At 33.6% G+C, this 72,089-nt stretch overlaps 1 protein-coding gene across 5 annotated transcripts; it reads left to right on the forward strand.

Moving 5' to 3' along the window:
• The first annotated feature begins 4,119 nt into the window (after positions 1 to 4,119).
• LOC138333494 (insulin gene enhancer protein isl-1-like) lies at positions 4,120 to 30,843 on the forward strand. 5 transcript variants are annotated; one of them, XM_069281914.1, is made up of 6 exons: positions 4,120 to 4,275; positions 9,091 to 9,280; positions 10,968 to 11,293; positions 17,839 to 18,146; positions 25,466 to 25,755; positions 29,373 to 29,511. In XM_069281914.1, the coding sequence occupies exons 1-5, from the start codon at positions 4,209 to 4,211 to the stop codon at positions 25,718 to 25,720; spliced, it is 1,146 nt and encodes a 381-aa protein (XP_069138015.1). In that variant the 5' UTR covers positions 4,120 to 4,208; the 3' UTR covers positions 25,721 to 25,755; positions 29,373 to 29,511. The 5 variants fall into 5 exon arrangements, with proteins under 5 accessions (XP_069138015.1, XP_069138011.1, XP_069138012.1 ...); XM_069281910.1 differs by having other exon boundaries at positions 4,125 to 4,275; positions 25,466 to 25,645; positions 29,373 to 30,843; XM_069281911.1 differs by having other exon boundaries at positions 4,126 to 4,275; positions 17,839 to 18,131; positions 25,466 to 25,645; positions 29,373 to 30,843.
• Positions 30,844 to 72,089: the final 41,246 nt, after the last annotated feature.

A 72,089-nucleotide genomic window follows, 5' to 3' on the forward strand; every position in this document is an offset into this window, starting at 1 on the left:
GAAATCTCTAAATAAAAATCGAACTGAATCAGAAATTACGACCTTATATCTTTATATTAAATAAACGTTTATTTAAGTTAAATTTCATGACAAGTGTAATTAAGTTCCTCTTGACTGATCACATGACTTTCACTATCCCAAGTCAAGAATACGTTTGAATTAAATATGCATACGTGTTTAATTTAGTGTGCATAGATCTCTATCGTTTAGGGTCTTGTAACTTCAAAGATGCAAGATACTAAAATTGTACTGTATACAGTGCAAACAATTTATCTATTTCTGCAAAGGAAATTTTATGTGAAAGAAATTCGGCATTTTTTTTTTTTTTTTTATGGATATGAAAACTTGTGAAGATATATGTCAGTTTATAGAGTCAATGAATACAATAATAGATGTCAGTCCTTTGGAGTAAATTAGATTCTTGTACACACACGCACACACACACATAGATATACTTATTCTCAGTTTATAAAACGTATTCTTTATGATAAATAATTAACAATTGTAATAACAGGGGGTAACAAAAGTAGGTTACATAAAAAAATAATAAATATATGTTTTATTATTTCCTTAAAATACATGATAGGATTAAAATAATCCGAACAAAAATGTATGACTTCAGTACAAGTCGTACAGACAAATGACACCAGAGTTAACGATTCAAGCGTAACATATATTTGCATCACAATACTGGAGCATAAAAATCGTCTAACTTTGCAGTTCATTAGAGACTGTAACTTGATTTACACTGGTATATTTTTTTCATATTTGCATTTATTGTTGATCTGCAGATAGTTTCCCTAAATTACACCTCTAATGACGATGTTTTTTATTCGTGAGAGTCACACTGGAATAAAGATGCAAATGATCTCTGTTTTCAACTCTGAAAAAATATAATATAAGCCAACTGCTGTTATTCACATCGTTGCACATATGTAAAATGTAAGTTCGACTCTTAGATCATGTTCAAAAGTACAAAATTGCGCAGTAGTGTTTCTATCTTTGGAATTAATCATTTTCTAGAATTGTCCTGAAGTGATCAGGAACCTTCATCACTTTAAGTAAACAAGCATTCCATAATTTACTAAAGTTGCCTTGAAGTTAAGATAAAGTTTCGCTGTTGGTTCTTCGATTCGAAAATATCTTGATCGTTTTTTTGTTGTTTTTTTTGTTTTTTTGTTTTTTTTCCCTAAACTATTGTCCTCTCGCTTAGGACACTGTATTTCGTTTTGTATTTCACTACATTTTCGCCCCAAAGCATTTCGATCAGCCATGCGAAAAGGTGATGTTTTGCGAAGCGAACAGGCAATAAATAGCGGAACGACATTCTGGATGCATTACGAAGTAGCGAAAGGACACATACAAATGTGGATGACCACGACAGTTACATTAAAGACTACACTGTGTATTTCAATGGATATGAGTTCTTTATAATTGGTGTCGGCCTTCATCGATATGGTATATATTATTGTGTCGGTAAACAACTACAATGAGTCAATGAGTTTAGACTTATCGTAGGATGTTATGCATCGTATGCTTACGGCGTTCATTCCTATCTTCATATCATATTGTTTGTGATTATCCTTCTTGTGAATAAAAAGGCTGCAAAAAAAAAAGTTGGTCTTTGGTACCTTTGACTCTCCAAAGTACCCATTTCTAAACAAAACAGTGGAATGTTGTCTGGTCATGGAATAAATATCTCAGATAACCATTCAAAATGATCACTCTTATAGACAAATATGTAACATCATTTGACTGAAATATTTTTTATTTCAAAACTCAAAATAAAACTTTTTGTAGAGAGTACTGACCGGTCAAGGTTAATAATCGAAAGTAAGCTGTAAACTTAAAAGGTCACGTGTGCCATGCCCCCTGGTGGCAGTTATCGATGATCATCTCCCTTTATATCAATAAACTGGTTCGTGTCAGTCCCTTTAATACAAATAAGCAGCTTGTTACGGAATTTCGGTCCGAGACCGTATCTAAACATACAACACCCTAGGGGGGATATATGTACTATATGAGGTACGAATACACTGCAACACCTGAATCGTGAATTTTCGCAGGAATCAAACAATATCGTAAAGTCACGTTTGCATCTTATTATTTTCATGTGTTTTGAATTTTTTTTACATGATAACAAAATAATTTGCATACTGCATTTGGCAGTTCGTTGTCTGAATAAGATAATAAATCCGTTTTCTCATTAATTTACATTTTCAAGACCTTAAGTTGAATTTGCATTCATTTGTTTTATATTCTATGAATTTAGAATATTCTTTGACGTGTTTAAATCATTGCCATTCCAGCTATTGTTTTTATTGAAATATGAACCACAGAAAATTCAAAAACTTCTTTCTGTTTAATCGACAACTAATTCACGAATTCAAATCCGTGCTCAGTTTGTAAAATTAGGGGAAACGATTTACCAAATAACTGATAATATAAACGGTATGTTCTCAGGGAGAGTGTTAGGTAAGTTGTCAATCGAGCACCCCCTTGATCTGAGCCAAGTGCGCCCTAACAGTATACGTGTGCTCTGATAGAGGGTAGATGGGGCCCTTTATCGGGATGATATCTCGTAAATTCGTCATTTCAGTTATCATAATTTGCTTTTAATAGGCAGGGCACTGTTTAGAGGTTATAGTCGACATAGCTAAGTCCGAAATGGTCGCGGGGGACACAGATATTCCGGGGTCTGGGCCCCAGTAGGTCGAGAGGACAGGGGAAAGTTTGCGCAGTGGATGGTCGTCTGACTGTCTCCTAAGTCGTGTTATCAGCAGCACGAGGCAATAGCTTACCACATAGAAACCAGCTCACATCCCCGCCATCTCGCCAGCCCTACCTCGGTGTCAAGGCGTGTTCGTACTTTCATTTTTCATTTTGAATTGTTTATTTAGTCAGCGATATTAATCCAACGAAACAGATTATCTTTGTAAAGTCGTTTTGAATACCTTATTCAAAATAACTTTTGACTTTAAACTTTACCTCGGTACTACTAAATGTTATCTGCTATACTATAAGCAACTTCTGGTTAATATTTTGTTTTCTTTTTTTCTTGAACATTTTGTATTTACCCCAAAATCTTACCTCTTGGATGGTCATTTCCATTCTACAAACCCATTCTGACCTAGTGCATTTATAGAGTGCATATTCTGACTTCCAAATGGTTGTTTCAATGCTTCAAATGTATCCAATGTGAGTAGTCCCTCAACGGGTTTACAAGAGTTCTATATGGAGAGCAACATGTCAACAACAGCTACTGCAGCATTCTCACTTTATTATATATCACTTTTCAGTGATTAAAGAAACGAAAATACATGTAACCATCGAATTCAGAACTCTAAATAGACTTTAATGTACGCCAATACCTCAAAACAACAAAGAAGATATTCATAAATGTTAGAGAAGACAATTTCAATAATATTTTCAGCTGTTATTGAATTTTGAAAAATAAATTTTGAAAAATGCTGACATGGAATCATTTCACTTTTCGCAAAAGCTAAATTGTTGTCTGGAAATATAAATGCTCAAGCCATTCTGTCTGTTTTTATCAAGATGTGTATTGAGTAATTATCGCCTCCAATCTTGTGTAATCGGATAGATCGTGTATCTCCAAATTGATATCGGTGTAACGGTAGATAAATTATTTTATCTGTAAGAGCTGGTTAAAGTTAACCATGGCCTGGACACAACAAGTTCATAACGTTGTCATGTTCACCGATGTCGCTTATATCATCCCTAAATTGACACTTGCCAATTTGCCGTTGGTGTAAGCAACCTCGTGTATATAGTTATCGACGAAATGTCAATTACCACGGTCAATGCTATCTATGGTGAATTCAATTATTCAATTTTAAATTCATAAAACTTGCCGACTACATGTATCCGTTTGAGAAAACTTGTCAGAATGGCCGGAGGGTTTACCACGTCAACGTTTCGGAGAGACATACACCACATTTTAAACAGATCTGAATATGTATAAATGTAGTTGTATGGGCTTATCTGATGGAAGCAAGAGTTCCATTTAAAGGCCGAAGAAACTTATCAAGTTTTGAGATCTAACGTCTCATTCTAAAACTACCAGTTACACATTGTACCATCTTAAAGTCAATGTTCCCATCGTGGTGGCTAAATCACACTGGATCTATCAGGAACTCTCTAGAATAGAGTTGTCCGAGTGGAAAACTAAATAGTAGTAATTCACCATGGATGGGTTAGAAGCAGAAACACCAGAGGTTCCTACATTTACAACTCTCGTGGATTGTGAAACTGGTGAGACCAATTTCTACAAGCATTAATCAAGCATTAGTACGTTATTCACAAAAATCATAAATTATCATCATTTTTAATTACCATAATATTTCATATTTCCTCCACAACAAATGTATGACTAGTTATATCATTTCTTATAATTATTAATGATAAAATGATAAGATATTTTGATAATTTTAAAAGCATAAGTTCCAATATCTACGTTTTATAGGTTACATTCTCTGTCGGATATTTCAAACATGCACTCAATACGGAATTTCAGAAGAAAAAAAAATATGATGATATGCTTATCAATCATATATTATGTAGAGCAATGCAATTACCAAAAATGATAAAAGAAAACATCACTTGGTTTAAAATATACCTTTATAGTTGACAAGTCTGTAACGTCATATACTTGTCAGCAATACACTCGGCATATTTCTGAATTCCCTGCTCAGCTTACACAAGTTCATATTGTCATTTTTGGAATAAATGTGTATTCAGTCGAGGGGTTTTCCAGGTGTGTGAAAACGAAGAAAATTGTGAAACTACATTATCTTTGAAAAAAAACTGACTCGATGGGGAGTTCCTTAAGTCTTTGATATCGGTGAGAAAACATTATGAATTTATTCGCAGGTTGGTACGAAAATACCAGTTCATATTCATGGTGCATAGTTTATACTTACTTTACCAGACCAATTAGCTATCCGTTATTAATTATTTAACTTTTCTTTAAAAATTTTACATGAAACCCAAATCACACAATACATAAAATGCAATACTGGTTAGCGTAGCTGCAGACTTATACGTACATTGTTATAGAGATATGTTTAGTTCCCTCCAACATTACGATTTTCTGGTCGGAGTAATTTCCCATGGGAAATCATCACATTTTCAAATCAAATATATCTAATATGTTAATATACGGCAAAACGTGTTGTGTTTCGGTGACGCAACATATCTGGTATTCTTTTATATTGTTTTTGCGTCAATGAAATCCCGCACTTTGTCGATTTAATAAATGTGAAACATACAGGGAAATATGGTAACAAGCACATGTATCTTAAGAAACTAAAATAGAAAATGTTGCTGATGTTATTTTCTTATTCCAACGTCTTCAATTTACCCGCGTTAATCAGTGATAAAAACATCAAAAATAAATTTAGATATTAGTTTTAATTTAACAAGTTGTATATGATGAGTTATTAAAAAAATTCTCTTGAGTTTCTAAGTTAGCATAGATGTTTCTCATTTTAATTAATCGTTGAATTAATTATCAAATTTTATATCTGTTGTATAACTCGTATCATTAGATTATACGTATGTATTGTAGGTAGGCGCGCACAATAAGTTCGGTTATTCTAAAACAAGTTATTTGAAAAAAAGTAAAACAATACGCTTTTAGAGGGGCATTTGAAAGCCCTCGGGATTCACTCAATCATTAGGTACGTGTGTTATAGCGGTCACGTGACATATTCTGGTGCTGCAGCAGCACAATCAGGCGGAGACTAAAAATCGATTCGGATACGGTGAGAGATAAAACCGGAGATAATGTCACGGCTGAACCATCTGACACTACGCGTTGACACCACGCAGATCGAAGCTATCGCAGGAAAATCGTAAAATCGGCTGTAGTTATCACGTAAATATTGTTGTCACAGGTACAAACACTCGGATTGTCAATCCAGTGCTCGCCTCCATTCTCTCACAATACTGTGTCAATGTTGACGTTCCGGTGTTGACTATGTTGTACCTGTGACATCGCTAGACACCTTCACTGTTATTTTTGGTGTTGATTTTTAATCGATCACTCCGATAAGACTACACCAATATAGAGTTGTCACCACATATGTTCTATGTTTTGTCTTTTTCATATACTGTCACTTTCGGGTATGTCAGAATAATCACTCTCTGTTTTATCAAGATAAGAAGGAGCTATTGTTACGGCACCCAATTGCAAAATAATCTGAAATTGATAGCCATATACTATCTAGATATGGATTGTCATAACGGAAACATGTGATGACAAAGAAAGTTATACTAGTTTTTGACAAATATATACAAACAAGTGAAAATTATATTAAAACAGTAGATATAGATATAGTATATATATATACATTATTTATTTTTATTTATTTCGTTTTGTTTGTTTAACCTTCACTTTATTGAACGAATCATGCAATAAATCAATCAATCAATCAATGCTTCAGTAGCACAACTGTGCGTGTTGCAATTTTATTTATTGATTATTGGTTTATTCAATAAACATACGGAACAATTGATGATCATAACATTTTCATAATATCAGTTGTGTAACTTTATCAAGTATTTCGAGGGACACTGACGACCGAAGTTCGATTCCATAGTCGAGTGTGAAATGTTAATGGTGTTAGAGGCTTTACCACAGCCTCTAACACCATTAACATTTCACAAAATGTGTGTATGCACTCTATTTGTGACAAAAATACCGTTTTAATCAGTTTGTTTGATATTCAGGTTAATATCTTAAATATGCACTATTTGAACTTATTCGGTGATTCGCCGAACCTGATTTCTAGGCAAACGACATATATAGTTATTAAAGGAAATTATGATTTTTAGTAATCGTAAAATCCATTAACTTATATTTCTATTCTGTAAAGTTTGTAATCTACATATCTTTGATTACTCCAGAGCTGTGCCCCCACATGACGATATATTTACATATGACTAGATTTTTGTGTGTGTACCGTTTATGTTTGTAAACATATGACATGTCAATAAGATGTATCATTACAAAGTTTGAATTGCGGATCCTTACAGTCACTTGATATTTACCTCCCTCGTTCCAAAAGACATATATACACACTAATTAAATCCGCCTCTCCAAATACGAGTGAATGTCAACAAACAAAAAATAAATTTGTATAATAAATGTGTAAACTTTGCTAGATTGAATAATTATTTAATCTATACGAGCCGTTTACTAATTAGGTATAGTTACTGTCGGGAGTCGGCATCGAGACGGGGGAGGGACGACGGCCGGGGAGGGGTATTGTTTTCAACGGAAGTTATATTTACTTGGTAAAGCTGCGATTTAACCGACAAATAAACAAGATTAATCTCCTTGAGCTAAACAAAAGTGTTTCTACAAAGGAAGAGTGTTAAGGTCCAAAGTTTATTTTGTTATATCAACAATATACGTCAAAGGAAACACCGGCGTGGACCATAGGACCTATACCTACATGTAGGTAAAAAGGATAAAACCGGTATCATATTTAGTGTAAAGATGTTACTCAAAAAAGAGGGATATCATTTTATATCAATAGATTTGCAGTTTACTATCTGAATGATCATGCTTGTTCACGGCCCATTATAGGAAACAAAGGAATCTGAATACTAATCACGGATAACCTCACAATGAAAGGTGACCCCATTGTTTATTTATATACAGTCATCATGGTTTCGCTAGGGTAAACATTCACATAAGCACTATTAATATATCTAGGACTTCGTATATATAGTCAGAACAGCTCTATAGGAATGAGCAAAATTATTCACCCTGCGCTATGTCTTGGATGAATTTGAAGGCGTCTTATTCCGTAAGATTTAGTTTAATTTGTATAAAATACACCGAAAAGAAATATTATTATCATACTATGCTATTTAAATCACGCGACAGCTCACATGAGCTTTATTAAGGAAAGTGACATTTTTGTTTATTTAATTTCTTTCGAATTATTTGTGTTCTTGTTATTGACTTAAAATCATTTTAGTTTCTTATTCGTTCACTCTGTATTTCCAGCGCGCCGCTCAACTCTAATTTATCTAAACTATTTTTCTCGTTACTCGGAAAATAATATGAATATTTGAAATTTGATCAGAACATTATATATTATTAATGAATGCCATTGACCTAAAGAGATCATAATATTATAAGCCAAATATAGAATTGCGAAATATGCTAATTATGTTTATTAATAAGAGCATCATTAATGTTTACCCGTAATTTATTAAGGTGTAACAGGTATTAATGATATCAATGTTCATATTCCGATCAAAAAATGACAACTGAGACTTACTGGGACAGGTGAGAGATAATAAAATCATCTGATCAGGTATACGTACACTATAAAAACAATCGGCCCGATGGCAATGAACACTCAGGTAAAACAGAGCATTGTCGTGCTTTAAGTATCAGAGAGTTCATTCTGTCAGCCTGTGACGGTTAGGGCTCTGTACATGTTTTAGCCCCTGTTTTCTCTATTCGTCCTACTCTTTACTACACACCACACGGATCCATTGAAATATCAATATTTTAGACTCCCGGCTCACCAGATGGTGTACGCCCATTCGAGGATGAATAGAAGGCCGTCACGTGTGGCTCGACTAATTGAAGGGCTTAGCCAATCAGAGCGCGGCTTACTCGAGTAGGAATGTATAGGGGAGTATGAGATCGGGACTATACACACATGAGTGTGAGGAGCTTACTATCACCAAGCATTGCTATATTAGCATAGCCTTTAAATAATATCGTGTGTTTAGTGTGTTTAATAACATTTTGTCAAAATTCCACCTTCAAAAGCGGACGATATGACGGCTGACACCCAGCCACCTCCGCAACCAAAAAGTAAGTAATTATAAAACTAACCAGAAATATTGCTGAGACTTTCGTTATTGACAGAGAGAGTAAGTGGATGTTTCAGCCGGTGTTGTTATTATTGATGTTGTTTACAGACTGTTAAAACAAAATATAGGCACTGACATTCTACACTCATTTTGTAATTACGTTTAATATAATGCATTTTAAATAGACTGATCAAAATTTTTGAAAATTGATTATTTATTTTTCAGAAAAACGGCGCATTTCCGTTTGTGTTGGATGCGGATCTCAAATTCACGATCAATTTATATTAAAAGTGGCCCCGGACTTGGAATGGCATGCTTCATGTTTGAAATGTGCAGAGTGTAATCAATTTCTGGACGAGAGTCATACCTGTTTCGTTCGGGATGGAAAAACTTACTGCAGACGGGACTATGTCAGGTAAAAGATCCTTAATCATGTAGGTCGGACCTCTAAGCCGGCAACCCTCATCAAATAGTTTAAAAAGGGACATTTATTGTATTTATATCAATGTGATTAATCCATTTGGTGTATCATTCTATTTTTTTCATGATTCGGTTGACAATTTTTGTCGGTAGAATTAAATGTATGTGGTTTTCATTGCGATGTAATCGACATTTTCATAGTTATAAATGTTTGGGTAAAACCAGTTGATTGATTAATCAGGCTGTGACGGCCAAGTAAGAGAGTCCACTCGTTATTGTATTTTGTGTTTAAGATGATAACTGACGTAATTGTTGTCATTGCATCGTAATCCACGTAGTTCACCTGCATATTGATCCTTTACGGCGATGACTATCACCGAAGTTATTATCATAGAATCAGGACACTTATTGAATAAACTATAGCTGGTATTTTTATATATCGTAATGAATATGTCAATAGTCAAAATATCATAATAAATGTCATTATCAATTTAATTTGTTACACGAGCGCGTATGAAAAATGCATACTCCGAGCAACAGTGACGGATCTTGCGGGTTTCGTGGGAGGAGGTGGCCGAGGAGGGGGATACTATCTTTACCCCTTACTGCTTATAATTTAGAATTACGCCAGGGGACCTTAAATCCTATCGGGAATAATCTTTATTCGGCTTCTGTTTAGTTTTTAAAGGAGGTCAGAGACAAAATAAATGTAAAAACGTGGAATTATCAACACATAATAGATTCAGCATTCCTAACACATGTTGTTTAACGTTGTATATTTGTTTAAATAGAGTATAAAGTATGTTTAATGACATCAGCAATGTAGCGTTTGTGTTAGATATGCATTTATGTATATTTTTTTTAGATTTAAAAACTATGACAACTCTTGTAATATCATTTGAATTCTCATTTAATAATTCACTCGTTGTTAGTACACGAAGGCAAACATAATGCTTTACCAAACTTGATTCAAAGCTTTGAGAAATTATAGGAACATTTAGGTCTTTCCCCAAAACATCACATTTATAATATGAAGGCATTTCCAATAACATGTACCGTATATGTTTCCTGCATTAGAATAGAAACATGTAAAGTCCGATTTTCATTCAGGTTTCTTTTCAAGATCCAGCTTTGGCTGACGACGTGAAAACCCTTATATATATTGATTTCTAGATGTCTAATTATACAAAGCTTGTTGAATAAATGCATGCTATTATTTGCTGTGTAGAATTTATTTACACTTGTAATTATTTATACAGTTCGGGAATATTGTAAACAAATCATTACTACTTTATCTGGGACAGCATTCGCATAAAAATGACTTCTAAAACCGACTACTTTGAATGATGTAATTAATGTGCGAATTTTTAATTTCAAAAACATGATACAACAACATAAACAACAGAGAAAAAAATAGATATTTCTCTCTCTACAAAAATATTAATCACAAGTCTACTTTTTATGTTATTTAATTACTTTTATAAATAACAACACCTACGTTACAATAGAATCTGGATTTGGACATAAAACATTAATAATGTGTAATATCCTATTTATTACAAATTCATTTAAGACAATAGACTCAAATGATGTTTTGAATTGTAGATTAAGAATTAAATTTATAATGAAAAAGATTACCATTATCTTTGTGAATTATAATGTCGATTTGTTTATTTTTTCAGAATATTCGGGGCGAAGTGTAACAAATGCAATCAAACATTTGGAAAAAGTGATTTTGTTATGAGAGCCAAGAACAATGTATATCATATAGACTGTTTCCGTTGTGTGGCGTGCAGCCGCCAGCTGATCCCGGGGGACGAGTTCGCCCTCAGGGATGACGGACTATTTTGTAAGGCGGACCACGAGGTCGTGGAACGAGCGTCTTCAAAGGAAAACGGAAGTGAGGACGGAAGTCCCCGGATTAACAACAACAATAACATTGTGACGAAACGTGCAAATAAAAATAACGATGACAATAACAACAATGAAAAAGGACTCTCGCTCGTCGGTAGGTATCTCCTCTGCTATTGTTAGTCGTTATTCGTAGCATTTTAGTGTCTTTTGGCAGATTTTTAATTTTATGTTTTAGGGGGTTTCATTTACTTTGAGAATATTTCCCGTTTTTAGTGTGACCCCCAAGGACGCAAATTTCCGTTTTTAGTTTGACCCCAAGGATGTAAATTCCCGTTTTTAGTTTGACCCCCAAGGACGTAAATTCCCGTTTTTACCTAATTCCCATTAAAACTACATCACCGTTTTCGCTCTTTTTTACATACTATTTCCCTGGAAACATTACACAATTAATTATTTTTGTATTACTTCTTACTTAAACACAAATACAATTTCCATTGACGGCGAGTATATATAATAACGACTATATTTTAGTAGCCTGTACTAGTAGGACCTGTCTGGTGGTCAAGTGACCATAAAAGCTGTCAATGGCTGACGGAATAATACGACATCAATCTAACCAAATGATTTCTACACATTTCAGTTGTATTAGCATAAGGCTGAGATTTTCACGCTAATTTTGTTATAAACACAACTTTCCCATCCCTCATGCAGTCTGATGTCTGTATTAATTCAGCCGGCGTTAGCTTCTCACTGGTGAATATATCTCGGTTTTTAGACCACCTACATTTATACGTGTATATCTGTTTGTGGTCGCTGAAATGACAGTATCATTAGGTATCGGTATTAATGACAAAAACGATTACATGTGCTATCAATCACCCCAAACAAATCTCATTTCATATCTCCTATCCCATTCATATATTCTAATAATATAACCTTATAACGTGTCCGCTCAAATACTCCCCGCTCGTACGCGCACACGAACGTGCGTTTAGTAATACCAGAAGCCGTGTCGAGACGAGGGAACGTTCGGTCGGGAGGGTCCCGCCGTTCTCCCTATAGGGGGGACTATTAAATACGTGTCAGGGTCAACTCCTGGGATCCCAAGCTACTGAGCGATTGGTCTTATCACACGTGTTAATTTTGATTATAATTCACTTATCAGTAGATATCGCTGTTTGTACGTTGTGGGCTGGAGTATTTATGATAGAAGATTAGAGTCCTACACTCTCGCCGATGTCCCAATAATGTCACTGTTAGTCCAAAGATTTAGACAATTTTTCCCAGACAACCTGACCCCGTACCGTACTCATACGGACCGAGAAATCTTCTCGAGTTTTACTCTTCCCCGCACGAATGTCAACAAACCACTGTCCTGAAATTAACACTATGAATATGTATTTTCTCTGTCGACCTGTATTGACGATTCTATATATACACATACATAATCGATTGGACGAAAAAAGATAAATCTTTTATCAAGTTTGAAATAGGCATATATTGAAATACAAAATATAATAAAACTGACGTTCTCACAAATGCTATAACACATTTATTTCATTGCGTTATGATTATATGTGCGTGATGACCTAGATTTGATGAAATATTTTTTTCTGCTAGTCTTCATCGTGTCATAAACGACATCAAGGTTTTGTTTTAATATCTTACTGTCTCCTTCCGGTATGATAATATATATTGACATCATTGTCAAATTTTGGATAGGATTTATAATGTAAAAGAAGATTTATAATGTCAATATTGGTGGGGTTTTTTCACATGGAACATTAAAATCTCTTACAAATCACGGTTCTTTAATTCTTAACGTTACATGTACAAAATATAAATGCAAAAAAGTTATAGAAGAAATATACCTTACGATAATGATTCTTTGAATTTTATCAAAATATGTGTTATGTTAGTTGTACAGCTGAAGAAAAAAAAGACCTCATAATATGTAATCGAATAAAATTTAATATTTTGTGAAATTCCATTCCATGACAACAGGTAAACAAATCTAATTCAAGCGTAAATAATTGCGCGAAGATGAAAGAAACACACAAAAATAATTTCGAGATATCAACAATATACACCAGGTGACATTTTCATCAGCAGGTCTCGGGTAGCTAACGATACTTAAACAAACAGGAAATAATCTTCCCTCTACTTTACGGTTCAGGCGTTGTTCAATAAAGCGACAAGAATGGTGGTTGAGTTGCGAGTAGTGAATAAAAAGTGAATTTCTTTATAAACTCGCACTTCAAACAACACTAACTGAACTTAAATAGGCGTATAAAATCCACATAACTGCTTGACGCTGTCGAAATTGGAAGTCAAATATAAATAAACGTAGTTTATTGCCATGTAGGTGAAAAACCCACAATATCGTGCCCGGAGAAAATTAACTGAACACAAAACATTATATTACAACCGACTCTGTTACTCATGGAAAATGTCGTCGAGTATTCGGCGGTGCCCTTTGACCCCGAAATGAACACGGAAGAAACTGACAACTGCATGGGAAATGACAACAATTATGATCTTGATATACATCTTCCAAGTCTCGTCTAGGACGGGATGTAATCAGTGTCTCGCGCTTAGACGAGATATTTTATTTATTGGTCATCTTATGATTGTCGACGATATTATGGAGTTTATTACTGAGAGTGTCGTCTCGATGATCGTGTATCGGTGTAAATATGAAATATGAACCAGAGCAAATGTCAACGTAACCTTTGCTTTCTCTTGAAGAAGCCGCGTTATGTTTCGTTAGGAGACATCCGACTACGATTGTCTAGTTAATGCGAACCAGTATGTAATATGTAACTAACATAGGAAATATAAGTATAAATACCTTTATTAAACCTTATGTCAAAGTTACACAAAGTAGATGTGTTCGTTGTTTTATATTGAGGATGTATTACAACTTTGTTGTTGCCAACAAATATACTATATTTAGACGTCATATCCCACTACTACTGAGTAAATAATGTCATATTAAAATTAGGCTAAATATCCCTTTTCCTTTATAGAAAATATAATACAAAAAGAAATTTATCCTTATATAAGATTTTCTATATACATATAAATCAACCATGTTGAATACAGGTATAACTACAGGAGATCTATTTTAAGACCCAGAAATAACAGTTTCAGATTTGGTTAGCTTGAACAGTTGTAAGGGAAGGACACCCGCGGGTAATGACATTTTTACTTTGTCGTTTGGAAAAGAACATGTCAGTTTTCTCACAATCAGGAACACATCCCGTGCCCTTTACAAGGTTAGGAGTAGACCCTAGTGCCTTTAGGGTTCTTGAGTAACATTTAAACACAGACGAAGGGTTGAACAGATCAGCTGCTTTAAAACGCCCCCTAATATTAACGGTGGACGAAATTGATTTATTTGGGAATTAACTGAATTGAGTCCTAAATATCTACCTTAGACTATCCGCTGACAGATTTACCGCCCTCATTGCAGTATAATTGATACCAGTTGTCAACATGAAGGCTTTTTGTCAAAGACTTGCTCGCACAATGTTTTCTACGAGAGTAATGTTATTGTAGAAGTCCTTGTGCTTGGCTGTAATGAGAGGGCGTCAGGGCGATTGTACCGAAATCTCTAACGATCCCCGTATATTGTGTGTCTATTAATAGTGTTTTAATTTGAAAATTGTGCATGAATCAAACGTAAAAATAATAATTGTCTTGTAGAGAATACTGTAGAGAATAACCGAAATGGTTATCAATAAGACCCCACAGGGCGATTAAAAACGTCTTGTTTGGTGAAGTTTCTGTTCCTGTCATTATAACATACAGGTAAAATTATATCTATTTTGAACCTTAACAATATTTCTGTACTCTTAATATGATAAACAGCTAAATAACATAGGTGGTTTTCCAAGTAAAATTACAAAACATTTCATTTCACATGATGAAAGTGTCCGTGACAATTTTTGTTTGATGCTTATTTGTCTTTTTCAAACGAGCCTAGATATACATGGTATAAAGGTTACAATGAATTCTTCATTGAGTTTGTAGACATAAACATTTTTATTGGTAATTATTCAAATAATAAAATTATTTATGTGACTTCATAATGTAAATGTAATTCTTTAGAAATCCTCAAGTATTCCTTATTAATAAAGAATTTTCACCTTTCCATTTTGAGTTGGAATTTCTGCATTCCATTTCTATTATTCTCGATGTTACAAGCAGTAGCATGACAACGGTTGATATGGTTCCTCACTACCCGTGACAAGTTTGATACTAATTACATGATAAGTACATTCAGGTAGCTTGCCGACTTTGTACCTCATCTGATAAGCCTTGTCAAAAGTAGGAAAATAATAGCTATAATTCTTTCTAATCAGTGTATTCAAAACACCGAATTTCACCGTTCATTACAGCTAGATTAGATACAAAGGCGTGTTATCTGTCAAACGAGCTAAATATTGTATCAGAAACTCATTGCGGAATAATTCATCTAAATATGGCCGAATCAATTATCAATTATTTATTCATATCCTTCAAACCAAACGATAGATCGCCAAGGCGAATGATCCCTACAATATGTACGGTTTAGCCTCAGGAAGTAAACGGTACGTTCATTCTACTCCGATAAGACACAAGTACTGTTATAGCTCCAGGTAACAGTAGATAAAGTCATCTTTGCGCCTGACAAACGCCGAGAATTACCATTGTTTTGCAGCTTAGAGGGAAATTGTTCACTTTCAAACGCCTCCCTTGCGGTTCTTTTTCAAATATATGTTATCGCCGAAATCGACATATGTAAACAAATCACCTACAGATTATGTATACCATTTCACTTTGAGCTATATCTTACTTATCAAACATACTGCGCTATTTTTGATGTTCCGGTATTTTTATTTGTTTCGGGTTTATCACTTTTAATTCTTTGTTGAATAGGACTTTTTCACATTTATTGCATAATTATATTTATCTAAATAAATATTGATTTAGTTTTTCATGCTCATGGACAATTTTGTGATTAATTGCCATTTTATCGATATACGGTATATTTGTTTGGATCCGTTAAAGACACCATTTTAAGATTGATCCCTATGTTATGTGTATATTTAAAAAGATAACATTATGTGCATTCTTAATACTTTTCTAGATAATAATATTGTTTCTATTTTTACTCGTCCCATTTTCATCGATCTATTGTTTATCAGAAGCGTTAAAATATGTTACCGTCATAACAATTTTGTTCATAATTATCAAAATAGTTATTGATTTTTGTTCTTCATCCTCCTGTGTAATCGATGCAATAGATAGGTGTAGTATTACGTCACTGTTTACTTAGTAACTCAATACACTTGAGTGATGCAGTGTACACGGACTTATTCAAGGACGCTTGTACAACCGTGATATTAAATGCTCAATGATGTGTGTGTGTGTTATTGTAATTTTAGATAAAAATATGAGGGTTTTTTTTTGTTCTCAAATAAATAAAATTGAAGACGAGTATATACTTGAACATATCACGAACAAACTGTAAGAGATATTTTCTTTTACAATTATTGTTAGAGAAAATTGCAGAGAATTATGGCTTTTTTAGCGCAAGCTTTCACAACTTATCAATGTTCTCAACACAACATACTAAATAGATATATTTTTACATTTTGAAATATATTACAATATTTTCGATGAATTCAACATGTTATTACTAATTTACGAGTGAAGTATTTATTTTCGATCAACAATTAATGAATTATTTCATTGACATATCCCACTTATATAGATCCTTAAAACAAAGCGTTGAGAAGTTCATATAAGTAAATCCTTTCTCTTTTTCTGATGTTTGTCTCCTTGAATAACAAATTTCCATTCACTGTTGTAAAAATAAATTATTTTTGACAAATCTAAAATATTCTACACTTATAAATAGGCTGTAAATATTTTTTCTCTGTCGGTAACAGTTGTAATTGGAAATGATTACACGTGGTATAGAACAAGTTGGTCCATAATAAAGGGGTTATTAGAGTGCCGATAATTCCACTATACCTGTCGCCCGCTAAACGTGCACTATAAAATATTTACCTGTGTGTTGACTGGAAAGTCGAGCGGTAGTCATGATCAGGGGACTGATGCGGGCCCATCACACATTTCCTTCCTTCCCTTGTAATAAATAATAAAGCAGCTGGTTTGTCTTCGTGATGTGTATCTTCAAGGAATGCCGGGCCAAATTGATATCTACAACGTACAAACAAGTTATTTACAATTTTATAAAATGTATACCTGCACTGATCCGATGATGATAATGTATGTATCGATGGAATGCTATCCAAATTGATCCAACATTGTGATTGTGTGTGATTTTCATTCGTGATAATTTACTGTGTGTCAATTTCTTTGAGTAATGTTAAATCATGCAGTCAAGTAACCATATTTTGCATTTTGTTTTATTTCGCCTATTCAAGTTTTCAGACACAATTCAATACTTTGTGAAAAATAAAATGCTCTTCAATTTATAGACTACAAATGTAAGATATTTTGTGAAACAAATTTGCATAGTTCTATTGATTTTGTTGTCAATTATTATCTATAAATGCCAATTTCGTTTTAAAAGTTAGGAACTTATTAAAATCTTGTTTTCATTTAACCATTGCATTACGCATGAAGTAATGTCCGACATAGACTAACACTATTCATTAAAGTATATTTTGAATTTCGTTTCAGCGGGTCGAGCGGAACAAGTGTCAAATACTAAGGCAAATGGTACAAGATCGCATGTCCACAAATCTGAACAAAAGCCTACTCGTGTTAGAACAGTGCTCAACGAAAAACAATTACATACATTGAGAACATGTTATAATGCCAATCCGAGGCCGGATGCTTTAATGAAAGAACAACTTACCGAAATGACAAACCTGAGCCCACGTGTGATCCGGGTGTGGTTTCAAAACAAACGCTGTAAGGATAAGAAGAGGAGTATTCTAATGAAACAATTACAGCATCAACAGCAAGAAAAAGTGAGTAAATTCATAGTAAGTGGATCTTTTCTTACATCTTTTTCTTAATCTTAGTCTTTAATCCATGGTCAATAGTGATCAATCTACATTAACATCCATATTCGAGTAGCTATAAAATTTTGCACGGGTCCATACCATTTTTCTGGAAATAGGTCAGTTTAACACTCTGATACAAAAAAATGTGCCCATTGTTTTGGCAATATACTAGTATATGAAAAGGTCCCATGAAAAGTAGATCGATCACTAGGTCAGTGAATATTGTTTACATCTTTTAATTCTAGATACATTCCGGAAGATAAGTGAATATTATCTTCAGACATAAAATCTTTTAGTTCAAGCGCTTTACTGTCAACCTGTCAACAGGAGGAGGTTAAACATTAGTTCACTGGTCAGTAAAATAAAGATATTTGTTTTTGTTTCACTAAACAATAAAAGACATAAGAAATAATCAAAATAGAAGTGATGATTTTGATAAACATTATAGTATGGTAGTACCATTCAAATTAACAAAATTCAATTTCGATATTTTTTGTTTTATTTTGTTTTGCTATCGTAAAGGATTAATATTTGTTATCTATGAACAGCGGTAAATTATTTATTAATTTTATGATTGGTGCAAATCAATTCACAAGAGAAGGCATATAATTTTAGGTTATCGAAATTCATATATCAGAATAATTTACATATATCCTTTTATCGGTACGGTTATATAAATAATTTTGGTCCAGATAGTGATAGAGTCAGTGGATCCTGCTCATGATTGTTGTATTTTGATAAGGTTCATTTTCATTATGCTTTAATACAATTTTATCTGCTGTGGTATCAGTCTACCTTGTTAACCATATATTTTCTTTAAGATTTCGTTTGGGGATAAATAAAACATTTTATGCTTGAGACATTTTTCGTTGGGATAATATATATACAACGCTTAAAATCAACACAGCAGCTTATTTTGGGGGTATTTTTGTATGTATCCACCTTCGAATATTTTATAAACCAAAACATTAAAATTCATTTTTGAAAATTCTTGGATTCCATTCATAAAACTCCGACCTAATTCTCGTAGTGCTCTCTAGTAAGGACACATCTCTTGAAGAAAGCGATTTGAACTTGACAAACATAGGCATATTCCATGGATCGACCCAACCCATCGAGTTCACATGTGTGTTTATATAAAGGATTCTAATATTTGCAGTTCTCTTTACAACATGGGCAGAAAGGCTTAGCTACCACTGTCAAGACATACAGAAACCGTCTAGCCAAATCTGCCTGTTTAGGACGACACTAGTATAGATAAAAACCCAGAGTCCGTAAACTTCATGTTAAAGTGTTCTGGGCACAGAAAAAGTAATGTTATGGTTCAAGCGATCGAAAAGTATTTCAAAATCGGGTCGGGAATTGTTGGACGAAAGAAATGTTTTACTGACAGCGATAGGTAGCCTTTAGCATATCTTGATTAGAAATTGATGTACAGGTACTTTCTGCAGTTTGATATTAGAATATTTTTGTTTGTAATTTAAAACAAAAACAAAAATATATAATAAAGTTTTGCATAAATTTAATAAAGCATATTATATAAAAGTATTTTGAAGTTTTATAACAAAACAAAACAATAATGGTGTTTACGATGTAGACAACCAATTGTAACTGTGTAATAACAAAATATCTCATTCGCGTGTTATTGCAGAAATATTCTATTTTTCCTATTTCCGCCAGAAACAAATGTGACATTATTTTTTTTAAGTACACACATGTCGCAATCATAAAAACATAGAAAGACCAGTATTTGTACAACAGCCTGAGCACACGTAGATATATACGGGCGCACATACGGTACATTATAAACATTCTTCAAAATAAATTAAAGACACAATGTTTATACCAAAACAACAAACATCCGCTGTTTTTCCTTTAATTTTAAGCACACAGAAAATTGACAATGAGAAATAGTAATTTCAATATTAAATAATCGATATAATTAATATCAAATGCCAAAAAAATGTATAATTGTACTTATGATACAAATTATATTTCTATTCAGTCTCATTCGAGGAAACTTTCATTTTCGTCCGAAACGTCAGAAAGCAAATTATTTGGCAGTTCCATATCCTGCCCTGGATCCCGTATTAAAGGGATGTAGTTGTAATTGCCCCTCCACACAAGACGGAGACAAACGCCTTGTCTCCTATAGTCTAGCCCTCCCCTGCTAGGGACCTTGCATGACTAGAAATTATCTTTTAATTCTCCTTAATTACCAACAATTATATTATTTTATGGTCTCAGCATCTATAACACACAAGCAGACAAGAACATGATTTCCCTACTAAGCGCTCCGTTTGGGAGCCAAAATATTAACACGAAACCAAAATCCTAAAAATTATTAAAATGAGGGCTGATGATTATTTTGTAGTCCTGCCCGACTATTGCTTAGCACATTTCATTTTGTAGTGTTTCTGCATCAATGTGTATTTGAGAGAACCAAAGAGGCAGTCGCGTGCAGAAATAAATTTCTCAGTACCTAATTGCGACTTCATTGAATCAAGTCCCTTATTGAGTCCCACGCTCTATTTACACTCGAATGTGGCAGTTGATAACCATAAACAACACATTTTCTGTGGATAATTCAAGAGCATTATTTGTAAACCAAAGAAAATTTACTTTGCTGTGGTTTTAATTCCCGTATGGGCGATGCTTCAGTCTGTGTCACGATAGGCAGCCAATAATTGAGAGAACCGGAGATGTCCTGGACATAGTCAGCCATTTCACTGTTACATTCAGCCCTAGGTCCTCTCCAGCAGGGGAATAATTTAATTTGTAAAATCATAGGACAAAAGGAGGAAATTTCGAGGACGTTTGTTTGACTATGATTATACTGACAAGGTTCCTGCGGCAGGGAAAATCGTGTGGAAAGCTCAACAGAATTACCCTCAATAAAGCTTACTTGGGCTAGAACCCGAATAATTTATTTTTTCCGAGGCAGGCTCGGACATTGACTTGATGGACAAATGAACACCAGGCTGTCGACCTGTAGGTTTTGTTTCAATTATTTTAATACAATATGAACAACAAAGGCTATTTAATATACTACTGTACATTTTGTAATATATGTCATTTTTCACAATACTGGCTTGTATTGAATTTTCCGAAAGCCCATTGATATACTCGAAATCAATTATGCTGATTCTGTAAAACAAAGCAATACACACATGAAATCTGAATAGGAAAAAATTGTTACAAATTTTCATAACATACACATATATAACTGAATTCCATCAACTCGTGTGCGGTACAAAATTGTATTATAACTTTATCAAAAAGTATACCTTATATATATCTTGCTTAAAAGATGAGTAGGTACATGTAAATACAAAGGAACATTTCTAATCCTGTCATCACGGTTCAGGTAAATTTGGTACTAAATATCCTACACTTCACAAAGTCCGAAATAGCCTTTAGTTTCGTTGCTGAGTGTTTACGCCCGTTGTGTGCTTCATTTTGATCTCATAAAACAATGTGGTGTCTTTCTTCTTTTATCCGTTTTGTTTAGAGATAACTCGGTGGTGTCGTCGTTTACATATCGGGTTTAGAATCCATAATTGATTGCGGTTTTCCACAAACACAACAAACAAAGGCAGTGCAATTACAAAGAAAAGTCCTCGATAGATACACAACAGGAATGCCGTAATGATCACGCTGATAACGCCACTAACAACAGTCACAAAGCTGATGAATACTTTATTAACCTACCAATGACAAAATATTAACGATTTGACATAAGTCAGTATACTCATTCATTGATTTGGTATATCATAGTGTGTGCCTTTTGTTAAATGGAGACTTAAAACCTCATCCCGACTGGTCTGCGACAGTCAGCTTCTCTTCGATACCTCGCGAAGTATTCGGTTTCTACATTACGAGAGACAGCGACGATGGACTACAGATAACAATTGATGATAGCTTTCCAAGGTCCTTCAGTACTGGTTTAGTTAGGTAGGCAAGTTGAACGTGCCCATTTGTATTGGCCAGAGTGTGAAACGTGAATTCTCGTTTATATGAAATAAAGGACTACTTGTCGATTTATTTTGTTAAATATCCAATATAAATTTTTATTTGATAATTAATATTAATGAACTTTCAAGTTATAGTTAAAACCGTATACTTAATGTGGATACCACAATTCAAGGAAGTTCACAACTACGTCAAACATTATAATTGTCACTTTCGCACATAAACATCAATATTTTTTTTCAGTATTAAGTGCTTCAAATTAAATATATCCTTTTCGAAATTATTTCAGTATTATATTTCCTTGTTTTTTTTAATTGGAAGCCTTCGGGATGTATACACAAAAGAAAATATTGAAGCTACAGTTCCCTTCCTGGCAGTGAACGTGATTTAGTAATGGTTATACAACGATGAAGGAGAGAGGCAATTTTGTCTCTAACCACTGTCTATTTATTTGTAACCTCTGGTTGGTCATTGCTAGGTTATTGGATGTTCGGTGTAAGCCGTATGCACCGGCATACACGAGTGTTATTAGAACTTAATAATAGCCTCTTGGCTGTTCTCCGTCGGGTCGCGCTTTCACACTGAGCTAATTTCGTGTAAATTTCTCTGATGATTAGCGCATGCAGTCATTTAATTTCCTCCAATTCAAACAGCTTTTTATAATATAAATTTCTACTTATTCCGGTCCCTCCGGAAATTAAGAAATTCCGCAATTAGATTACACCTATTCCACAGAGTGATTACCAAATCGCATTGTTTGTACCCCCTAGCCAGGTTAGGCCGCTACCGTGGTACAATTAGGCCACATATTCCTCCCTGGCTTTAGTGACCTGTCCATGGCAGCTCCTACCAACCAAATGTGTGCGATGTTTTCCCTGAAAAATAGAAATAGAATAGTAATATAAAGACCATTAAGTCTAACTACTGAATGTACCAACCTGAATCTTGTCTGGTTTTATGTTACTTCCTTATATATGTTCCAAAATTATATTCATTGAATTTCCGTATTTGATAACACTTATACAAACATTTTGAAGCAGGATGCAGGATGATTTTCAACCAATTTAACATTTTTGATCGTGAATAAGTGAGATATTAAGTATTGCTGTTTCAACTATAGAACGATATGCAGTAGTACATGTATATAAATACAGAAAAACAATCGTCTTTCACATTAAGTGTTTGATAACATCACCATAGTTCTACTGTTGAGAGCAAGGCAGACAAATACTACTAAATAAGATCAGTAATGAAATGTTTGATATATGTTTAATACGATAAATTCTGAACCTTTCACACTAAAAGCGTGAACCATCATTCGTGATTTAAATCCGGACACTAGAGGCTGAGTGAGAAGATTTTCTCTCCGACACCCACTCCCCAACACCATCTCTGTAATGTAGTAGGCTTACAAGAAGTAAACTCTCTAGAACTCCTCCACGGAGCCAGGACTTGGGGGTTTGCGTGCTATAGGATTACATTATATTGTGCAAACATAGCGCTTAGCAGAAGGTCTGGTGATTGTTAGGCTAATTAAAGGCATGCTCATGTTGATAATCATACGACATCTGTTTCGGCCCGCGTACAGAATCCCTCCAAACTCCACACATCGAGCCACAGGCATAGCATAAACAGAATTTACATCTCCGCAAAATGAATATTTTATGAACTTTTAATACTTCCGTTGGTTTACGTGCAATAAACAATGATTTGCAGGATTAATATTATTCTATGAAATATAGTTTAGTAATTAATTGGGAAAGTTTCTGTCCAGAAATAGTGATTTAGAGTTTCTGACATACGATATTTCGTCTCTTCACTATGAATTTTTATCCGGTTGGTTTACCCTGTTGTAATGAACGTGCCACACATTGTAAGCGTTCAATTGTTATCGTCTAGAATTTCTGGTCTCCTTCATTCCCAGTAGAACAATAATAATAATTTCATTATCCATTTTACCGACACAAACAATTCATCCTAACCATAGAAAAACGATAGGGACATTTCATTAAATATCATATTTAATGCTAATCAACACGCGCCAACTAATGAAGCGAGAAGTTTGGTTACATAATTATATAGCAATATAAATGCATTGTATTACTAAAATATTGATAGCGGTTTCATATTAGCTGAAATCTTTATATAAATAGTAAATGGTAATAAAATTATATTAATAGTTGTAATTACGATTTTTGTTTCTAATCTTAGTATCACTGTAAAGAGGAGGAGTATATTGACCTTGTTGTCCATAGTCCCATGTTAAAATGTATTGCATTGTTTTTTATTAATTATAATAACTTCAATTGTTGTATAGTACTTACAATGCTTACAACTCCCATAAAATGACAGAAAAGAATCAGATTTGATGTATGATCTAACCGCGTACGTCTGAACCTGTCAGTGATCAAACTGATTCGATTGAAATTCTAACCCGCTAAACACCCAATACCACCCGTTGGATAAAGACAACGTTTTCCAATATGCTACCGGTACTTTACTTTGTGTTCGATCAACTGTTTACCCATTCGGAAATTTACGTTGTCAATTTCTAATATGAAATTAGGTGAAGGAAGATAGAATTATATTATTTAAATAATGCTATCATTCTGGAGCCTGTATCTAACGGTTTCTGGTTGTCAATGCATCCAGTAGATTTTTGTATTATGGATGGGAAGTTTCAAACAGGCTAGTTTAGAATGAAAGAGAAAAAGGGATTTTCCTCATTATGATATTGATTTCGGGTAAACCGCTGTCATTTTTTCTGTCGGCACCATACTAGACAGCTAGCAGCCAAGTCAACTGAACGTAATTTATGTACGCTCTAATGTATCTGTATGAAAAAGACTCAAAATGTCGTTATCACCTGATCGAAGTCCGCCAACGATCTACCGTATATAGCGGTGCTTTGACGCTCTCTTCCGTTACAGCAACATTCTTTGTTACGTGAATTGAAAGAAAACAACACAGATTTACTTTGCTAGATCTCTCTTTTATAAATATCAAATTGTTTGATAAAATGCAATTAGGTTTTGCGATGAAATTGAAATGCACTGAATACGTTGGTATGATTTAGACGTTTACATAAGATAATTAACCAAGAATTACATAGCTTTCATTATTTAATCTTGTGATAAGATTTACATATACATGTATAACTTGGTAACTTAATTATATAATAAACCTAAAACAAACGCACGATTAGTTATCTAAGCATGTTGAAAGAACATATACTTATTTCTATGGGATTTTTTGAAGACTGGTCTCATGGAAAATATTACTCACAATACAAAACTAATCATGTAAAAATGTTTTGTAATTTGCAGAATGGCGGACGATTGCACGGTCCACTCCAAGGAGTTCCGATGGTCGCTTCAAGTCCCGTACGACACGAAAGTCCCATGCAAGCTAATGCAGTCGAAGTACAAAGTTACCAACCACCGTGGAAGGCTCTTAGTGATTTTGCCATGCAAAGTGAACTTGAACACCCGCCATTCCAACAACTGGTGAGCACGTTTGTTTGTGACGTCACGCACGACGACGATGACGATGATCATGTCGTGTGCTATGATCAGTGCTGACCGGAAATTACGTCACTCTCGGCAGAATACTTACGGTAAACGCTATTTAATTTTACTCCTGCCCTCATGCTATGCAGTTTCTGTTACCGTTGTTAGAGCAGTGGAAAGTACGCATGTTCACAAGCAAATATATAATACATATAAATGAACCAAAAGGCCCATATCCAATTTTCATAATATTATCTCAATATAATATCCATTTATCAAACTGTCCAATAAAACCGAAAAAAATATATATATACCAAGACAAAAAAGATTATTTTTATTCGACAATCTTATTTGAATATTTAATTCAAAACATTTTTGGACGAAAAGGTCATTCCACACTTCCCCAATCCTTGAAACCGGATATTCATTCTCACATGCGTGACTCCTAATTCTGCTTCTGTAGCTATAGTTTGTTGTTATCGCCTCTGTTATATCATTTTAAATTTCTTTGAATGTGTATAGCCGTTTTTGTTGCATTTTGGTCGAAAGTGCAGTGTAATTGCACCTCTTATTCATGAATGTTTTACAAAAAAATACAGAACATTTCAAAAAAAATTTTTAAAATAATATCATTTATAATTGAACTGCATAGCAAGTGTGTAAGAGTTGAAATTAAAAAGCTTTGCATGGTTGTTTTATTTCTGCCTAGTAGTGAATATTCTGTCAGTATTAGATCATGATGGTTTTTATTATTTCATTTTCAGCATGATACTTTTATTTATTTTGTTGATATTGTTACAATTTGTGCATCACTTCATCTACTCTAGAACTGTATGTTACATCTCGTTCAAACAAGAATGACTCTAAGATGTTCAATATTGGCATTTTCCTGAAAGACGTTATTTAATCTGAAAGATACAATATTTTCATCTCATTTCTTTCGGATAAATCAAAATAATGTAAACTAAAACTGAATCATCTTTTACAATCTGCCACAAACTAAAGGTATTTTTGGCATCCTATGTTATCTTGATAACATATCGAAAATAGCTGACGGTATCTTGTATTGTTGCATTCTAAGAACAATTATAAAAACAAATAGACAGTATATCAGAAAATGCATCCGCGATTCATATTTGCAGTCAAACATATCTTTATAAAATAAAAATGCTGTTCTTACAAGTTATTATCAATCTAATTTTTGATGAATAATATCAAAGAATAGAAACACTTCTTAATAAATTGAAGGGAAAGAATGATTCATTGTCAGTTTATTCAATTTAACCACATATAAATATATAAGCCCAAAAGAAACAAATCTATGAAAATATGGACAAAATATGTAGTCGAATGAAATATTAAAATTAATCTGCTGTTTATATATATGTTAAAAGACATTTATGCTATTGAATTGACCGATTCAGTTTTGGCCAGTTTGATCATATTTGTCCTACATAGGTAGTTTAAACACACAAATATATATTCTACCGATATCTGAAAATAATCTTCGAGCAGATATAATATTGTTACCGCTGAATAAATAAACCCTCTGACCGCTTTACAAGAGGTCCAATACAACCCAGGGATACAAAATCAGAAACAAAATGGTCACACGGACTTGTTGATCCAGACGGTCAATATTGTCATACTTCTAGTATGACACCTTTCTATTGATTCGGATTATAGGAGTAATATGCAATAAGGTCACGTACTGGTGTATATTTCTATAATATATATCACTGAATATTATTTTTGCATACGAACAACAAAGATTGGCTAATTTTATAACTATTTACAGGATTCCATTCTTAATATGTAAATGTCAGATATTTTATTCGATGTTTTATACATAGAGACACGGTCAAGTCGAATCATCGGAGAAGTGGAATATTTTGTTTCGTCCGTCGACTTCGACTTATCGATGTTTTACTGTATATTTTTACGAAACTGATATATCACAAATAGTACATTGTTAAATGTCATTAATAGGTTCAGCAACAAAACTATCGCCGAATAGCATGGTTGTACTGTTTTAATACATTGTATATAGCCTTAGCATACCATATTTAATTTATTTTTACCGGAAGCGATCATAGTTTGTTAACAACTTGAAGCAATGTATGTCCTTAGTTACTTAGGACATTACGCTATGTTAAATTATAACTTATCTTATATTCATAATTTTCATAAGGATTCATGATACTGTAATGAAGCTGTGCGCTTACACACGCACATATATATAATATAAATGATATGAAACATATTTCATGGATAAATTGTGCTTGGTTTGGTGCGACCAAAGTTCAGCGCAAAAATTATTTTAAACAGATTAGCACAATTTTGAATTCACACAATCACCACAATGGCTAAACATACAATATACAAACATACAGTTAGTGCAATCCTATTTTACACTTACAAATACTGTTCGAAATGCCCTAAAAAACCTACTAGTGTACGGTAATTTATAATTTGCCAACTAAATAACGATAAAGAAGCACCCCATCAAAACATCGTCAAATCCACTCAAGGCAAATTTTGCATTTATATTATAAATGTCAGTGCATATTACGCCAATGAATTTAAACGATGTTTATTATTTATTATGTGTATTTAGTCTGTCATCTTGATAATCTGGAATACAAATCGAGCTGTATAAAAGCATTAAGGTGATAATTTGGTATTTATATATACACCTGTTATCTGATCATTACCAATGTGTTTAATTGGAACTAGAACATTCTAAAATAAATTCTAAATTAAAAAGACTTAACTCTGTACTGTTAGATTCCTATGATAGAGAGAACTGTTTAGGTGCATTCAATTTAGAAATCACTATATAATCTCTAATATACATGTATCCAAATTAAAATTTTCTTAATAAGTATTTTATTTTTAAAAAAAATCATTAAAGACATAAATATATTAAAATGATAATATACTGAAAACAAAAAGTTCCTATAAGACACAAACGCTGCTTTAAAATTTCTGCTTAAGTTATAATGATCACCTATCATGCTTAAATGCACTTCAACGTTCGACTATCTGATGTCGTGGTGGGTCCCGATAATAACTGTTTATGACAACAATGGAATTATTTATAAGGCGGAGCGATCGACCGTTATCGTCACGATAATAATTCAAGTAGATAAAACTTACAAAAGCAAGATACTGAAGTGAATTCTCTTCTGAATACTCAAACCAAATATAAAGTAATGTACATTATATTCAAGATGCTTGCGATGTATTATTTGATTAATAAGTCGAAACTAGTTACCGATATTCAGCTAAATTCGGTAAATGATTTTAGTGTATTTTGTGATAAATTCAAACATATTTATTTATATTAATGGCGCATCGGGTATATACCAAAGCTACACGTATAATAAAATGAATATTATCAATTTGATTAGGAAAATATACATTTTTTTCTAAAAAAAAAAAAAAAAAATATTATTACATTATCCGGGAGAGCAGGAGTTGATGACAAACATGCTTTTTGATTGAGGAGTATTTGTGATTCTCTGTAAATTCATATGTGTCGAACTTATGTGTCGAATTTTGCCTTTATTTAATTTTCAAGGTCTTATAAACAAACTATCTGCGTATCTAAAGCTATATGAATTGTGCACATGTGCAATGTGATTCTATTATTCACATATAGTGTTACCGAATAATTTGGAGTACAATTATTTACTCGTTTTTTCACTTCCTCTCATTGCAGATGAACTCCTTTGATATGGAAGACAACCATACATACCACGAGGGCTATGGAAATGAGTGGATTCACCACGACCAGTTACCTGATCACATGGACCACATGGACCAGTACTCAGACTCAGAGTTCCCCGAAACACCGTCAGAAATGTCAAGTCCACTGAGTCAATAACACAGGATGTGCATCTCTCATTATCGCGGGAAACATTTTGGATGTTTAATTCAAACATGGGAGGTTTGATTCTCAAATCAGGGACTTATGTTTCAAATGGTGGTTTATTTGGACCAAATTGTATGTGGATGGTATGAACTGAACTTTGATAGCGAGAGAGAAAACGAAACGACACTCAGTTAAACGCTTGATCTCTCGTGATTAAAATTTGTGTTTTACAAACGCAGACATGATCCTGGTTAATATGTAAATGTTGTGATTGTCACGTGACTGTGAAATTTACTGTCGTTTTGTGTATAGCTGAATTTCACACGAATGAACGCTGTACATAGACTTTTGTCTATGTGGAATGTTAATAACAGATTTTCTACAAATATATTATCTTTCCTGGAAAAGTCCCGATTATAGGAAAAGACACAAAAGTCGGATAAATACTTCTAGGAAAACCTACATTTTTCTGGACGTAGGTAAAGACAAAAACTTCAAATAAATTATTTTACCTCGCAAATTTAAGATTGTGGGGCTTGCAGTGTTGACAGTATGTATATAATGTGCTAATTTTATACAACTGATATGTTATTAAACAGTCTAGTGTAGAGATGGACATTGTGGGATTTATACAAGCTTGAATCAAATTAATTTTATGTACGTCCGATTCAAAATGTTATAATCATGGAATATTTAGTTGACCTTTCAATGTAGAAATATTTATTTTTCTCCATGCACAACACCTTACGTATTTGTTCAACAGGGCATGACCGGTACATATGAAAACGGAAATTCATTTGTACCTTCTCGAATGCAATTTTACCACTTGGTGTATAAGGGATGCTGATTTTGGTTTTTATCTTATATTTGATCTGACATGTTCTCTCGCTGTGTCAAAGGCTTTTAATAAGTAATTAGGTTTCCTAATGTCAATGTAAAGTAGAGGTCTACAAGTATTGGTTCCTAAGAGTATCACATTGATGGGTTTCCGAATGTAATAAGTGTTTATATGTATCGGTCAGTGTCAGGTAGAAAGTTTAGGTATTTTGTATAATGATTCTCACAGAGTTTTTATCTAACGGGTATTTCATACACCAGGTTTAGATATGGCATAATCGTGAGATAAACTCATTTTGTGAGATAACATTATGCACACAGATTTGTTGTGGTGAGATATCACAAAAGGAATTTGTTCTCATCTCGACGAGAATATGATATACATCACGGAGAGTTTTCGTGAATCGCAAATTTACTATATATTAAAAGGATTTAAATCTATTTATTATTATTTATTAATAAAACTTAAATGTGAAAATAATATTTGTCTTTTTGTTGATATTTTACATGGTTATTTTTGAACGCAAGCCATACATTATCGCTTTTGTTCAAAACTTTGAACGAATTAAAATACATGTAAGTTCCATTTATTATTGAACGATTATAATGAAATTCAGTATTATTTGGTTATCATTGGTAATATGATAAACAAGCCATATCAGCTTTATCATTTAAATAATCTGTGGCTAAGAAACATACTGTTTCGGATAATGGAGATCCTCAGTTTCCAAAGAAGTTCAAACCCTAGTCCAATGGGAAAATGATTGAAAACAAAAGCTTGAATGCACCACACATGACTACTGCAGTTTCTGTATTCACATTGTCGTATTTACTTCATTTGTTTAACCCCGTTTTATTTTGGTAAATACGGTATTTTTATATGATTCAGAAGAACCTGATCGTAAAAATAAATGAATACTACTAAAGAGTAATTGCACAAATTTATCAAGAGATATATGTGCAATACCTTATATATGTGGTTGGTCATCTCGAATTGCATTTGTTCATCGCGTTCCTCTGTTCTTCCAATCTATGGAGACGCTCACATTATCATTCAAAAGCATTTGAAAGTATGAATACATGCTGAGATTTACGCCTATGTGTACAAGCTAAACATATGATTGTATTCTATGACTTAAAGACAGCACAAACGTTATCGCCAATCCCTAGTTATACTGCAACCTTACCGAACTCCGAAGAATCAATAATTTAAAGTACTTTTTGGTGTAGTAAATCATGCATCGTGAGTTGATGATATAAGCGACTGACTTTGTGCCACACAAGATGACAGGCATGTAGAAATCACTCGCTCGTAAGCAAACATAGACACTGGTATTTCACAAAGTCAGCATCCCACTTTAATGTTGCTCTTTTTCATGGGGTTTAAACAACGTAACGATCAAAGCATTTGCAAGTAACCTTCTATCAGAATTTAACTTCATTCACATGTCCCATGCTTTCCGAACCAATCCGAGAGAGAAAGACATGCAAGTAAGAACATGTATCTACATGATAAACCTTCAAACAGATATACATCTGTACATTGTACGCTTATTTATGCAAGTCGAAAAATGAAAAGATTAAAGCAAATATATTATAGAGTTTTATAAGTCAAAACATGGTTTGCATATACATGTATATGTATTGTGATCGAGGTTCTAAACATAAAAAGATAGCTAAATTGATTAATTGCAACTTCCCAGATATTTAATGTTATAGAATTTTAACAGTTGCTAAAATTTCAAAAAATCAAGAAATGAGAGATTAAATTAAATTTTGATTTTAGAAGTTGCGAAATTAATTGAAAACTTACATGACATCGTCTCAAATACTAAGTATAAATTATGCTGTGCATGCATTTTATAATGATGTAGCTCCTGAAAGCGTAAAGCATTTTTTCAAAAGATTTTATTCAGACCATTGGTTAGCGATGCTTTCTTTATAGTTTCACACTATATATAGACAAATACAAACTTACAAATTAGTAATATATGCAAAACAATGAAGCAAAATATCAAAACAAATGTTTTGTAAAACGTCATATACACCTTCTGGGTAATTCTCAATATGACTTCCTGTTCCAAATGTCTTCAACGAAAGGTCATTCAGTAAATCTGGTATATTGATAAATAGACCATTTGTATCAATAATAATACATTATAAACTGGCTGAAACATGTTACGATTAAAACCATCTTGTTTGAGTGAACTCACTACTGTTTTCAATGTCTGAGAATAAGACCAGCATCAATGTGCTTGAATCTAAATTCATCATAGACAGAAAGATGATACTGGAATGTATAATAGCCAGCTATTATAATGATATTAGTTAGTGTATACAGCGTAGTTACTAAGGAACATAACTGTATGGTATAGTTTTTTAGTACTGTTGTCCTAACGATTTTAATAATTAGTGCCTAAACATCCAAATGTCTCTTCGTTACAAATTGCACCTGATAATATAAAGACAATATATTTGTAGTTTAAAAACAATTAAATGCAAGCACATTCGTATCATTTCACATTTTTGTTTTATTATTATTTTAGATTTAAACTTACCTACCCAGTTCACAACATTGAATGCAGGATTTTAAAACAATATCATACTATAGTGCAGTGTTGAGTTCTGTATTCGGTATGAGATGTATACATTTATATATAACCATCCATTCAAACCGTGTAATGTAGTTGTACACCTGGCGACAAACAACAACATGAAGGAAAAACTCACAGTGGATTATATACATGCTGTTAGCGAGAATAGAAAAGGTCATCTTATAAAAAAAATCAAAACAGAAAAATCAGAATAAAGTGTCATACCGTGCCGGAAATACTCTGCTGTTATCAGATTGATATTGGAAGTATAGTTAGCTTACTGAAGGCAACAATCTACCGACATGTAGCCATGTTTCCATAGATGCTCTAACATGGTAGAATGGTAAAGCTGCAACCGTATTGCTAAACAGGAGAAAAAATCCTAAGTTCAGTACAAAGTTATCACCGTTTGGTATATACTATATTTCACAATGGTTGCTGAAATTTACACATTAGTTATAACATCAGAGTTTTCATTCTGTTTTTAGTTTGCATTGAATTGGACATTTGGTTCTTTTTACCTGGATTATACTTCAAACTGTAATAGCAAAATGTTAAGCAATATACATGTAGTAAGGAAGCATTATGCGTTGCATGAAGAGACATGGGTTTTAGAAGAAGTATCTTTTACATGAAGTCCAAATGGTTCTTTGCATTATACCATCCATAGAACTAGTTTACCAGACTAGTGGCTGGTGTTATAGGCTTCTGGTAACAGTAATAGTCGAAACAGGTCAACAGAGGAGGATACTACTGTTCAGATAACCGTTAATCATATCTTTACAATTTTTCATTTGAAAAAAAAATCCACGAGTATAGTTACATAACAAAAACTGTCTTTATATATTTATCAAGTAACGTATTTAGATAAATATCGATATAAATAAATGTTTTACAGTGTTTAATCATGTTATGCTTTTAAATGCGAATGTCATAAAGTTAGCACATATACAGCTGTAAATAAAATATAAAATAGAAGAAAAAGAAAATAAGTCGCATCATTCCATCAAATATAGGCATCATTGCAACTACTCTCTTTTGATTTCCGTTTAATTGAACATTTTGCCGACCATAATATAATATATAAAGAGATTTCTTATCAGTCACAGATATATCTAAATAAATTATATGTAAATTATGTGGTTATTTGGGAGGCCTTTTTATTTACAAGTTTCATTTTTGCTATGGTTGAAGAGACATGAGGGATCGCTGTGTATCTGTTATTTTGAATCTATAAACATAAGTTATTTCCGACTGCCATCAGCAATATAGGCCTTATATATAAACGAGGATCGTGCCTGCATTCTACCATTGGCTCTAAGTAAGTTCAATATATTCATGCAGCTCTTGGCCAGGATCCTCTTCAAATCGATAGTAGCATCCCAATCTCTGAGTTGATTTCCGGTGCTAGGTTATCGTAACCTAAAACAAAGCATCAAATTATTAGATCTTATAACATTTACAATTGAATACAATGTATTTTAAAAAGACAAGCTCTCATTCACAGAACGCTATCGATCTGTGAAGTGCTATCGATAAATACGTTGTATGTGGGATGTGTATAAATGACATCATGTTTGATTGTGTCTTATATTATGTAAATGACTAACGTAATGGACGATTCAGGCAGAAGAATTCATTAACAAGGCTATACATCTATGAAACACATGGGACGTAATATTACTTTTTGTTTAAAATGACACAATATAGAATTAAGCGTATCAATATTGACCAGATTTGTGCGGTCCATTATAAATTGCAGAATCCAAGACAAGAATACAACTATTGCCACAGTCGTAATACTGTTACCATGGCAATTCACTCCATGGAGACAATTTGCGTTTAATTGCAAAAATCATTCGACTAGGATGATTTCCACTATATATAGCAAATTTGTACAAAATGTGATAACTGCTGAAATGAATAATAAGGAAAATGAAATATTATGATCTTAATATTTGTTTTCCGTATATATATTTTATACAATTATTCACTTAACACTTTAACTCGTCTGCGAGCTCGCTCACGAATTTACACCAAAATTTCATCAATAAAGAGGTTTAAAATATTGCCATGTTAATATCGATCTCGGAAATAATTTTGAGCTTACAGTAAGCTTCGCAAAGGTTATTACTTAAACAGTAAAATAGCTTTAAATCGTTCAAACCTTCGATTGTTTTATAGAAACATGTAACTATGTCAGTGTCCAATGAATTCGATTTATCACCTTCGCACAAGTGTACGACAGTTCAAATTGTCTATGAAGTCCACCTAGTGGACAAAAGAATAATGTTCTTAATAGCCAATTGGTCTTCATACAAATTCTGTTGATCATATGGGAACCTAAGAACGTAGTCTTTTAAAGATGCTCCACCGCCGACAGAGAATGAATGATGTTCATTATTTGAACAATAATTGGTGTTCAATCGTGTGTATGTATGTCTAATTAACACAAAAATAATATACATATCTTCATTTTGCCTTTGGTGCATACGCAATCAGTACTTCATTCCATATAGGATATAGTGCGTCGGAATTTTTTCGGGATGCAATTAATTATTTTTCATATTTTTAACTTGACGTAGAATTAGAAGCTCCAACTTTTCAATGGTGGTAATGGTGTAAAGTAAGTAATTTTTGTAACTGAAGAAAAATACTAAATCGTCTGCTCCTGTTTTTGATAGTGAAAAAAATACTATTTGTTGGCGGTGGAGCATCTTTATACACTTGGTCCTTATACAGAGGTGGTCGCTACGCAAGGGTTGATTGTGTTTGATGATTCAACATTATTGTGTTTACACCAAACCTGTGAAACATGTCTTAAACAGGTGTTATTACATTTCCTCGTTACACACACTGTGGAAAGGGGTCATATTGTAGTCTTTGCGTGAAAAACATATTGAAATCAAGCCATCTCATAGGACTTTCCTATATTCTTGTAGAAAGCCTTATTCGTGGAAGTAAATAAGAAACGTTACACAATCAGAACCACTTCACAAGAATCAAAACACTTATTATCAATCGTTTAATTCAACACCTGCATAAACCAACAATACACTTATTTAAACAATAAAAGACATAATAGTGTGTGTTGTTTGTGAAGCACAGCTTCATATTTGCCGATGATTTATTGACATATGCCGAAAGAAAAAAGAGATTATTAACAGAAAGGTCTTCACTATAAAAACCGAGGTATTTTCTTGTTGTAAGAATAACAATATCAATGTAGTATTTGAATTATACACGTTAATTGCTAATATCTAAATGCAATAAATTATTTTTTGAATATTCCAGATGACAAAATGTTAAATTAGCATGTCTTTATTTGCATATAGCTAGATATAACAGATGGAGAAAAAGTTATACACTTTTGGAAGAAAGGAATGTGAATTGTAGGCGGCTTAAACTAGAACTGGATTACCGAACAATCGGTACCTTGCTTTGTTGAATGAAAACGTTATATAAACAGCCAGAGAATAGATAGCAATGACGTCAGCAAAATTGATGTTCACAGAAAAAAAGTTTCCTGGTTCTGGACGTAGATTTTGACTGTGAAGAAGTCAATACTACGCTTTACGGTTATTCTCTATAGTTCCCCTTTAACAAAGAGCTACGGCAGTGATTGAAGTTAAATTCCTTTGTATTTTATACTACAACGGTGACGCGATATTGGCATGTCTGTTTGTATGGAGTCTACTGTCAAACGGGGGAAAATCAATCACTCAATAAGTTAATAATTGACTGTTTGTATAAATGAGATTTCAGCATTGTTACGGTATTGGATTTTTTCCTAACTCAGGGGGCTTCTAAGCTATAGAAATCGCTGCTCTCGTTCGTTCATCGATTACTACTTCGAGACAAAAGAGCCTTGAAAAGGGAGAGAACCATTTCAACTCGTTAACCCCTAACTTTAGCATACTGTAGTGTCAACAATCGGAAGTGCTTTGAAAGTGGGTGTGTGGTACCGGAAGTGTAGGGAAACGATTCAATTCTATAGGTGCCAAAAACGAAGTAAATATTCCATACACAATACCGGTGGTATAAGAACAATGCAGTCCTTTTAACAAAGACCAGACACTACAAGGTGTCAATATAGAATCGATATGTCAATGTTCAATTCTTATCCTTAAAGCAAAACTCTCTTGATCGTACATTGAATAATCTGACGGTAACCCAACATTTAAACAGATTTAGATATACCAAAAACATTCTCCATTCAAGCTCAAGTCAGAATGACTTAATTTTCCTAATTTTACTCACATACAACAAAGATATCAACAAATCAAATAATATATTAAACACACTGAAAAAATGTATGCGAAACTAGATAAGATCTTAATTTGGCAACAACATGGATGGGTAAAGACAAACATCCACAATTGATTATGTTTGAAAGTATATGTTAATCAAAATAATCAAAATAAACTTAAAACAAACGTTACATAAATGTCGAATTGAAATTAATCCCACACATTATTGATGCACATGATAATTTTTATATCCTTGTATGCATTGATTACATTATATCTGTATTTTGTACACGGTACATACGCACTATATGCTTATGTACCAAGGCGGAACATGCGCATATAAAGAACTTTAATAACGTGACGATTTCAATGTTACTTTGGATCTTCTTCTTTTTGTAGACGAATCTGTTTCTACAGCTCATAATAAGTCAATATTCTTAGCCGTACAGCACTACAAGATTAAAATGGGCAGATTTGCTTCCGTTGAATAATTATATGTAAGATATTACACCCCACAAATTTCATTCTACTTGTTATTTATATCTTTATTTATTATCAAATGTTAATGCGAGTGAGTGACTAATCGTATAAGAATAGTGTTACCATGCTCAAAAGTGATCATTTGTTATTAAATACATGGTGATAGGTTTACATAAACATCTGTGACACTTGTTCCTATTTCCAACAGATTATATATTTGTTGTATCATATATGCATATATCGAAATAAAGAAAGTTTAAACTAACGTAGCGATATTTCAGTAGTTTTTGTACACGATTCGGAATAACAATTTGTATCAATTGCATGTGCTCCAGTACATGTTATTCTTTATTTTCACATGTATTAGAACTGTTATTGCATAGCATTGTGTTTCTAATCCCGAAACAATGACATTGAGTATACCAAGTCGTTACGAATACATTGAAAATAAAAACATGAATTGCTCAGTTTTTCTTTACCAAAATTAAGAATAAAAAATGGAAATATTGAATCAACAAATATACCATTTATCTAAATGAAATATGCAATTTTGGTAATTTTCATTATTGTTAAAGAATAACTGTGGATTTTGATTGTACCTATTGGGCTTTAAGAAGAAACTTTCGTGAATGTTTCATCAAGGTTTCAAATTATTTAAGGAGATAAACAAACGCGTTGATAGTATTAACACAAATGACTTATAAAAACAGAAACGGTTTGGTATCTTATTACTAAGATTTGGGTTTGAAAGTTAGATCATTTATTGATGTTTGGTATATTCCTTTATCGTTACATTCTACATTAAATCCTAGGCATTAATTGATGGAGTCGCGGGGGCATTTGAGATCCAAACTACGTCCCGAAGATGAAGGTGTACCTGCCACACAAAGTCTCACACTAACCCTAGCTCTACTATTGATGTCTGCCTATTGTGTATACTACAGTAGTACCACATCCTGGCCAGTGGGTAGTGGTCTACTATCGATAGACAGACCTGGGGAATTTCAACTTCTGCTGGCCAGTGTTGACATGAAAATTTACACAGATATCTTAGTTCGGCCATATTGTGTTTACCTAGTCCTGTGTAAATGCGATTGAGCCAATATTGATTAGAAAGTGACAATTATAGACACACGTGAAAGATTTTTACGGAACAAATTTTGATATTTTAAACATTTACATACCTCCGTTTATATAGACTGGGAATGAAGTACAGACCCGCACCCTACATTGGCACACAGGGACTTCTATTTAAATACGTGCATTGCATGGCACCTACAATATCAATTATATGATAAATTTCATTGATTTTCATCATATACATGTTTGCAGTACTCTCTGTGAATAATTTTATCAATTTCAATTCGATTGCTCGAACTCAAGTGTTTGCATTTAATTTTGAATTATGTAATGTTCTCTTTGACCATTTTTAGATTCGGAATGAGTTCTCATTATTCTTCTTAATTACAAAATCATGATAGTAATAGGTAAATAGCACATAATGAGGGTTTTTTGTATTATTTAATTTCATGAAACATGTATTGATTTAGAATTAGAATTAATTCATTTAGATAAGAGAATATATTGGAGAACTTTTTGTTTTTTTTCAATTTAACTTCATGACCATGTTAAAACATTATTATATGTATTAACTTTGCTCATATAAGTCTTTACTTTCCAACTTAGTTTTTTCTATTAGAATGTTTATGCTGATTTGAAAGTTGTGAAAGTGCTACACGTCTATGGCATTTTAGATAACTGCGTCTTAAGTTCTGAAACTAGATCGAGAAATGCCAATAAGCCTTTATGAATCTAAAGAATAATATTTATTTTTTAAATGAAAAAAAATGTTTAACATTGGTAATTATAAATGTAATTTCTTCATAACCTGATAAGCACAAGGCCAGTGCACCACATCATGTACGTTTAACGAACAGTGAGGCCTATACAGCCAATCTAATTAAACCACTTTATACACCAAGTGCAGTGTGTGTGACTTTGTGTGACTGGGTGACACATATCTGTGTGAAGGTGGCGGATGAACCAGACCCCCTACTTCGATACCAAGCCGAGTGTAACGTGACTATCTAGATATAGATAATACCCAATAACTGTATACTAGTTTACATTATTGGATATACTCGCTTAATACGGACACTTTATACTCTGACTTACAATTATTTCAATACATCTGTTAGTTTTATGAAAATGTACAAATATGTTCAAGAAAGATGGGCAGTTATAGGTTGAATTGCATGTGTGTTTATACATTATAAAATGCATCTTTTGGCTTTAAAACATATTAATTCCGTTTAATTTCATTTTAAACATAATTTTCAAAATTTAAACAAATAAATCTTATAAATCACATGTGAAAGTGAGTGAAGGGCTTCCAACTATTGTATATATAAGTTCAAGTTCATAGTGTTAATCTATATTTATTATGTATTTCAATGAGAATACCAATAAAAGTGCATACTATCCGGCGCAATGGGGCCATTTCGTGTTATTGTGACAATTGGACGACGTAATATATATGGTGACGTCATATGATTCCTGTGACGTCATATATGATATTACGTTTGAGTCTAACGATGTATCTATGAGAGATTAATCTAGTTTTTTTAATCAATTTATATTATACCTAAATACGTTATTTTCTCATATTCATAATTTTGAAAAATATACCGGATGTCAGGGTTTTAATTATCCCTTTTTCATAAATTGGAGCTTCCGAAGGTAGTTCAGCTGGGTGTCGCCATCTTTATTTCGTGTCCATCGTTTACATGACCTGACGCACTGGTGGCATGTATCAATAGCGGCCATCTTTGTTCTCCCTATAGCGGTATCAGGCAGGGCGGTGATTTGGGTCTGGCGTTATTTATTATCTATACTGTTACGCTTTGTCTCACATCACTAACATCCATACATAAACACCCCATAAAAATTGTGATCATTTCAACGAGAAAAACTAACTACTCTTTTTATCAGCATCTAGGTATTTTATGTGAAAAACCTATAAGGAGAGTTTATTGCAAACATTTATTACAAAATTTGCCTCCAGGGTACGAAAAAGCAAGTGACAAATAGAAATATTTCTGACTGATTCGGACAAATTCTTACGAGATATTTTGCTGTTCCTTGCATTGACCTTATCAATTTGAAGCATCTTAACGACCTGGAGCAAGATTCATCATAAAGATATAATCTGCATCTTTTTGACGCTCTATCTACATATCTTTTTCTATTCTTCACTTGTCGTTCCATTACGTGAAGACGATTTTACTAGATTCCTGGATGTGATATGTAAATGCAGAGGCAATAAAACAGTTGCAAATAGCACGAGTCTAGATATTTTACGCCGGCTTCATTAACAGGCGCTATTGACACATGTCAATCAGCGACTTTATTGTCAATAACTTTGTTCAATTTGATTGCTATCAGCACGTTGGTGTAGATTTTGATAACGAAAACAGTCGCAAACGTGAAACCATACAATACATACACAAATATTTTATGTGCGAATCAAGAGGAAATAAAGATGTTCATATTATGCAATTAAACGAATATCAATTACATGACAATATTGTCTGTCCTTATTTGACACACAGTGCAGCGTCTCGCGGGACCATTTTTACATCTTGTTCAATGCAAGGCAGATGTCATTTAATTTTATGTAAGATAAAAAAAAATCCTACATTATGAAAATGGTTTTTATTTTTGCGATCATACTATCTTACAAAAATATTCATGAATAACAAATGTTAAATGTCTCATTCCAATTCCCTTGGCGATTGCACCCTTTCCGCATCCGAACTCAATACTTGGGATGTATTTCTGATCGAACAAATAAACGGCTAGTCCTGCTAACCTGCCGAAGCTCTTCAATCCAGGTTCACAAACAATCTGAAATATTCTTCACATTCGACCAGAGGCAGTATTCTATGAAGTCATTATTAAACCATGCCTTGAGATTCGTTGTGTCATGTTTTCTCAGTTTTAAGTTGTTTTTACTAATGAAGAGTAAAACAATTCGGGCTCATATGTTTGCTCAGCCAATAAAAATAGTGTAACACTTCATCCGTGTTGCTGATATAATGTTTCAGACTGATAATTTGACAACCGGAGTGCTTGTTAAATCTAAATCACCGATAGACTTCGATTTCGTAAATATATTTTCATCATTGTGTACATCGGACGAGTTGTTCTGCAGCCAGTGACTGATTTATTCATATTCAAATTTTTATCACTTTTTCTGTTGTCATGTGTCTAATCAATAAAACTTATCTTTACCTTGAAGCTGACCTTTTTGTACAAACTCAAAGCTTTGTTTTTGTCTCGTTAATTTTTAAAACAGATTACGTATTTCTTCTATATTAAACACGTTTATCAAAATGAGAACTAGTGAAATTTTAAAGATTGAAATCGTTTGGCAGTAACAAAATTATGACGTTGTAATTTTGTTTGTGTAATGCTCCTGGTACGGTTGCAATTTTATTAAATGAACTTTGGAATTGAGTTACAAATTCTAACTCTGTTTTTGACTTGCATACACTCAGTATCGAGGTAAACAATCATCTATACAAAACTGGCGTTTGGCCAATTCCATCTGTCATTTTGAAACTGTAAAGTATTCCTCCTGTAGTTAACTCAACGCTCATTGTAACCAGTGAAGTGCTGACGATTTGAGTCAAGTTTGTTTTATTTTCTGTTTTGTTTAAAGACGAACAAGTTGTTTCACAAACCAAGCTCAATGCAAAGCCGCGTAAGACTTTACGAACCTGAGGAATTTTCACGAATTTCAGATTAAGCCTACATTTTGTCCGCTTGAAGAGATACTTGACAATGGTGTCTGACGAAAAGATTTAAAGGAACTGATTCCTAAAGGAAACACAGGTGTTTAGACCAAGCGGTCAGCCATTGTATACTATAACATACAGAACCAACATAACATGTTCCGCCTAAAGGCCTTGGCATGTGAAGAGTAAAATAATATAGAAGGATTTACCATTATATGGCTGTATAATCTCCCGTTATTAACCCACAGAGGAACGGCGGTCAAGCAAAAATATATACTCTATGAGAAATCATACTGAATAAAGATCTCAAGTGTTCAAGAAAACAAATCTTTTAGAAGTAGAATAAGAATTATTTAGACAAATTATTCACACTGAACAACTTTAACCTATTTTAATCCATGTTTCAGCGAGAGACTAAGAAGTTAAATACATTATTTCAGATTCTCTATTCAACATATATACCATATATCATAAACTGTATAATTCTAAAAGCTCCAATCATTTATATGTAATATGCAGTCAAAACAACTGCAAGATATGTATTTTCTTATGAGATATAGGATAAAGGATAAAGAATTTGTGTCTCGTATGCAATACTTATGTATATACATTATTAACGTGGGAGAGAAACAAATCAGATTAGGGTATATATACGTATATTATACATAAATCATTAATAATTCACTGGGTTTTTTTTTTAAATTGACCTTTCTCTTTCAAAATTAAAAAAAAATCCTTATACATGATGGTGATAATGTTGAAAAGTTTTTGAGGATGGTAAACTATCACCAATCGTTTCGACCTTGATAATCGGCTATCTTTGGGAAAAAAATGAGAAAACCTGAAATTTCCAGATTAGTTCGAATATCCTACCTGGCCACAGTTAGTGTTAAAGAAGGCAACAGGGTCGTTGTCGACCGCTACACATGAGTATAAATCTTTTGTTAAAAGGCTATGCTTTCAGTTGTTGTTTTTTGTTGTTTTTTTTTTGGGGGGGGGGAAGGGGGGTATTATTATTATTACAAACATTAACCGATCTATATGACTGGCTTACATCTCCAATTAAAACGTCCAGAAAAGAAAATACACTGTCCAAAATAAGACCACTAAATAATTATATTTATGCAGATATTCAATTGTTACTGAACCACCTTAAAGGAGTAATGTTCAAAATTTTAGAGTCAAATGGCGCCACTCTGTACGATAAGTAGTGCATTCAACCCGCAGCAGACTTCGAGTCGTTTACGAAATTTGAAAGTAAATGCAAAACTGTAAATAAACTCAATTTGGTCAAGAAACAACCCCAAAACGGACAAAACAGTAGAATCCTTTTAACTATAAAGAGATATGAACCTCCCAGAAGCATATCGAGTTTAGATGAATCAAGGAATATCGTGATCAGAACGGCAGATGAAAGACCACAGGAAGACGGACGCCGTTTAAGTGTGGCGTATTTTAGAGACTTCAACTGTTATTTGCCGTATGGCAGATGTATTCTAGTTCCGTCAGCCAAGTACTATTGTCTTTGAGTTTTAAAGAAACCAGGATATTCCATTACTTTTCACTTGTAAGAGTATTTATATCTCGGTTTTTGTTTGACCATACATCAAACCTTTCACTAAAAGACAATGTGTTACCATTATAAAAGGTTTGCGCTCTATTTCGCCATCCGGGCAGTTACAAACACGAAATAGATATAGCTTTACAAACATGCAAATCAACCTCTAATACAGACTTTAAAGTTTGGGAACACGCTAAACCTTAGTCACATGCAGATTGATGTTACGGATGAAAGGGGTACACATGACCGTTGATCAGACTTTTCAATCTTGTATACAAACAAAGGATGCACGTTACAACGAACTTTTAGTGTCAATAAAATACACATCCGATGAATATAACGATGAAAGGCACGAAATAATAACACAAAATTTCTATCTGACAGTGCAATTCACAAATACCATCAATGTGTAACGTTGCGTTGCCTATGACGTACAGACACTATATCCTTGTAAACATCATCTTAATTGTATTCTGTAAACCAACTTTCTTTCGCGGCTATTAAATTTCGCGATTTTCATTCCAAACCATGTTCGCGAAGATTAAAATACGCGGATTAAAAAATGAAATGGAAATTCCTATCAATATATATGATGTAGATGGTACATAATGTAACCCGTCGAGATGAATTTCGCGAATTTGCCTGGATCGAGAAAGTAAATAGCACACAGCGGACAGCTGGTTTACAGTACTAAGTGTAGGTTTGTAACATTGTATGGCATGAAATAATTGAGGTGGAAGTATGACATCGATGTAAAGATACTAAAATTGTCTTTTACTTTATAAAATTAATATGTTCATATCTATGAATATATTTCAGATCAATTAAACTATAAATATGCAAGACTTTGTTTGCCTTTACCCCATTAAATGATATCTTGTTTATTTTGAAGGCCTTTGTCATTTCTACTATTGTCTCTGTTCTGACAACACATATTAAACACGCATTTGTATTTCATGGTTCAAAATATTTTGCTGATAATTGGATAAATATTGCGGTACGATCTTAAACAAATGTCTTTATTAAAAATGGACATACAAATGGGCCGTGAGTTGTGTCAATATCATAAGCGAAAGTACTATTTCCAAATCATGTACAAATATAAAAACTTTGAGATAAATAACGTGTTGATAACAACACAACAACAACAATAACAACAAAAACAATAAGAATATTCCTTGAAAACTAATACAAAAAAATTTTGTTTGAAACATTTTTAAGTGTAAATATAAAAAAAAAGATTTATTGAATGAAATTAATAATATTATACAAGGTTAAATAAAAAACCACAGGGACTTTGTTACTGAATATTTCATTGTGATTTTGCTAAAGGATTATTGTCGGTGTAAATCTCAGTGTTTAGGAAGCATTCTGAGGCTTGATCAATGTCGCTTAATTTGACGTATGCTTTCTGCTGGTAATTACATTTAGAATGAAAATGAGTGTACCATAAAGACATATTAGCTCTGACAACCTGTGCGGCTTCCTGTATCTACGCAATTAGTTAATTTCTAACAAAAATCATTTTTCATTTATATATAACTCATTTAAGTCGTGACAAATAATGCGCGATATATGAAATATGTCATTTATCAAATTCATGATTAGTGTAATCATTCTATATAGCGGTGTTCCTTCGTAATTATTTCAATTAAATAATATGATGGTAATTAATAATTATCAAGAACTAGGCAGTTACTGGCGAAAGCCTCGCTATAGATATTAACAATACGCAATGGCAATATTCCAAATTGCTCTTCCAACGTCATCGATGTCATAGTTAATTGATGAATATAATCAAGATTCCTGTAATAAACACATTCAATCTCTTTTAATTTAGCGAAATGAAATAAACAACAAATCATATAAACTCATTCAGATTTTTAATTGAATCAGTGTATGTTTCGTTGATTTACTAGGTCTTCCATCTGAATTAGTCTTTTGTTTATTTGTACATATCAAAATATAATTACTCTGGAATAGTAGAATTAAAGTCATTAGCTACACGCAGATTAAATATAAATCCTCAATGAGATTTTAATTGAAATGAAGAAATTCTTAATTAATGGTAGAAGAATTTTACAGCAATCTGCTAGAAAATACTTATGAATTTAATTGTTTTAGCTGATGGATATACTTATTTTATTCTTTGTTGTAATTTTTTATCGGGAAGAAAACAGAATCATTTATTGCGACCAATATGCCTGTAAAAACATAGTTTACTCATATTCGGTTTTAGATAAATAAAGTCCATGGATTCCAGTCCCCTAACAATGTACGATAGTCTTGAAACTGATACTTTTTTACCTTCAGAGGGACGACATGGCCGAATGGAGTGCCTTGAGTTATATACATGTAATACTAATGTTCTACACCCCAGGAAAGATCAAAAACTGTTCACAGGGCCGTATAGATAAACAAAGAATATTACTTATCCCTATGGAAACACATCATTGTTGAAAGACACAGATTTGTTTAAGTTTGCTGTTTCACCAACCAACTTATTTCTTTGAAGACTGTCCCGCCTGTGTGCGTAGTAAATACAATTGCCATGGTTAGTGTAAGTTCGTTTGGATGACTATTTTTTCTCTATATGTACGACGTCATAGAGGCATGCTGATATGGAATAAAATCAAAAGCATCCATCGACTAATCTGCGCTTAAGAAAAAATGTGTTATACTGCAATGGCCTCCTTTAATATCTCTATTTTATGATTTAAATTTTCACAAGGAGGCAAAGGTATTTAACAAGAAAATAGATTGTTCTTATAGCTACCATCGACCATACTTATTCATTAACAGTGTACCATTTAATAAATACGTATATCACAGTGTATGATGCTCAACTTTCCATTTCGATATTTCCATTCATCCTTTTGTCCCATTATATGTCTGTTCGTGTAGGTGGTTTGCGTAGAGAGCAAAACGTTTGAAATCAAGGTTAGTTATAATCATAGTTTGGAACTCACGCTGTGCGCACGTGCTTTCCGTCATGCCATCACCATGGTGATAAGATTGACAATGAGGCGATCCAGAGCGCGAGCTGCGAGACTTGACGAGAACTCTCGTTGAGCTGCTTCCGGATTGACGCCGTTACCGAAACACAAAACATGGTGGTTCGCTTGATAACCTCTATCTCCCGAATTAACGGTGCGAATGTGTAAATTTGAAAGTGTGCTAATTCGACATGCCTCGCACGTGCACTTGCCGATGACGGATCCCAGTTCTACACATTTAGTGATATGGTTTCAGCTTTTGTTACACCTCTTACGCTAATCCCACAAAGTTTCTGATTGGTTAATCAATCTTTGCACCAGGAAGCAAGTCTCATTTTATCAACATTGCACTTTAAAATTGTTATTGAAATAAAGTTGAAGGAAAATTCTGAACCTTTTGTATCATCTTTTCCTATAAGTACATATACTTTGGTGTCAGGCAATGATTAGTAGTTAAACAAAAATAAAATGAAACGAAGATTCGAGGTAAACCAACATAGAGTTACAAACCAGAAAAAAAACCATTTTCCCTGAATTTCGACAAAATAATAGTTTTATAAACCAGCATTCTATTTGGCAGACACATTGCAATCAATAGCAATAATCTCACCTATTTCTGTCATTAAATAATATATTATCATTTTGTCCACCGTTTAATGATACCATTTGTAGTTTGATGTTATATAATTTTTAGATATGGCAATAAACCTATATATATGTAGCTAGCTATTGGTATATTGTCAGCGACAATAAGATTGCCAACACGCTATCAAAGATCCTCATCTCTAAAGTACAATTGCGTAAGGACACAAAAAAAAGACTTATTTGCTTGTCTTTTTATAGTTTTCTACTCAAGATCTGAGGGCTAATATTTTCAATTCATTTACCTTTAATTATACAACCGGCTTCGGCTTTACATGAACCGTCTGTCCAAATTACATACGGACAGGACTCTACTCCAAACGGGAACAATCAACAGTATTTAAGCTCACTAGACAGAAAACATACGATCAATTCAAACATTAACTTTGAAATGATGTTTACTATTAATTAATTCTTCTGCAAAGATTGATTTATCAATCAATCGATATATCGATTTTGTCTAGGTCGACAGGACATTTGATTTACGGCTTCAGACTGTAACCGATCTACAAGCGACAGGGAGCCTTCCAATAGAGGTACGGAGCAATCTAACCACGGTTTTCTTTAATGGTTTGGTGTTCATGTCATTTCCTATCGACTATCGAACTATTTTTCAATGCACGCCGTACATTTTTTCATTCTTTTGTTGTGTTCCTCTTATTCCTTTCTTTTTTTTCATCTTCTTTGCCATAATTATCACCAGCATCATCAACAGAACAAAGGCATGTGACTTTGAATTGAACCAATGGGGACTAATTCCTTTCATGAAAAAAATGAGTTTCTAAACATTTTGATAACATCTGAAAATCTAGCGTTTTAATACGTAAACATCAGTAAATTTCCATATCCGTTCTAATAAGTTAACCCATGCCTCGGGAGATCCTCAGTCTTTTATATATAACTCTGGAGCCATATTTTCAACACTCGACTCAGTTGTGGAGAAAGGAACAACCAGTTCCATCTCTTCATGGTAAGCGAGCCTTGATATATAATGCTTGCTTCCATTTCCAATCGTGACTGTCTGAAACGTCACTCAGACTGGTCCGCTTAATTCAATGTTCTCACGAAATGGCAGCTAGGGCAACATGAAGCTCAAAAGCCTTAACCTAGGAAATGTCTACAACCTTGTACATCGTATAAATGGGTTCTCTGGGCATAGCATTTATCTTGATATAAAAACAGTATATCCTCTACCAGCGGCGACACTGCGGGCGCAATGATCCCTCTTGTGGAAAGCCCTCTTTTCTCTGTTTAACCCGACATGGCACTGCTCGGGAAGATCTCTTCAGTCACGAAGGTCAATACCGGTAGAGACACATTGTTTATAAGTAAGCTTTTAAAATTGAATTTTATGGCAACTCTTTTTCATATGCGTATGTTATGAAGTTAATATACTAAATAAAGAACTAATTTTGATATTTGCAAACAAATCACAAACCTTAAAAGAGTAGACCTAGAAAGTTTTGACTATCTATTTTTGTACTGGGAAAAGGCCATATTCCTAGAAAATTGTCGTTCTATATTTGGTGATACATACTGTTTCTGATCTATTGATAATCTTTCTTTCAATGTCAATCAACATATTCGCTCTTAATTAAAAACACAGTCCACAAGCGCTTCGCCATATATGAAGAACTAAATAAAACTTGTATTTTGAAATTTCATATTTCATTTCCTTTTGTTTTTTTAAACTAATTTCAATATCCGTAAAATGAATCAAGCCATTGTTTGACTTTGTTTTGTTCATCCATACCCAGACTGTGAAGTTTTACACCATGGCCTTCAACGACACATTCTATTAAAAATTCCGATCGGTATCGCATCTATTTCAAATGTCTTCGTACCACAGCTGCCGTCTGGGGGCTCACACACAATAACTTTATTTCCGAAATACCAATACACCGATTAATATTTCATCTTAAGTACCATGTTTTGGATTGATTAAGTATTTAATATTTCTCTAGCTTTAGACCAAGACGATATCAATCTTTACGTTCCCCTTCACGCATTCGTTATCACATGTGTAAAAATCAGCGTAAATTATCTGCAGGTAGACGTTGATTTATTGGAATGAAATAATTCCAATACTATCTATTGTTTATATGATCGAAATACACGTTACATTAAATATAAGTTTTTAAAATGTAGTAAGATGAAAGCTGCGTTCGCGATTTAAAGGTGCTTATTTTTTTACAATATTGAACGATATATGTACATACAATTTCAAAGCTTGTGCTGGAATTGGTTCAATGAGTAAGATTGTTTGATTTAAAACCAATGGGTATTTTATGTTTGCTATTTCCGATTGATTCAAACGGTTTCAATTGGGATTATTAAGATATATATCTTTCGCCATGACTCGTCACGATAATGGTCAAGTCCGGCCATTGTTCTGGTCAGCCAAGTAGACTCACTGATTCCTACTGTGATCTGCCTACCATGGGAACAACGACAAACCCAGACTATAGCTATTTTATAACGTGTTAGAACTCTTTTATCGTGGAGGTATAATTTTGCGAGTCGGACAGGTACGACCGTCCCGGTCATGTGAGAATGAGGTAATGTCCAGTAAATGTCCGGAGTAACACGTGAGTTATATCACGAGGGTGTTGATGGATCTGTATAACTTGTCTGCTTGTCCGGTCGCGGTCATCATAACTTAACGGCGCATGCCTGGTGACAAGCGATTACGTTAATTAATTTATCGGATGTGTTATTTATGAGCCATAGACAACCGTTCGGTCCGTTCGAAGAAGAAATCTTCCCTTTCCATTGATATGTAGGGTTAATATATTAGTCTAATAATTGCACGTCAGTAGCAGCCATAATGGCTTGTTCTACAAGCAATAACGATCATGTGATATGTACAGACGTGCGGTAACACACGTGTATGTTGTGTGTTCCATAATACATGTGTACCTACATACACAATGCACATTATATCTTAACCGTTGTATTTAGTCTCTATGTGTGTACTACGGCGTGTTTGTACATTTACCGTTTGAGTGTTCTATATACAAATGCTGCAGGCAGTTTGCCCGAAAGTCATGATTGCGCAATTTTGGTGTCATCGTTTGTAACTGTTACAATATACAGGTAATTTTCATCAAATGCTAGCACAGTAGTATCACAAAAAGACAGTGCTCAATAGGCGGAGGCATGTAGGCGATGGGTTATAAGACTGAAAATCTTAGTTGAAATATTGCAATGCTCAATCGCGCTCGGTCACCTTCAGCTTCTTTCTTTTTTATATTTTTTGTGAATGAAACTGCAAAGGGACTTTATTTCTTTCTTAATTGAAACACATAAATGACAAGAAATATACAAATATCAATATTTCTTTTAATAATGACTAAATTTGACAGACAAAAATGAATTGGTAGACACCAAAAAAAAGCTTTAATTCAAAATTGATATCATTTATTTCGTTTAACTTCATATTTTGTTAGTACACACATTTGGCTGGTTTGCGGCGTCATTAGATTATCCACCCTGTCACGACCCAAACAATGCTTATATCACATGCTATGATTTGTTCCATAAAGGTCATTCATGAGAATGTCAAACCTAACGTGGACATGATATATTGTAAATAATCACTTCTATCGAGACCAATTCAGAAAATGGGAAACTGGACTCTGGCTATCTCTCTTAGTGGTACTTTCCTAATTAAATCGATCTGCAGGGCTCATTCCATTCTCTGTGTTCCGACTAGGCACGACAAGGCCTGGGGTCATACTAATCACCTTCTGATAACCGGGCCGTTTTTTCCGGATATCTGACCGGCACACTGACATGCCTATGTCTTGTTTGGCCGTCTAGGGCCGAGGCTGTCAGGGGGACTATTATCGACCTTCAATGACCATGTTTCTTAGCGAGTGTCAAAGTTACGATAGGGTCATGATAAGTATTGGACCAACATGCGGATTTAGATTTGCGCCATTGCTACAATTGGATGATATACGATACAATGACGCGACCGATCGCCATGTCCGTGCACGTGCCAGGCTAATTGGTCAGTCTGGATGATCGTCCTCAAGACAGGACTTCAGATTAACGCTTGACTGGAACGTTTCTTCTTCATTTGGTTAGCCCCGTTCTGTTTATCATTGACCTTATCATGGAACACACACATGGCATGATTTCTCGACCTTCGCGATGAGTCGTTGGAGTCCGCTTCTGTAGCGGAATCTCATATACAATCAATATGTTAAGCTTAATTTCGATTCCGAGATGAAATTTAAACATGATTTTTTCATGAAAAATTAATTTAGTTTTTGAAAATCTGAAATCATGAATTGTTATATGGCAAATATGAAATCACTGGTTTTTTTGTTTTGTTTTTTGTTTATTGTTTGTTTTTATTAACTCTTTGTAACAACTAAAGTCGTCAATATTAAAAGAGGAACTGAAAAATTGCCATGTGTTTGTAAAGAATTGATTAAACATGAACTATGATATTACATCTCTTGTGAGTATTTTTGGTCCCGATTCTGTATGTCAGAGAGGAGGCTAACGCATGCCTGGACTTGCTGTGATGTCAGTATGTTATTCACAACAATCCTTCATCCACAGTTCGCTCTCCTCAATAATTCAGGACGATATTTTAGATATCAATCTATAATTCACATTTAACTCTACTGTCCCGGATGCTCTATGGCGGTGACGTCTGAGTTTTAATATTTTATCGCCGTTTCGCGCCTGAACCTCATAGCGGAACATTTCTCTTTAGAAGCTCAAAAGCGTGGTTTAATTATGTATAACAAAAGCACTAGTTCTGCTCTTGAAGTTTAATTGCCATTTTCTAGCAACTTTTATTTGCACTACAGTTATGGAATCCCCTTGTGAATTAACGAACCGAAGGAATTTTTTTTCTAAAATGAAGTGAAGATTTTATATAGCCTGTAATGTGAGATGTATCATTCAAGTGAATATTAGTGCTGTTTTTAATTGTTTTCATTAATTATAATTGATTCATTATTTTACATATTAATGATTCGAAACTTGCAACTTAACCAATTGTATTGTTTGGTAATTATTCATCACATGTAATGGGATCAGATAATGTGGCCTTTGTTTATTCTATTTCAGTAGGAATAGTTCGGTGTTATTGATTGACTTGTTATATCATGCGTGAACTGCAGGTAGTTCGTAAGTAAGTATTGAACCATTTTCTCAGTTTATTGAACCATTTTTCAGAAAAATATTTTACCGATATCATATATCCCTTGTTCACTAAGGATGCTATTGCACGTAGATATGAACATTGAACTTATTGAAACTTTTCAAGATAGATTCTATTTTCTCCATACCTACACTTTGATACTCCTCGTTTGATTCGTTCGCCCTAATCAGGATATTGACCGAACAAGCCATCCTATAACGCATGGTAACACTTTCTACAGCTTAAATATTACATATTTTGAGTCTAGTTGATTAGCTACTCGGTTCTACAGTGTAACCAGGTACATGTACACCTCCGTGATATTGAACTATAGTGATGCCACTGCCACGCCATCTCTGCATGATGATATTATGATACAAAAACAACTTAATCTTAGCACTCTTCATATCAACACATGGAGGAGAAGACTTTTCAAATATCCATAGTCAATGGATGCTTTTTTTTTTCTTTCGATTTACTATGCAATTAATGTTATTTAGTACATAGTACATCCCGGCGTAAACCAAACCAAACTTTTACCAAAACTAATTTCAGTTTTTCACAGAAAACGTCACAAACAAACGTTGGTGTCATTCGACTTTGATTCGTTGATGAAATTGATTCATATTTTAACATTTACAGCATTTTATCACATGTGTGATGCAATAAACAAACCACAAAGCGATGATCTATATCATGTAGCTATGTTTGATACAGCAAATGACAAGGACCCTTGCTTCATAACTACTCGAACTTAGAGTTTCGAGCTCAAAACCTTTGACATTTTGATTTGTAATAAAGAGGCGAATTATTGTTAGTGTTTGAGCTTCATCACCACTCGAACTTAGAGTTTCGAGCTCAAAACCTTTGACATTTTGATTTGTAATAAAGAGACGAATTATTGTTAGTGTTTGAGCTTCATCACCACTCGAACTTAGAGTTTCGAGCTCAAAACCTTTGACATTTTGATTTGTAATAAAGGGGCGAATTATAGTTAGTGTTTGAGCAGTATGGACCCAACTAATTAACTGTCGGGGTCTCGGGAGGGAGACGAGTGTCACGCTGTCAGGGATGTTTGGAGAAAACACGTGACCTTCACGGCGTTCAATAGGATAAAATTGATGAGGCAAGCGTGTCGCTATGACGGCCTGCATGCTGTTATAATAACAAGGGTTGTTTGTAATTGATGATGCGGCAGATATACGTAATCATTTACTTTGATGATCAATTATCAATCAGCAACTTCTGTTACTTTAAATAGAAGTTCATCTTGCCATATATATGTTTTTTCTTATTCTTTTGATGAAAAAAAGCAAAACATATAAAGTTAAGACAATATCTTTGTTTGTTACGTTGTTATGGTTGGTGGTGGTGGTGGTGGTGTGTGGTGGTACTGCTGTTGTCGTTGACGACAACGATTATGATGAAGTTGATGATGACGATGACGAAAAGGTCGATGATAATTATGATGATGATGATCACAATCGTCATGATGTCATGGTCATCATCATCATCATCATCATCATTGTGGTATGTGATCATGCTACAGTACTACAATAGCGCAGCAGACACTCATACCTTGACCCCAAATATCTTACGAATTTATGACAATCCACAGTAGTATATTAACCATGTCCCACCCAAAGAGGTCAGCGGGGGAAATGTACTTGTTTTTTAGCGGCGACAGACAGTTAGGTGAGAACTAGCAGTACTACTCAGGTCGGATTAGGGACGAATATGATAAAGGACGTGTGCACACGGTTGAAAAAAAATTGTGTTACATAAGACCATTAATTAATTTCAGCGACTACTAATTAATATTTGTACAGATGCCTCGGAATGATTTGTTGTTTTAGTAAATTTTGTCAGATGGCCGTCGCCAGCATTTTATGTCATGTCCTGACTACGTACACAATTATAATCATAACATGGCCCTGTATGTCCAATTGCAATACCAGATTGGAATATTGATACAAATAGAATACACATAATTCTAACAGGGGATTCGTGAGGCAGATAATCACGGGGTATACCACATAGAAACCAAAAAAGTTGTGACGTTATTCAAAGAACTATTCAGTGATGCTACGGTCATTATTGAGCCGTTTTGTCCATCAAGAAATTTTCAGGAATGTTAAGGACACATTACAACCTTATCGTCAAATCTTGGGTTTATCAGTGGTGATCCAATGGAGGGCTGGAAATAAATAGTATAGAATATCAATAAATACTTACAAAATTTATCTATTTCGACAAATGTTATAAGTTATTTTCCAAATTGGACAAAAACGATAGAATGTTTACTTCCCTTATCACCGTGCAGTATGATACATCAAATTAGATGTAAAATAATATTCATTGAATTTATTAAGATATCTTATATATAATTTTGTAACCTAACAAGCAGTGTTACAATAATATGCACTACTGTAAATCGTTTTCGCTATTGCTGCATTTCTATAAAGAAAAGCTTACTCCTCCGGAACATTTGGTTCTGTTTGTTTTTGTTTTATTATACATATATTTCCGCTCATGTTTTATGTCTTTTCAGTATTCATTTTGTTTTTCCATTTTTTCTGTGTTCCTATAGGTGTTTTCTTATCGTGTTTTGCACTATATCAAAAAGATAAAACGCTGTAAACACACACACACAATTGTGATAGGCAATACGAAGCTCTGATACACTGATATTCTTCTGCTATCTACGACAAATGTCAACATGCACTTGGATTGTCTAGGAAATTCCACAGCTAGTTATGTTCTTATATGATAATAAAAACATATATGCCAACGTTGCTTGGCGTGTATGTGTGAAGGTCTTATGGTAGGGCTTTGGTATTGCGATGCCGGGGAGGCTGAGATGCCAGAATTTCTGCCAAAATCTATGATACTGAGAAATCAACATCAACTCAATGCCGGGCGTCGAAAATAAGTATAACTGATAATACTATGCAGACCAACTGGGGCTCATTCTCTGTTGTAACTTAATTACGTGTAGTTCTACTGGAATATAACAGTGATAAAGTTCAAGCTGGTCCCAGGCATAGCCATATTGTTAGGTGGTTCTGATAAAGAGAATCTGATGAATATAAATAAACACCTCGTGTCTGGGAGGGAAGCAGGAGGAAATGGTGAAAAGGTAGTATGGCGGTGCCATCGGGAGAGGAACCGGAAATGGTTAAATTGTAGCATTGCAGTGTCATCGGGAGAGGAACCGGAAATGATGAAAATGTAGTATTGTGGTGTCATCAGGGGTGGAACTGTAATGGTGAAAATGAAGTATTGTGGTGTCATCGGGGGAAGGGGGGGGACCAAAATGGTGAATTGTAGTATTGTGGTGTAATTGGAAAAGGAACCGGAAAAGGCGTGGCGCTATTCGTAGGAGGGGCGAAGAAGAAAAGGACAGACGATAGGAAATGTCCAAAGGAAAAACGTGAAACTGATGAAAAGATAAGTGTTCCAGAGGAAGATGGATCAACTTATGGTCAAAAGGCAGGGTGGCCTCAGGAGAAATGAAGATGGAAAGAAGAAAGTAATGGGATGGTGGCCATAGGAAAGTTAATTGTCATAGAAGAGGAATATTGACGAATAGTATAAAGAAGATGTTGCAAAGTGCGCATATTTGTATTTGACCACAAATTGAATATACTACCTTTACTATAGCGAACAAAAGTATCATCAACTTCTTCCAGTTATTTGACCTAGTATGATAATATGACATTAGTCACGAAACGTGAAAAGCCCTGTGCTGATCAGGACCTAAAATATTTCTATGCACTGGACTATTGAAAACATGGAAAAACTGAGTAAATAACAAATGTATCATGTATCTAGAGGTAACTATAAAGTGTATGCAAATAGTTCAAATAATTATTTCATTGTTAGCAATTACATTGCAAAAATAAATGAAAATACAGCTATTCAGAGTTATTAAATGTATTGAATTAATATAGTATAAATCTGTTTGATGTTTCAGCTTACCCAATCATACTACATATTTTAAATGACCTCAAAATCAATGAAACAACAAAGACGTTAAACTCATTGATAAAGCGTAATGTGTATTTACAACAGGCATAAAGCGAAAGCCTATTTACCTTTTACTTCCAAAGGAATGATATTGATGTACTTCTACGAAATAATTCTTACCATTCAATAGGCTCCGAAAAAAGTACAAGATTTCTTTTATATTCAATGGATATTACATACCTATTAGTGATTCCAATCCGCATGATACAGATTGTTAAGATCGGAAAGCCAGTTCAACCCACAGAGACTTCAATGAAACGTTTGCTTTTGTTTGAACGTACATAATCACCTTTGAAGAAATATTCGAGGAGTTTTCGAACAGACCTACCACACTTGTGAAATATCGTGTCCAATTAACTTTTTGAGTTAAAGATCATAATCTTACATAGTTATCACAAATAATACAAACGGTACGCAAGTATATTGGAAAAGTGTGATTTTTAGATAAATGATAAAAAATATTTGAATTTCATGAATAAAGCTTTTTCGTTTATTGTAACATTTTCTTCTCTTTAACATCCAATCAGCTGATTTTTTGTGATTTGGAGTTTTACTATTTAGATATATCAATTAATATTATTCTTTCTATATTTCATATATTGTGAAACGTGAAAGTAAAGCTTGCCAGAACACACATGTTTAAAGATGGTCCACCGCTAACCATTGGAACAATAACCTATGTTTAATCTATACATGTATCCAGTTAACACAAAAAGAAAATACATAATAATTTATTTTGCTTTTGATGCATGTGCAATAAGTACGTCATTTCATATAGGGCATAGTGCCATGATTTTTTTTCGGAATGCAGGTACTTATTTTTAATAGAACTCTTGAAATAAAGTAAGAAGCTTAAATTTTCTAATGTTGGTAATAGTATAAAGCAAGTAACTTTTTGTAACTGAGGAAAAATCCTAATTCGTCTGCTCTTATTTGTTGTTGTTTGGTTTTTTTGGGTGTTTTTTTTTAAATTTCATTCGTCAGCGGTGTAGCAGCTTTAAAGGTGTTATTCCGCCCTACCACAACTGATTAATACCATGGTATGACAGAGAAATAAATATGTAACAGAGACAGAGCAAGGCGTCATGTAACAAAAGAGAGTGAAATAAATACCGTATATCAGCTTATTTATGTCTGTCAAAAATCGCAATCTTCACTTAATTCGAGAAAATCAACCTTTTTCACCAATCACTATTTTGCAATCTGGCGATAATAGTATGTATTATGTACACCTTATGCTTAGTTTTGTCGTAGATTTATTTACACTATATCGTGAAAATATCCTCCCCGCGAAAGATACCTGCTTTACGGTAATATCATTTGAGATATCGACGTGGAAATAAAGTCTGTATATATTGTACTCTTCACTTTACTTTCACGGCTCCAAATCATACAGGTTATGAACGTTCACAAGGAGACACAAATGCACATATAAACATAAACACCGTATTGACGTACAAATAATAGATTGTTTATGTTACAACTACAGGACAAAGGAAACATTCCTTGGGTTGTTTATGCTATTGTAATTCCACACGTGTAAATCGTCCGCAATTAACACTCCCCAGAAATTGGGGATGACTAGAGATTGTTAAGCGTTATTAAGGACAGAGGGCGCTAATCAGGTCATGCGGAGGGGCCTATTATTATTTGGCATCCTAGGGCTATAGCCAGCGAATGTCTGGGGCCGTGGCGAACGTGCATGCGTCTTAATTCCGTAATTATGCTTTGTGGTGTGTATTAAATGATGCGCGTGCGTTGGCAGGGCGAAGTGTCTATTTATAAGCATGGACATAAATATTTGTATTATATATCATCTTGCATGATATTGAGATGACATACACCCGTGTGTATTGCAGACGAGTCTGTTGTGCATTAGGCAGTGCTGGATATATTCATTAATGTAAAATCACTTGATTATCCAATACTGAATGTGAGAGTAATCCAGCATGCATTGTGTATTTATTAATTTATGTAACACTTCTACAATTTGTTCGACCAGTTACATTTACATTGTTTGTTATGCTAAGCCTTGCAAAATATACAATCTTGAAAGACTCGTTGTGAAATGAACAATCATTTGAAATCCTAAATATATCATGGTACTTAGGCTGATGACCAGTCTCTGGAATATTGATAAAAAAATCTCAAAACCTTGGCTTTATTATTGCTGTCTCTACTACATGTCTGATTCAAAGTTTCAAAATAGGGGGAGATAATATATTAAAGAATTCTTCTGTGAAAGCTTTATCAACACTTAGGTCTGGTAGCCATTTACATGTTACTAATTGTCCACCATACTATCAACCGAATGTATTCGAATCACTTTAACCTCTTTCACCTTTTCCAATGGAAAATATCATTTGAAAATCTACATTGTTTAAATTTCGTTAGATAATCATATTTGTAATAACTTACAACCGTCAGCAAGCAGACTAATTACTAAGGAACACTATAATATGTGAAGTAACTGTGTGACTCCATTATACTGCCGTGTGCTGGAGGGAATGTCTGAGACGACATAAGTCAATTCTACATTAACGTTACAATCAATATGCCATACCTACAAAATGTATGTATACAAATGTGCATACTGTGCAAGGGAAATTATACGCGGCGTGGGAATTTTCGCTAATATTTTGTTTTTTATTGAATTGCCGAGAATATAACCTCACGTGGGAATATCAAAAAGTGTAGATATTGACATGTAAACTACAACTATACTATATATAGAACCAAAGCGCGATAATTAGCAGACCGCGAACAATTTGAAAACGAGGCCACCGAAAATAAAGACACGCGCAAATTTCCACGTGTACAGTATTACCACAAAACATTTTAGCTTCAATGATTGATATATTAATAATACACAAATGGATGGTGTTTCTGGTGCACACAACACTAACATTCAAATATCCAGGTACACATTCAATGACAAATATAAGTATGGGAAGATTTAGAAGTTTAAATGATATTTTCATCAATGTTTCCTTTCGAAATAAACCAATAAATTGTCACATTTGTCAGATGAATAAGAAATCCTAGAAATCAAAGCCATTGGAATCTGCAGCATTTTAACAGCTTAGTTAAAATAGATAGATAAATAAATGAAATAGATAAATAAATAAAATGTTATTTATGTCCAAACGTGCTAATGGTCATATTGGAATCTTTAGCATTTGGGCAGGTTAGTTAAAATAAATTAAGAAATAAATTAAGTTGTTACCTAATTACATGTCCGAATGTGTTTACGTCTTCATACACCTTAACTAACAATAGACAAATGCTGAATATACATAATTATAGTAATGTATACTGTAAACCACGTTATTTTCGCGAGAAACACATTTTTGTGAGATACTCATTTTCGTCAGATACACATATTCATGAGATACCCATTTTCGTGAGATACACATTTTCGCGTATTTTTGCGAGATACCTCCAACGCGAATTAAAATACTGAGCGAATAATTTATAAAACGTACATATAGATAAATGCACGATTGTCAGTAAGAGCCAATGTTCGAAAATTTACGCATTTGCGAGTATGTTGAAATAATGAAGACACGACATTTTGTATACTCGAAAAGAAAGTGGACAACAGTATATATTTATATGTACGATTAATTATTCCAATATGTGAACGACCTTTTTGCTTGTGTACATTTGTCATGTCATTAAGCTAATTTTATCTTAGTTTTGATTAGTTTTGCTTTGATTTCTCATTATTATTTTTTTTCTTATCTTTTGAGAAAAAAATGATATAAATTATATTAATCACTAAAAAGATTTGTGTAAAATCATATTTTCATAAAGCTCATATTTCAGAAAAGAACAGAATTGTTTTGGTCTGTTTCACTTGTTGAAATAAATGTGGGAAAATAGTTTTGAAAATTATATTTCTGAATTATCTCGAATATATCTAAAACATTAACTTTTATGACTGTGCTATGTTTGTAAAATACATCAAAAATAGATTATAGAACTTAATAATGGATGTTATATATAACGAATGTCCAAGAAAATCAAGCAGCAATCGTCATATTTCTGGATAAAAAGTAATTAATCAGATGACTATCAATCAATTAATACTTATCATACATCTATAAGTCTTTATTTGAGATCACTTCAATATTCGTGTGTATTTTTCACAATGTTTTGAAAAATAAGTTAAGAGTCTTAAAATGGAGAAAAATAACTAGGTTGACACGATTATTGGTAACGTTTCATCACATTGCCTTTTGCAAAGGAAGTAAATCTGGGGGAAAAAATAAAAGTCATAAACGATGACATGATATAAGAACGAGTTATTTGCTCTCTTAATCGACCATGCATGAAGCGTGTGAAAACCTTTGTTAACACTGAGCGTAAGGCAACTGTGATTAAACAGAAGGTTTTGATTTTAACAGACGAACAATCCATATACATAAACAAGAAAATACATTTTAAAGAATATATTTCCGCACACAAGGCAACCGTACGAAGAAGAAATGAAGCCAAAACATTAATTTCCTTTAAAAATGCCTATACCATGTATGATAATTTTTCAAGCTTTATCAATCAGCTTCACCAAAATCAATTAATACGGCGGGGTGCAGAAAGCCTAAAAATTAATTTTGAAGTTTACACCAACACAGACAACGGTTGATTTTTGAGCTCAAGGTTCTAGTACCCTTACTATTTCCGAAAATCTTTCTGTGTTTATGCTGTCACCTTTATAATCTCTTTCAATCGACAAACTTTCGTTGAGAAATCCAATGCCAAGAAATAATACAAAAAATATATGGATATTGCATACGCTCATGAGAAATGGAGCATACTTAACTGAATAGTACAAAAATAGGTTAATGAAAGTCTTCTTCATTTTGTTTGTTTTGCCTACGGCAAGTTGAAGTGTCATATGCGCAATTAAATACTGTCAGAATGTTTCAGAATAATATGAAAGAAATCTGTAAAATAGTGTATGGATATATCATCTTTTATGTTACATTAATTGTGTAGTATCTATGGAAATACCACATTTGTGAGACTCATTGTAACCTAAATTCGCCAAAAGAACAATATTTACATCGCAATGGTGCTTATATTCATGTCAGTTTTTTTAAGTTATATTGCCAATGCTTGCAAAAATCAAAACAAACTTCAACCAAACTTTATTTAAAAATCACACATTTATGATTCTATATAGAAACAACATTCAATTTGTAAACAAGAGGCATATTTAAGACTAATTCACAGATTCTTCTTATAAAGATAAAAAAGTTAAATCGTTTAATTGCAGATTAATCCTTGTCCATGAAACACTGGCCATTTCATATAAACCATTATAACCATATCATCAACACTCAGTAAGAGTTCCGTATAATACATGTTTGTTGCCTCGAGAACCTATTGTACGCTTCACCTATCGACCCCCAACCATATCTAAGAAACACATACATGGGTACAATTGCAATTTATATCTGCTTTTATTGTTCAATAGACTCAATACTTGAGATAGGACAGGTTTGTATGGTAGGTCTTTCGTTTCAAGGACCGGTTTTTATGATAACTTTAAATCATCTGATAAAATATCAATCAACAGTCGAAGAACGGCCTTGTCTGTGGCCTGTGTATATATAAATTACACCATTAAATGTATTCTTTCTATGGCTATGGTTTCACCAATATTCTACATCTTTGCTCAGTGAACCATGAAAATAGGCATAACTGTGATTAAACATAAAAATTGTGATGAGTCATTGAACGAAAAATTCATTTAATTTGTATTCATTTTTTTCATCTTTATTTTCTATTTTTCGCTACATTTGTAGAAAGTTATATAGGTATGCTTACTCTATGGAACTAGATACGGTGTGCTGATAGCACATTCCGCTATTCTGAACCAACCCACCCTAGAACTGATAACAGCAATAAATAGCCTTCATGCAAAATTAAGACGAGTAATTTTACCAATCAGTCAAAATTTAAATGTCATTTTATGGCAAGATCGGTTGGCACTACGTGTTACAAATGTAACATCCCATAATAATCTGAACTTATGACGAATCAACCGCGTCTATTCCCGCGAGGGGTCACGTGATCCTTGGCTCGATTCTCTGCATAGATCAAACGCTTGCGGGATCGAGATTCGATCTGGAGTATATGTCACGTATTGTTCCGAAGGTAATGAGAGATTTCTTCGTCCGTTCTCGACACCAAACATTGTTGATAGTACACCTCATCCATATATTATGATAACACTGGTCAACAAATCTCTCACACGGGTACATACAAATAATTTGTATTCAGCGTCCCAGTTTCATTGTTAATGTTGACTTTGAACAAAAGTTATGTCCTAAAGCCCCAGTGTTCAGCAGGTTCAGACATAAATCATTATGATTAAACTTTGCCTAGTTTAGATATCGAATAAATTACTTTCTCCTCGAAAAAATAAGCATTCTTTCAACTGAGTCATAAGATGGAATTTATAAATCTTGATGAAGAGAGAGTATTTGACTTCTACGGATCTGATAAAATCTTCCGGTAACCGATACGGTCTGGTGCTTTTCAATATGAATTGCCATGAATCAACGTCCGAGCACATAAAATATCCTTTTCCTACATTTAAAGAATTTTAAACATCCCTTATTTACATATAATATTCCTCCCATCTACGTGACATCTTCATTTCACAAACAAAACTGTCATCTTTCAAAATTGTCAGGTGAGACATCTTACTTAGGCATGACAGTATATGGATATCCACATCACTTGTTGTTAAAAAGACAAAACATATATCCATGTCCACTAAATGGTACGAAAGAAACGTAGCATTGTTTGCATGAACAAAATAAGAATAAAGAGAATTAAAGTATTCTCCACACACATCTTAGCGGGAGGTCTGAATGAGTGGTTAATATTTTTGTCGCAAAATATATTTCATCGTGTTGAATATCCAACAAATTGAATATGAATTGAAGATTTTATTGTGAGGAGTTTCTGGGATTTCTTTTCCCTCTCGCATACATTGATAGTCCATTCTGTTTCTTATAGTTTCCGTTCTTCAGTGTTTTAGTCTTCGCACTCTCTAAAATCGTGGCCAAGCATTAATGACAAAATGTGCAGGTTCACATTCATTCATCTGTCAATCATATCATACCATCTTGTTTTACCACAATTCATTGGTTAATATTGACTCTAAAACAAAAACACGGCAGCCAGGCATTAATAACTGATGCTAGGAAAAACTTGCTAACTTTGTAAAAGTCTTTCGAATTATGCATATTTGGATTGTGTTCTGCATAAGAACACATTGGGGAAAAGCCATTTAGTTAACACGAGTCTAATAATATGACATTGTGGCGTAGCAACAACAAAGAACAAGTTGAAAAGCGGCGGTTTAGTAGAAAGGGGATATTAGAAGATTTTTTTTAAAGGAAACAGAAAAGAAAAAGCCAGTATCAAACAGTGGCAAATAAAATTGGCAATTTTTTTTGGAAAAGCAGAACATCCGGTACAATAATTTTACCAAATAACTATAAGAAGATAATTATATCCAACATATAACCATAATATAAAAGAAAGATTGATATAAAGCAATCAAAATAAAACAAAGGGTTGCCAATACGATGGAAACTCTACATCAGGATTAATTCCCTGTGTTCAGGGAGAGTGAGCGTCCCTCGTAAACATTCATCGTATGATGCATGTTTCATACGTTTTCATGAAACAAACTGAAGTAAAAACAGACTTAAGTCACATATATTTTTACATAAGTTACATAATGTATTGACTTAAGTTTTTTTACTTAAATCGGCGCCTTTTGTTTTCGGGAATTGGGACCAGCTGATTAGATGATATTCTCAGGCGAAGTAAACGAATACACTGTAGCCTTTACTATCCTTGTCCTATGAATATGTTAGGCGTCACGCACGTTTTTCCTACAATAAGCGCGCGAGAAGTGTTTTTATAGTTGATACTGGCGAAATACCCCCGCTACTTCATTACAGATAAAACCTTCATCCACAACGCCTTATCACTTTGATATCAAATAATCGTATTTCAAATGTAGAAATTAATGTGTTTTATTGTGAACAGTGTGTAACATTTACAAACATCATATTATTAAAGTGCAGCCGTGCGTGAAACAGTTAAAACCATATTTCGCAGATGTAGTCATGTAAATCAAGGCGAATTGTTATTACCGTATTCGACTTCGGATGTACACCTGTTAATCTCGAACAAAAGTGGAATAGAATTTAACTAGTTCTCTTAATAATTGATCGTTACGACTCCGACACAATATAAGCGCATACACATTTTTCATGGAGGTTTTTCACTTATTTCAATTTGTGTCACATATCATAGATTATGAGTTTGCATAATTGATGATATCAACGAAAAGCTTGATTGAGCTACGGCATCCAACCGAGAAAATGGCCGTGTTATGCTTCATTGATCACACATTATAACTATGAATAAACAATCATGCCATTCCGGGGAGGTGTAGCTATATTATTTTACATTATTGGTCAATGAAACATTGACAGATATTTCTCATAAAAAGCATTAGGATCGCGGTGCTACTTCCGTGAAGGCATGCAAGGAAGTTATAAAAGATATATAAATTATCATTAACAAAGATGATTCGTTTTATCATTAAGAATATTGTCCAACTCTTGCGTTAATGTCTTTGTTTTTCACCCGTTATTGTGCGATATATTTCGTTCGAATTTCTAATTAGTATTCATACGTGTAGATGTTTGTTTCAGTATTTCATATAATGATTTATATGAGCAGTATGTATGATCAGGACCAATTCTGAAATTACTTTTTTATTTCGTGTTTTGTAATGCAATCTATTTGAAATGTGATAAGAAGGATAGCTAGCTCTATAAAATACATATGAACAGTAAATTTCTGGCACAGTTTTGACTTGATGAAATGAAAATAGCGTATGAGATGCGACATACTTATTTAGCACGAATTAATCAAGTGCAAAAGTGAAGAGGCCGTAAAAACAATCGTGACAGAAGTAAGTAATGGATATGTGTTTGTTACAACGTAACCGACAAAATGAACAAACGAAATTTGGTTCTGGATTCCCAAAGTACTATATTTAAACTCTCTTATTTAATAACATTCCAGCCATAACATTATACAATTATCTGTTGACATTACATGGGTCGTAAGATGTAAAACTAACAGAACCTCAATCTCTCCAATATAGCCTGTTAGCAATATTGACTCCTACATCGGGTTTGAAAAAAAAAAGAAAAAAATATATCTTAGAGAGCTTATTTCGCAATAAGAAAAACTACTCAATAAATTATTGATTTATGTTGTTACATTTTCTGCATAATCAACATCCAATTAGCCTGTCTTAGTATAAAGAAAAGAAATTTAGAAAAGCCTAATTTACTACATAGCACCAAAATTTGTTAACATTTGCCGCAATACAAAAACGACAAATATATTTACAAAATATCTTCATAGTGTTATGTATTTATAAGCTTACGAACAGGCTACACATGCGCTCTCGCGTGGGGGTCAACCCCAAAACATGAACTAAACAGTTAACATGTACATTGTATACATAATATAACATGGAGGTCGTGTCGCTAGATGTCGCCACTGACGGAAACAGCATTTCATGACACAACAAGTTCATCCTTAACATGGTGAGCTGTTTTTACGAATGTTTATTTGGAAAAGAAACGGAATGTATTGTTTACGTATAACATGTAAATGGTTCAAACGAAATATTTGATAAAAATTTCGTATTTATAAGTTGAAATTATTCTCATATGATAAGATTCGCAATATCGTTTAATTCTTTAGGGTGATAATTATTTTCTTTGCCTCACTGAATATATACAATAATATCTCATGTGTGCTATCATAGTTAACAACGAAAGCAGTGTCCTGCTATAGTTCAAATACATCCAGGCAGACTTAAACTACGGGAAGTCTAGGCAAGGCATTCAATGGTGAGCAATTTCATCGAATTCATTATTAAGTTTACATCAACATAATTCAGAAATTGAAACGGATTAATTTTTAACAACTAGGTTTTGATGTAGATGTTCATTCCTTATATGGCAATGCATAGCAATAAGTATCTAACGATCCTTATATGGCAATGCATAGCAATAAGTATTTAACAATCCTTATATGGCAATGCATAGCAATTAGTATTTAACAATCCTTATATGGCAATGCATAGCAATAAGTATTTAGCAATCCTTATATGGCAATGCATAGCAATAAATATTTAACGATCAAATGTATATCTTTACTTCTCAAACTATTCCTAAATCATGTGTCCGGTGCATTGTTTCTTGCGTGGAAATCTGAAATGCTTCACCATTCTTACTTGAAGAGGACCTATTCATAATTTGCTACAACATTTATGGAGAAAGCTTACTAAATGGATGATTATATACAAATACTTTATCATAAGACATCCCGCATTTACGATAAAAGACTGCAATAAAGAATTTACATTTTCTTCTCACAGAATCTTAGAAATCGAATGAATGAAATTGAACTTAATTGTAAATAAAATTGTATTTACAAATTTTCAGAAAAGTTTCGAATGTCGATTGATAATGTTTTCTTGTCAAAACGTCTCTTTCATTAAAAGCAAAATAATGGTAATTGTATAAGATAATGTTGCTTTTGGTTACATTAAACAGACAACTTACCAAATCTGTAAGGTATATCTGATTTAATGATCCATGGTCATAGTATATATTTATATATATTTTAGTACAAGTGAACTTAAAGCACGCCCTGACGTCTACGGAACACACTGTTTAACAAGTAGAATACCATTGTTAACACATTATAAAAACGTAATACGAACAGACCGGGAGCGGCAACATTCCTTGTTATAAACCAGTAAGGTACAACTGTGAATCCGATTTTTTTCATTGTCCTTCTTATTTCTTTTCTGTTTTGAATAAATATAGAAGAAAAAAAATATAACATACATATAAATGACATCTTCGAAATCAATTTATTTTTTGTCTTGACTTATACAATACAAACTCTATATTGTAATTTTTTCACATAACATTTAACATTAGGATTTTTTTTACTTCAAGGTGTAATTCATAGCTGTCCATGTGTGTTTTGTAGATGTTTTTATAAAGTAAATTTATGGAAAACTACATTTTAATTATTCTTTTTGTTGTTTATGTCTACGTTTATGACACGCAAAACTCGCATGACGTTAATTATGAAAGAGCTTGACACATCAAGGCTAATTTGACAAATCATTTTCTTTCATGAATCTTAATTATCAACGTAAAATGTTTTATTTCATAAGACCTGAAATTCTAGCTTTTTAATGCAATTGTGTCGTAATCATCCACAACCAATTTGAAGCAACACCTCTTTATAAATATTTAACAATGATATCAATGTATGAATGAATCAGAAATAATAGCAAATAAATAACAATGACCTTCGATATTAACTTTATTGAATTTCCGAACATTTGATGACGGAAAAAATTCTTCATATTGAAATTATCCTCAGACTCATGATTTGTTCACAATGCAAGACATTATGATATTAAAATCGGTTGGTGTCAAATACCTTTCAAGTTAATGTTTAGTTGGTTGTTTATCAAAAGAAGAACGACATTAATAAAAAGGTACTAAAACCTCCTTGTGCAAAATATTTTTTACTGATTGAAACGTCTTGGTACATATTGACAACTCACTTCAAGATTTGCATAGGATGCAAAATGCATGTATTATGAAATACAAATTGAGTTGTTTTATCAAATTCGACAACCAATTCCTGAATAGATTGAAATGCTGGTAGAAATATAACTTACCAGATTATATTTGATGGATGACTTCTAAGTAGAAAATAACAGTCATATGGGATATATTATACATTAAAGATACTGTATAAAGGGTTATTTTCACGAGTGGTTTATTTTCGCTAATGTTCGCGGTTTTCCTTTAATCCGCGAATTCAAAACACTAGCGAAATAATTGTTAATTTATCATACCATCGTCGAGGTCTATGGTTACTTGTACTAAAACCAAATAGACACAGCTCGTAAGTAATTATACTCAAAAATAATTGAAAAAAATATGTTAATGGCATTGACACCAATAAAATTTTAATATCATATTTAGAGAAATTAGTGTGCAGCGAAATTGAGCCACTACGAATTGGTTCCGTTTACGGAAGTCCGAAATATGGACCTCGCGAATTTAAAATGCTATTCAGTATATATATCTGTGCCTTTAATGATTAAGCTGTTATATCATTACGGGTGTACCCGAACACAAGTCAGTGTGTCCTGAGCCAGATAGCCCAGTCATTTGTCAAGTCAGGATAGTTCACACACGATCAGGTATATCCCAACTCGTCTGCCTAAAATGTCTACCAACAAAAATATTTCTCTTTGAAGATGGGCAGACGCAAATAGCAAATACATCCACAGAAATAGAAATGAGATAATGATAGAGTTGATTGTGCGTCTCCTCAACACGCCTCGGTCTACTGTCATTTTACTTGTTTACGCTCACAACCATTAACTTTTCCTCAGGCCGTTGTATTACACAAAGTCAGCTTTGAAGATAATTGATGATATCTTATTTACGGTAGCTAACAGCTACTACTTTATATAGTGACCTCCAATAACCCTTGGTAGGACAATCAACCCAACTCAAACCCAACAAATCACCAGGGTTCTCGATACCCTTCTTACGTAATGTTAATAAAATATCTGAATACTTTAATTATCCTCATTAAACATCATACCAGCATTTAACTTTTAAATGCCCTAGATATAACAAATCAATAACTACAATATTTATATATAAATCTATTATTTCCTTTAAATTCGTATGGAAATTTAGAACTAAACTATAACTAACTAAAATATAATGCTTGATCAGGCAAGATAAATTGTATTTACAATTACAAAAAAAAAGTGATTTTGTAAACGGTGAGAGGTATTTTATAGCAGCTTTTAAACGGGGAGCAGTTGATTGCCAATTGTTAGCCACAATGGAGCCTTTGTTGACATTGCTGCCATTGTGCAGATAGATCATTTCTATTACCAAAAACAAGAACTATACAGGGACATTTGTATCCAAAATAATAACACAGACTCCTCTTTATTTCTTATTGATAATTCGTGACACATTTCGACTAAATGTAACAAAATAGGGCAACATTTTTCTTCATCACAAATATTTTCCGTTGAAAATACCGAAGCAAAAAAAATGCAAAAATAGTAAAATTTCACATTTTTCATCTCTCATTCTTTCAAACACGTATTCGTATAACTGTATAAGGTATAACAATACATAAAAGTAACGTTACTCAAGTTGTGAAAACAATGCACCTTTCAGATAATTGTCTAGTAAGCAGTTCAAAAACTGAAGTACCTAGCCAATAGCTCTACCAAGAATCGTTTGTTCATACCAATACCTCCCGTTTAATGATCTGCCTGCTATCATATCGACACATCAACGTCTAGTGGTGTTATGTTTGTCGAATCGAAAGTCATGCTGAATTTTTAATGCCTTTTCAACAAGGGGCTAATCAGCGTTATATTCCGTAAGGGACCTAAAGGCAATCTGTTGAGGTGATGACCTTTGACCTTGGAATGTTCATTCCAGGTGTGCACAGGTAACGAGACGATTAGCATGGTATCCGCGTCTTTAACGCTAAAACCTTAAATACAGTATGGAATCATTCATCACTGACAACCCAAGGAGAGAGGGTATTTGTACAGGAGGGACTCAGCTCCCGGACTGTTCTTCCGGAATGTCTTCACGTAGTGTGGACGAAACTCAGTCAGTGTTGTCGACACTTGAAAAGCCCGTTTACAAATATTTTGACGTATGTTGAAGGTGTTTTAGGAAGACGGGCCTGTTTGCCTTCCCAGTCCCCGCCCCCTTCTACACGAACTGAGACTGTCTGTCTACAACGCTGACATTAGGACGACGAGGTCAGAGGTCAAAGATGTGGCAACTACGTACGCCGGGTACATAGCAACGCCGGGTACGTATATACGTAGCAACTCTGGGTTGGTGGACCTGAAGCGTCTACGGTACAGATGCTGCAGTAGTGGCTTCAAAAAGAAGTAGAACTCGAACTCGCAGGATGCCTGTGAGTTTTCCGAGTCCAACTCTTGACTGTTATGTGATATCAAAAGTAACAGAAATATGATTACATCGACTTTTTACATTTTCATTTTTCACACAATCACATGGGTATAGTTTTGAAGGTGATCGGTAGTTAGGCCACTCACCAAGTCTACTGGGGTTTGATCCACGGCATTGACATGGAAAGGTTAATGGTTACATGCCAAACCACGTGGGTTTTCTCCTGGTACTCCGGTTTCCACTCTAAGACCCCTCGCTATCTTAAATTCAGGTCATCGAAAGTGATTTGTATACGTTATCTAACTTGTACAAGCTATGTAAAATAAATAAATTTTATGTTGAACCTTGAGATGTTGCACGACCGATGCATCCAAACAAACTTATCGATTGTACCTTATGGGATCAATTTCAAGTCTTGAAAATATAACTTCCAACTATTTGTACAGAGTATAAATTAACAATATCTTTAATGTATCAAACGTTAATGTTCTTATTGTAGTAAACCATAGTTACTATGACGTCTTAGGCAAAGAAAAGAGGATAAAATGAATCAAAATCCAATACAATTCAAGTGCTTCGGAAGAGAAAGCGTCATACGATCGACGAACTGCGTTTATATTTAAATGTTTATGCCATATGAAAATCACGTCATTAGTATACACTGTACCTAATCTACAGTAATTAAATAGAAGATTCGAAGTGACAGCGTTAGGTACTTTTGGAGTTGTGGAGCCCATCCCTTCCCCTTTTAGGGTTACATGTAATGCCCATATGACGCCGACCACATATTTGATTGCAGTTGAAAAGTCTGCTTTGGTTACAGTAGAAACAATATAATGGTACATCTACAATTTTGCGTTTTGTTTTTTCCTTCACTCCATAAGCAATAGAGTCTTGAACTTTGAGGAACATCGATAGAGATTGACACTTATGTTGGCTTATCTCTCGTGCTACAACAAGAGTAAGATAAATTAGAGGTACCTTGGTGTCGTCTCCTCTCTCGACATCATCATAATTAAATCTTAATTTCACCGACGATGCATGTAAACTCAGCAAAAATTTAATTAATATATATTTTAAAATGAA

The sequence above is a fragment of the Argopecten irradians genome, chromosome 10 (genome assembly GCF_041381155.1).
Source record: "Argopecten irradians isolate NY chromosome 10, Ai_NY, whole genome shotgun sequence".
Classification (NCBI taxonomy): domain Eukaryota; kingdom Metazoa; phylum Mollusca; class Bivalvia; order Pectinida; family Pectinidae; genus Argopecten; species Argopecten irradians.

Coding starts and splice junctions, on each gene's coding strand:
- LOC138333494 (XM_069281910.1), top strand. CDS start 4,209: ATGGATGGGTTAGAAGCAGAAACACCAGAGGTTCCTACATTTACAACT. Junction 11,294..17,838: donor AAAAGGACTCTCGCTCGTCG/GTAGGTATCTCC, acceptor ATTTCGTTTCAG/CGGGTCGAGCGGAACAAGTG. Junction 18,147..25,465: donor AAAAAGTGAGTAAATTCATA/GTAAGTGGATCT, acceptor TGTAATTTGCAG/AATGGCGGACGATTGCACGG.